This window comes from Thunnus thynnus, chromosome 8 (assembly GCF_963924715.1).
Source record: "Thunnus thynnus chromosome 8, fThuThy2.1, whole genome shotgun sequence".
Classification (NCBI taxonomy): Eukaryota; Metazoa; Chordata; class Actinopteri; order Scombriformes; family Scombridae; genus Thunnus; species Thunnus thynnus.
The window spans coordinates 6,421,400-6,482,347 of record NC_089524.1 but is presented as its reverse complement, the minus strand read 5'-3'; the positions used below and the strand labels follow the sequence as shown (position 1 = coordinate 6,482,347).

Below are 60,948 nucleotides of genomic sequence, written 5' to 3'. Positions count from 1 at the left end.
TTCATCTTTGGAATGAGAGAATTACCCCCGAGTTAAAAGTCTCTCTCTCTCCGTGGTTGTTTGCAGGCATAAAGAGAGCAAACACCACTGCAGAAAGACAGAGATACTGCCAGGTGACACAAGGAGGTTAGTTTGAAAAGAAAATGATTCAAACTAAAATCTTCTGAAACAAAAATCAAGAAATATTATCGTAGAAAATTTGAAGTGTTGTGATGTTTCCGATGGTCTACACCTTCACTTACAACCAGTACAATGTTGAAACTTCCTGCAGGAGGCTGTTGAAGAGGCTCCGCTTTTAAGAAAAATGCGAGTATTACAGCGGCCTCCACAACAGCCTGAAAAGTTACTGAAAAGATACTAAATACTGAAAAGTTCATGAAGCAAAAGAAACTGTTAAGAAATCCAACATCCAATTTAACACTGAATTCTCACCAAGAAAAAAAAAAAAAAAAGGAAATAAATCCGTAAACAAAACCACATGGACAATAAATGCAATTTCATGCAAGCAGGTGAACTCATGACGCTTTCGTCATTGGTTCGTTTTCATTGACATTTTCTGTACTAACGGCTGTTTAAAACTACAGACGCGCTGATCTCCGAGGCGTCTTCTTCTTCATTGACGTCTTCCAGTGCTGAGATTTTAAGAGGTTTGTGGTCGTAGTCGGCAAACCTCAGCACTGTGCGCACATCGGTTTTTTTTACCCCTTTTTTTTTGGCATTTCTCAAAACTGTAGAAAATACGTCCTTTTCAGAAATACTGCTTTTTCCCAGGTTTCACTGGGTTGGATCCAGGTAAAAATGTTCCTCGACATTCCTCAATCTGGTTTTTCTTCATTAATCATTATATTGTTTGACAGGAGTCACACGGGACATTGTGTTTCATGCCAGCAGTGAGAAATAATACTGAGCTTTCATACACAGTCACTGTACGTACATCGAAAGTGCTCAAAAAAACTTTTTTCAGCACTGAAGCTGAACCAACTGAGAAGGTACTGTCTAATAAGTCCAGGAATTAGTCATGGCCACTTTGGGGTCCATAATATTTCAGTCGACCCTTTATCTCCAGTTAATAACAACAATAAGAGGGTGAAAAGATCAATTTTTATCACTGATGTGAGCATGAACTCTCCTTCCTTAAACTACAGATCATATTCATCAAAACTTTTCATTTTAAGGTATTTACTGTACACGAGCCTGTCACCTGTTTTAAAGAGACACTCTTGCTACCTAGTGCTGCATCTTCATAAAGTTGTGGCACTCACAAGAGACAGATTCAAATAATCGAAGCAGCAGAGTCCAAGATATCCTGAAGTTTAGCTAGAAAACCCTGGATCCTACATCTTTTAATTAGAGTTTTCCTGCCTTGTCTTTCAAACTTCACGCCCTGCCAGGTTTATAACTTTCTGATATAAATCTGTTGCCTCCAAGCCCAAGCTGAGATAACCCTGATGACATCACGGTGACGTCATCAGTGATTATCTTCTCAAACTTGACAAAGAGCCAAACCGTGTTCATAGTTTACTCATGATGAGTAAACTGATTTCCACATGTAAAATCAGCAGAGTGTCCTTTTAAAGGTGCAGTGTGTAGAATTTAGTGGCATCTAGTGTTTAATTTGTGTGTAATGACCTGAAAATAATAATTGTGTTGCCTTAAAATGAGCCCTTTATATCTACATAGAGAGCGGGTCCTCTTACATGGAGGCCACCATGTTGCACCGCCATGTTTCTACAGTAGCCCAGAGTGGACAAACCAAACACTGGCTCTAGAGAGGGCCTTTTGCATTTTTTGCGAATTTCACAGCCACCGTAGCTTCTCCTACACGCTTAGAAGAGGAAGGGGAGGTCAATTGGTTGCAATCTGCAACCTCACCACTAGATGGCACTAAATCCTACACACTAGTGCTTTAAGGTATTTACATTAGGGTGCCCAGTCTTAAATTAAGTCATTTCAAATGGCACAGCAGCTGTGATGTCTGTATTTAAAAGAGGAATATAGTGTATCGTTATAGACTAAAATATATTTTGAGACAAGGGTGAAACTTGAGGACAAATGTAAAAACTTCTCTCCCTCAGATAGACTGGAATGATCATGTTAGAGGACACACAGAGCTCTCTGACTGCAGTATTAAACTGGTCCCTCTGTGCTCCACAGCTTACACTGTAGCACCAGACAACTTTTAACACTAATACAATATATACAAACGCTTCTTCTGAATGTTTCAGTCCAACAATACACTAGATACACACTGGACTCCATCATCATGCCCTGTGTAATTTTCACTCCAGCTTCACCTGAACAAGGTCAGAGTTGGTACTTAAAGAGATTCAATATTTGGCGTCTGACATTCAGGTTATGTTTCAGGGTGAAAGGGGGTCAGACTAGAGGCTGTTCTGGGTCGCTGGAGTTGAGTTGGGTTTCCATCATGGTTTCTTCTGGGTAGGGGTTGGGGTATGGGTTGAAGAAAGGGTTGGTGAGGCTGGTCATCGGGACGAGGGTGGGTGTTGTTGGTTTGGCAGCGTTAGGTCCGGAGGCGGCGGCGGCGGCATTGCTGGACGTGGCATCCCCGGCGGCACCACTCAGGTGGCCGGGTTCTCGGCCTGCAGGCTGGACATGCGGATCTGCGAGCTGCTCTTGCTGAGGATGGACAGCTGCGTTCCCCCGTTCACCCCACTGCTCGCCAGCGAAGGATGCCGGTGCTTCAGGTCCACAGCAAAGTACCTGTTCACCGTCCAGCTGCGCCATTTCCTCTTGATCTCCGATTGCACCTTGAGGGATATACTTCACAAGGTCATTATTAATGGACCTCGCTGGAAAGAGACAAGCTCACTGTCCCTCAGTCTCACTCTACCTCTGTCTGCTACTTAATGGACTGGTTCAGGTTCACAGTTTTTCCAAGTCTGTCTTGAAAAACAACAGTCAGGAGCCCAAATGAACATTGAAACAGGTTTTGCTTGCTGTAATCGTTCCTCCTGTTCATACTGACCATTAGAAGATCCCTCCAAAAATGCATTTCAATGTAAGTGATAGGGAACAAAATGAACAGTTCTCCGTCTGTGCAAAAATACGAGACTTTAGCCATCCAGGTTAGTCGAGTCAAGTGGATAATATTTCATAGTTACAGTCTGTTTAGTACAAAATTCCCTCTTTGTGTCTCCCCTTGATTTGACCCCTTGAACTTTTAAATACATTTTTGCACAGAAGGAGGACTGTGGATTTTGTCCCCCATCTCTTACATTGTAAGTGCATTATGAAGGGATCTTCTAATGGTCAGTATGAACAGGTAGAATTATTACAGCAACAAAAACCTGTTTCAGTGTTCATATGTACACTTGACTATTATTTTAAGACACGCTTAAAAAATTGCAAACCTGTCCTTTAAGGCTCATTGTTTTCAGTTTTTACCGGTTTTCACTGAAAAATACCAGTTTTTACAAGGATCAAATTTGACACAGTCAAAACATGTTGTGTTTCCTGCTGTAAGAAGATGCCGAGCTCAGAAAATGTTTTCAGTAATAGAGAATGAAAAGATTAATGGTGAGAAAATGCAAATTAGCTTCTTATTATGTGCCAGACTCCCTCTGAGTAAGTAAAGAACAAACTGAAAAAAAAACAAGACAGAGTCACAAGTGCTCTTTACCCAGTCAACTTCAGGGAGAGAAGACTGGAGCACACTGATTTATTTACAACTTTTAATAGTGCAAACAGACTAAAATTGCTGAAAAATGAATGGAGAACACCTTTTATTGTTCTTCCCCCAGTATTTAAGTGATGTATTTCAGATTTTCAAGAGTCATGTCAAGAATTTGTTTTGTAAAAAACACTGAAAATAATGAGCCTCACTTGTGCCGTACAATCCATTACACAATTCAAGTTCCAGATCTATTTATTTGCATCTCAAACCTAATCTATTCCTACAGATAAACGCTGATTCTGTTGTCATTAAAATGTGCATTCAGTAAACAAATGTGTTTGTGTCAGTGATGCTTTTAAAGGAGGTTTACCTCTCCGTTCAAGAAGCAGTAGAGGACGGCCACCACGAAGCCCTGAAAGGTGACAGAAGGTCCGAGCATGAGACAAAAACAACTTGAAACCATTTCTCATACATGAATATAATTTCACTTTTTTAAATCTACATCCAACGGTACAAGTGAAGATTTGTTTTAATGATTTATTTCAGATCCATTAAACATGTGAGGTATAATCTGTCTTGTCTTGGTTCTTATTTTAATCTTGATGAAAAGTCTCATTATATGATTAATGTCAGAGCTTTTTTGGGACTCAGGTCCTTAAGGGCAAGTCCTGGTCAGGTATCAAGTCTTCATAGGTAAATTACACATCTCTGTGCCAGTCCTTCAGGTCTGGATGCTGAATATCCAAAGCTGCATTTTTTATTTTTAGCATTTCAGGATTTTATCAAAACTTAAGACTTGAAAGCAAAAACCTTCAAGTCAAGTCTTATAGCAATCAGCTCTGACTCAAGTCCAAGTTTACAGATTTCCTAATATTATACGTATCTCTCCTTTAGTCACCTGGAAGGATCCAAGGCCGAGCTCGAACACCAGACGTTCTCTCTTGCTGACGTTCTCGGGGGAGAAGGCAAACACGGTGTAGTGGATCCCAAACAGAGGAATCAGCAGCAGAGTGGAGCGAGCCAACCTCCTGATAATAACAATCATAATCATAATAATATATATATATCTGTATTTGTATAACACATTTCATACATGAGATGCAGCTCAAATTACTTCACATAAAATTGCATAAAAACATTTAATAAAAGTAAGAAGAGTAAGAAGAAAAAGAAAATAAACCATAATATTTCAGCGAGATTCATTGAATATTCAAGCCATTAAAAATGTAAGTGGTCTACTTAAAGGCAAAATTAAAAAGGCAGCTGTTACGATCTTTATTGGCAGGCTGTTCAATAGTTTGGGGCCATAATAACGACAATATTGACAATTCAGTCATTGTGCACGTGCAAGTAGTTTGCATGAGCTGGCAGGAAACATGGAAGCATGTATGCATCTTTGCATCTATGCATGATTCATCTGTCTGATAACTGACAGATTTATGTTCATTTTTGACAGAAGGATACATGAAGTAATTCCATTCCTGTCCCTGAATTGTAAAATTAGCCCATAAAATCCTTTTTAAGTGAGAATTGGAGAAAAAAATCACATTAAGTGGTGAGAAAGAGAGGATTTTTGGATCATATAGTTCATTTTTATATATATTTGAATTTTAAATGATTGCTAGCTTCACAACAAATTGCCTGCTGTACTTGCATATCATACTAAACATATCATTACATTTCATGTACTTTAGAGGCAGTCTATTCATTAAATGTGTACAGTGGTTAATGTTTAATTTAAAGCAAAGATTGAAATAAAACAGTGTAGCAACAAGGTTCAACCACAGGTCATTGTTTATGTGTTTTCATTATGTTTTGTTATTTATTTTAATTCATTTAGGAAAGAAAACTGATTTATAAAACAATTTGTTTTAAGAACGTTTCGAACAGCAGATGCCATTTTTCCCATTAGTAAATGAAGACTAACAGAGTTAAATGTTAATACTCATTTATGAAAAACATTATGAGACGACAGATGTAATGATCAGTTATTCACACACATCAGTGAGCTGGTTTCATTATTGGTTGAGTGAAAGAACTGTTGTTGTTGCTTTAGAAAATAATACAATCAGCACAATATTTCTGTTTCTGTATTTATTACTATTTTTACTATTTATTTGTGTTTATTCATCTAATACGTTTGTCAGACTTAATTTCTGCCCAGTCTGTTCAAACAGCCTGAACGAGGCAGAACGAGGCACAGTAACTGCTGTTTACACTCCTCCTTACATGAAGCAGCGTAAGATGCTATGACGTCATACTTATTGAGATTTATTGTGAGTATATTTACATAGTTATCAACAGTAGAAATCGTGCCAAAGTTATGACGTAAACTATAAAAGAAGGATCATCTGACCAGATCAGAATTCATCTTAATTGATTCCTATAACTGTAGCTAAAGAAACATTTGACGTTAATTCCAGGCAGCAAAGATACAACTGACTGTTACTTACAGGTAAATGCTGGATTCATTTCCTCCGATATCTGGGGATTGTAACTTCTGGACGAGGATGACGATTATACCAATGAAGAGCACAAAGTTGATCTGTAGAAAAATACAATGGGAAGACATGAGAAATAAACATCTTGGTAAAAGAAGCACTGTTCATTCATTCTCAAGCAGACTGATAACGCACCATAATTGAAGCCAGCACAGGTCCCTTGATCACCCACCAGATGGCAGCGTTGTCATTCATGTCCCAACAGCTGAGAAGGGGGGAAAAAAAACGACAATCAGGGCATGAAGAGAAGATCTTCCACAAGGGAATCAATCCTAGTGTTCATAACCTACCCGATATCATCAAAGTGCAGCCTCAGCACCGCCCAGATGGTCACACACACTGTGGGGGTTCCTGTTGTCATCATAAAAGAAGAGAGAAGAAGATCAGAATCAAATCCAGCAGCTCATTAAGTGTTTGTATGACACGTTTGATGTCAGATGTCTCACCCCAGCCGATGATGATGTACCAGTAGAAGTATCTCTTCTCAGGGAAGAACGTTTCCACCAGCAACGTGAAGAGGTACAGACCCTCGATGAACAGCCAGAAGTAGTTCGAGAGGACGCAGTAATGGAAGAACACCATCACTGCTCGACACTCCAGCTTCAAGGAGGAATTAGACGGATGAGACGGATGAGACGGAGCTTAGAGCGTGAAAATACACTAAAAATGCTGCTTGGTAACAGAACGAGAATCGACAGCTTCTGTGTGCAGGCGTGTTTGTGTTACTCACAGTGTGTATGAAGCAGTGCTCGCTGTCCTCCTTGGTGTACAACACGCTGTCTTTGATGAAGACAGAAATAGCTCTCAAGATGAATGACACAAATAGGTTCATGTGGATGAAGTTCCTGGTACAGTGGAGCTTCCTGTGTCGAAAGCCAGAAATGATCACATTCAATATCATGTACTATAACACTTCTGATTACTGTGCAGTTAGTTAACACATAGAAGGAGAGGTTGCAGTAATATAGTAGTAGCACAAATGGCAATAATTGTCAGTAAGTAAGTAAGTAAGTCAGTAAAACTTTATTTATATAGCACTTTTATTAACAGTTTACCAAGTGCTTTGCAATGACATTGGGACACAAAGAAAATAGGACACAAAAACCATGAAAGACACATTCAAGAACACATACAGACATCTCACACATACGAACACAGCGAGCATACAGTCATCACCCAGAGCACACACTTGAATTTATGAAATGTTATGAGAAAGCCATTCTAAAAAAAAGTAGGTTTTTAGGTGTTTTTTGAAACAGTCAAAAGATTCAGCTGATCTGATGGAGGTGGGGAGATTGTTCCAAAGTCCAAAGGGTGCCAGGGCAACAAAAGCACATTCGCCTTTGGTTTTTAGTTTGGCACGTGGTACGGCCAACAGGTTTTGGTTGGAAGACCTAAGTGTAGTGGTTGTAGTAGCAGCAGCTGTAACAGCAGTCGCAGTAGCACTAGCAGTAACAGAAGTAGAGGAGGTAATAAATATTCTGGTAGTTATAATTAGTAGTAGTGGAAGTGGTGGAAGTGGTGGCAATTTGAGAGGCATAATTCTTTTAAAATCAATGACAATCAATCTAAAACCTCTAAAAACAAACTTTATTTATAATTTATCTTGACATTGAATTTGTCATCATTAAAGTCTGATCACGAACCTGCGCAGGACCCAGATAAGGAAGTCTATAATGAAAAAGGGACATTCATCTTTTCTCTTCAGTGTTACATCACCCCAAGGAACTCTAGACCGCCACTCCTGATTAGACAGGAAGTTATGAATCTCCACACTTTAGACCTGTGAGCCCCTTTTTTCCTCTGAAATATTACCTTTTCACCCTTGTAATTTTATTCTGTTTGGCTGATATTTCATGGATTTGCTTGAATGTTTAACTGATTGGTTTGCATTGCATTACATTAGATTCCTATGTTTAGCAAAACCTGCATATCATTGAAATACCAAGATTCTGGATGCATTAATGGTGTAAGTATATCCATCACCCAAACATCCTTGACTGCTATCACTAAATTTGTCACATCCTGTGTTTAGATGTGCCGTCCACACATCAGATGTTCTGCGAGCCACCAATATCACTGTTTAAGTAGTTTCTTCAGTCTATTGTGGTTGCTACTACACAGTGTTTACCAGACAGACTCACCTGAATCTGCACAGGATGACCATGGCTGTGGTGAGGGACACCAAAGACGTGCTGTAGCCCACAGTGTACAGAGCCTTCACTGACACATAGTACTTGCCCTGAATTAGGAACACAAAACACACCAATGAAGACAATGTTTTTCAAACTTCTCACTGAAGCCCTGAAAGCTGCAGACACAGTGACGCACTGACCGAATGAGTGCTGTTTCCTTCTTCATACAGACAGGCGTCAACGTAGTGAGGAAACATATCCGACCAGCCGGTCTCAGTGCAGTTTCGAGTCACCTTCCCCAGCTCTGAGGACACAGGACACTTTATTTGATTACAGCAAACACAGACAAAGTCAAACTTATTTCTAGACTACAATCAGGAAGAGAAGCAGACCTTAAGGGAATAATTATTTCAGTGAGAGCTGGAGTCAAATCGCACAAATTAAGGTTAATAAAGGATATGCAGGAATGCTACAGTAGATCTTAAATATCAAACATAGTATATATTTGTATTCCACCTACAATAATCAGTCAGGTATACACATCATGTGTGCCAAAATAGCCTTATGGAGAAGTGAGGACTGGAAAAAATGTTCTCACTTTACAAAAAATCTTGTTTCCATTTTGTTTTATTTTAATTGTCATAGTGCTTTACATACCTAGATCAACCATGTAAAGCACTTTGTAACTAAAAGTGCTGCAAAATTAAAGTTTATTATTAGTATTAGTATAAAAAACACTTTTCTTTCCTAAAAAGTTATCACTTGCAAAGGTCTACGGCTCAAAACAGTGCTCGTGAAGAAAGTAATGGAAGTCTAAGAGTGCACAAATATTCATGCATTCATTAATTTTAACGTGCTTAATGGTGTCATTTCTGCACAGTTTCCTAAATCTGTATTTGGCTGAAATTACATCACAATTTCTGAACATTTAAATTATACACTATAATCTTCACACTGCAAGAAGACATGTAAACAAGACTGCCTCCAAAATGTCAATGAACTGAACTGGAATCATTAAATAATTCTGTATAATCAGTCTATTGCAGCTCCTCATTATCAACTGACCGAAGTCTTCTTCACTCGTGAACTGAAAGAGTTCGGGACAGTTGACCTCGACCACCTCACCGAACTTGGCAGCCTGCCAACACGTCAGGTTGTCCCACATCCACGGACACCCTGAGGACACAACAGGTAGACAATCACAACATGCTGCTCAGTATAAAAAGCCATATGTTCATTTTTTGGGGGGAAAAACAGATCCATCTGTGACTCATTTATCATTACTTCAAAACCACAGATCCATGAAATAATCATATGGAAGCTGAAATGTGATTCTCAGTGTGAGTTAGAAACTTCTCTTCTTAATCATCAAAATCTAATTTCAGAAATAAACTAACTGAATTATCTGGCAATTACATCTAGCTGCTCAGCCTGTACACTGGTGTTTGTTGCTGTGGCTGTTTATTCTTAATTGAAATGTATAAAAGCATCAATTTCCGCCAACAATTAGAGACATAAAAAGGGTGAAAGAGTGGAGACCACAGAGTCTTACCAAAAGTGACATAACTGAGAAGCTGAGAGATTTTTTATGCATTTAAGTTTGATGGTTTGCTACTTTAATACAATTCATAACCCTAATCCTAACCCTAACCCTAACCCTTTTGCCACAAAATCATAAAGTTAAACATTAGTCTGGATGGGACGCAATCATGGAGGTTATCTGGAGAGAATGGCTGCATACAGAACTGAATTATGGAAATATTTACAACAATCAGGTTGGTTTCCATCTTTGCTGCAAACAGCAATTCTGAAGCTGAAAGAGAGAACGGTTTGTTTCTAAATAAATTTTGTGAATTAGTCATGCAGCTACCCAGTAAGCTAATGAAGCTAATTAATATTCTAAAGATGCAGAAGTTGTCGTACATGCCTTTGTCTCCCCATGACTGAACGACTGCAATGATCTTTTAATGGCTGTAAACCAGGAATCACTCAACAACTCCAACAAAGTGTGACTGCCAGACTTTTAACTTAAGCCAGGAAAAGAGAACTTTTAGCACCACTACACTGGTTACCAATTTGTTTCAGGATTGATTTTGACAGATTTTCTTTTTATCATTTTAAGGTCCTGAGACAACAAACTGCTGGCTGTTCCCATGTCTAGATTTAAAGGAGACATATCATGCACATTGCCAGGTCTATATTTATATTCTGGGGCTCTGCCAGAATATTTTTGCATGATTTACAGTTGAAAAAATTCTCTATATTTATCTTATACTGGTCCTTTATGCAGCCCCCCAGTTCAGCCTCTGAACTGGGGGGCTGCATAAAGTCTGAAACAGGCCGTTTTAGCTCCTGTCTCTTTAAGGCCCGCCCTCCTGATGAGCCCACTCTGTCATGATTGGCCACCACGGGCTCCAGAGGATATGTAAACAAACGGTAATAGTAGATTTCACTTCTTTTTCTCGTTCTTTACTCGACATGGAAACTTCTCAAATACATACACACGTGTTACAGTCCGAATCCAATCCAAAATATTTGAGTGAATTTTTTTCCCAGTATGTTCCTGCTCTGATGAGTGGAACAATAATTCTAGTGCTTGAGTTCCACCCGGAACATTTTGGCAGTGCACCACTCAGCTGCAGCATGCTGGAAGCATGGATGTATGGATGTATGCTTGCCGACTTAGCGAACTTACCCTGGTTACCCTGGTTACCCTGGTACCTATGCTCTTGTAGTGTCACTGCCATCATTATTATTGAAATATGTGCTGTTATCTCCGTATTTCAACAATATCGTCTCACCTCCTTTCCCCTCCCCTCTCTGTGACAGTCAGCTAGAAGGCTACACATGTGCTCATAGAACTGGAGTTACATCCAGGTAACTAGTATGCACATTATATAACAGGCACAAGGAGTTTATCCACCCTTGTTTTGGGGGCCGGCCATTATCAGAGACCCGGCTTTTAATTGACTACCATCTTTAATTTGAGGAAATGCAGTATGCCCCCTTTAAGATTATAGGGAATTATGTCTTTAGTATCAGGGCACCTAAACTCTGGAATGACCTGCCTGAGAAGTTTTAAAGCACTTTGAAACATTGGTTTTGAATAATGCTACACAAATAAACTCTATTATTATTATTATTGTTATTATCATTATAAGTGTGCATCTAATGTTGTTTAAGTGTTCTGCATGTTGGCATTTTTCAGACATGGAACACATTTGTTTACTACCTTGTCACATTGGGACACACACTTAAATGCTCAAGACCACGAGTGTTGTTATTGGGACGGACCCAGTGTTTCTACTCCTGTCATTGGAGAGCCACTCCAAACCAAAAGAGACTCCTAAACAAGTGTTAAGAAGGAGAATTGGCGCTCAGCCTCTCTCAATCTGCTCCTCCCTTCATTCATCATCTAATTAGCCAGAGAGGTGCCCGTCAGTCACTGTCTCACTGATCAACTTTCATTTTAAGGATCATCATCATGAGATGCTGCCAATTAAAGCCTCTGACTGGAAATAGAGGCACACAGAGAAAAACATCAGAATTAATTTGCTTTGCTGAATCTCTCTGTTGGCCCTGCTTTCGTTGTTTTCAAACCCACACGCACACGCATGCACGCACATCAGTGAATTGTGTGTCTTTCTAATGATCTCTCTCTGCAGACAAGCAGGTCAGAGTCAACTACAATTTGTAGAATTATCTCCTGCTCGTTAGTATGAAGCCCCTGAAGATGTTCTTGTTATTAATCTTTGTGTTTATTCTTTTTAAAATTTTTAATTAGATCATGTTGAAAACTGTTACGACATAAACAAGATAGTGGTTAGTATGAGGAGGGGTGGGGTGCGGTGGGGGGGTTTAAGGCTAAACAAATACTTGCTTACAAAACCTACCCTCGTTCCCAGGATCATCCAAGGCCATCATTTCCATGCATTTCTCCTCCTCTCTCTTGATCACACAGTTAATCGGGACCTGCTGGCCGGAAACCTGTGAAACAACACGAACACACACACACACACAGACAGAAACACACATCACAGAGGAGAAAAAGAGAGAGTCAAGTGGCTGAAGATTACATCAGAGCAGAGAGGAAAGACCCAAAGGTAAAATGGAAGAGGCTGCTTCATTAGCTTCACCATGCAGTTCACACCACAGTGTGGGAGAGGTCTTAGCTCTGGGATCTGTTTAAACACTCAACCAATTAAACAAACCATTTCAGAGCTGCTGGCACTCTCCCCATGCTAACTGACCCAGAGGAGGGGCATTATTCTAGTGAAAACAAGACAGGAAAGGCTTTCAGACGTGCACTTTTCACACTGGACCGTGCCAGGCTTTACTGCCATCTGTTAAAGACCACAGACAGGCACACAGAGAGGACTGTTTATACTTGAACTCTCCCGTAGCTTCGACACAATCGAGGCCAGAGATCACAACGACAGGCAGAATCCCAGAGCTACGACTCCAGATGTGGAGGTCACGTCCAGAGACGCCTTCTTCACAGCCCCTCTGACAGCTGCACGCCGGTATAGGAGGAAAGGGGGGGTGGTGGTGGTGGGTAAGAAGATGATTTTGTGTCTCAGTGTTGGCGTCAGCATGGGAGACACCACATCACAGCTTTATGAGGTGTAGCAGGGGAGCAGTTAAGCTTTTATCCGCTGACGTCAACAGCACTCGCTCGGGATTCACTCAATGAGGAGTCACCAGATTTAATTGAGACACAATAGTTTTGGGGCATTGTGTGGAACAAGCGTCGACACATTCTCTGTATCCACGAATCTGCCGGATGATTTATGTGCTGCTCTCTGTAGCCGCAGCACCATTACAGCAGCGGAACAGTTGAGCTTAACACACCGACTGAGGAAAAGCACTCATATTTGGATTGATGACTGCTGTGGCTCTTATTCAGTCTTACAATTGGATAGATGTTGGACACATTATTGGGTTTGGAAGAAAAATATATCATCATCACGTTTGACTTCCTGTGGCTGACCTCCCCATTCGTCTTCAGACAGTTTTCAAGCATATTATTGTCATTCAACAAACGGGTTTCAGCTCATGATTTCTTGCAGACTTGCACAATTTGAAAACCTGAGCTGAAGCATCATTTTTGTGTCCAGAATATCATTGAAGACTTGTTTCCACAGGTGATGTTTGTCACTATGGTTTTATCTAATCACATATTCTTTGGTGAGAGTTACACAAAAGTAATTTAAAAATCTTTTTTCCTACACTACAACTTTATTGAACAGGTTTTGAACCAGTGCACGCAATGTGTACACCAAGCGGCAACCTCCGGGGCTGAAAAATGAAGCCAATGAGGAAGTGCCAAAAACTGCAGTTCCTTGAATGGCCACTTGAGGCTCCAAAAGCGAATCAATCCCCATAGACCCCGATGTTAAAATGCTTTACATCAGAAATAAACATGTTTACAACCTGGTACAAACAATGGTTTTGGTCTCTAAAGCTAATTTCCCCTTTGATGACAACTGTACGGGGGGTAAAGTTATGCATAACGAAGGACATGGCTGCTTTTAGTGACAGGTCCGCCAGCCACTAGGTGGCTTGTTTCAGCCATTCGGCCCGTCTCTTTGCTCATTTTTGATTGGCTGGGAGTTAGGTCGAGTCACGTACTGCCAAGATGGCGACGGCCGGAGCAGGTCATGGTAACTACCTCCATATTTTTATACAGTCTATGGAGTACACCAGTGACTGATTATCACTTCATGAACATTGGTGAACATGGTGGCTAAAGGCTATATCCTAAAGAGCTACATGTATATTACATACAATATCTGCATGTGGCAACTGAAGCATGTTTAAGATTAAAGTTTAGGAAACCATGTAATAGAATTATTGTAATTGTGACTTATAAATAGTCTCAGCGTCCAAAGATCTTGAGATGTCCTGTGATATGAACACTCACAAGTTGTAAACATGGGAATCTTTCCCATCTCTACTGTCCATCCCATATGACATGAAGGCAGCATCAGGCTGAGTAATAAGAGTGATAAATTTGTCAATCAATCTCAGTCTGTACACTCCTACACAGTCCATTCCAGGCGAAATTTACTCATGTGGTGTGGCCAACAACAGCAGAGACAGGAAATAGTGTGGGTAGGGGTGTAAACAGCATCTCCTCTGCTGTTTGTATTATTTTACTGTCCAGTTAAAAACTATAATATAATAAAGCAACATTTCCTATATGACAAATCAATCCCATCTCCTCTCTCAAGCTGGCTGGATATTGGAGCGCCTCGTGATTTTATGTGTCATATTAAACTCTGCGTCGCCTCATTTCACATAAACGCGAAGCAAAATCTGATCTGACTGCAACATGAGAAGGAATCTCATCTGATAAAATAAGTGGAAACACCTGAGAATGTGTTGAGCTTTTCAGGTTAAGGCAACATTTGGGTGGATATTGGTTAGATATTAAAAAACGTCCGAGCTGTTTCTGTGTTTCTGAGTTTCTGTGTTTGAGATTTAGCACTAAGCAAAAGTTTAGCACACTGACTTATTATCATTTAGGTATTAAGAATATCAACCTTGACTCGAGCCTGAAATGCTTTTATGTTTTATACACCCATCCACCCTCCTGACCTCCACATCATAGCTCTTCACTGCTCCATATTTAAGTCTCTACTTCCTTCATTGGCTCTGAACGCTGCCAGAGAACATCGATCAGTAAGGCAGATTAAGTGTATATGAACTTCATTTGTTGGGATGTGTGTTTGGAGCAGCAGGAAGGCCAAATACACTGTGTAAGTGTTGGAAAGTTTAAAGAGTCTGTGTGCTTGTGTGATTATTACTCAATAATAAAAAAATATATCATATCCTTTTGATCACTTCACTATATCTAATTAGGTCAAATGGTGTAGCAAAAACAGCTTCATGCACGTGCATAACTGATGGAGTGTGTGTGCGGCTGTGTAATGATTTCTAAATGATCACATGACCCATAGAGTGAGCCATGTGTCATATAATAATTAAAACTAATCTGGCTGTTTACTACATCGCATCCTTTGTGTTCACTGATTCTTCAACGTCAAAATATCATCAAAAACATCAATTTAGGATGCTGATGTGAGTGATTAGATTCAGGAGTTTAAAGGAAATCAAATGAGGTTGAACAGCAATGTACTTTTTTTTTTAGTAAAACTTGTTAAATTCATGGAGCAACACACCAAAAAAACAAAAACAAAAAAAAAAAAACATGCTATACATACAGAAAAAGAAAATGACAAAAAAGGGATGTTCTGTGTTTCTGGTTTTGTATCATGTGATCTCCTCGTTTATTCTGTCATTTGCTGCCTGTATGTACAGCCTGCTTTTTGTTCACATGGATGTTTGCCTGAAATGTTGAAAGAGGAGGGAGGAGAGGAGAGGAGAGGATAGGAGAGGAGTGGAGTGGAGAGGAGAGGAGAGGAGAGGAGAGGAGAGGAGAAGAGGCAACATGGTTCCTCACAGATTTAACAGACAGGGATAATGTTGAATAAATAGTGAATAAATAATGAGAATGTATCTCTATCCATCGTTCCTGCCACACACTGATCGATGAATTATTAATGCAGACACTCCATATGGTTATTTTAACTATGTGAATGACTTTACAAGTGCATGAAAATCAGGCCTCAATCCCTGTTTGGTGAATTTATTCAGGTGAAGCTGCACCTGTTGCTGAGCATGTTGATCATTCGGCCCTCACATAAGCTCTCTGATTCACACAGAAAATGAAGATTCTGTAGGGTAAAAACTTTCACTTTCAAAGGAAGGATAATTTCAAGTAAAAGATGCTTTGGTAAAGGTTGATGAGGAGCTTACCAGGGGCAGGAGGAAGAAGAGGGCGAGGATCAGTGGGCTGATAACCGCAGTAGACATTTTGTGTTTCTCAGTCAGGAGATTCAGCGAAAACAGACGAACACAGCAGCAGATCAGCTCACCTTGGGATCTGAAAAAGACAAAGAGCAGGACATATACATTACAGAGTATCTGTCACATCAGCTCTGTGTGTGTGTGTGTGTGTATTTCTAATCCAAACCAGACAGCACTTAGAGAACTTCATCGTAGAACTTTTGTTATTTTAACAATAGAAAAATGTTTAGAAAATCTCCATTAATGTCCATTTGCATCAAAGTACATATATGATGTGTCCAGTTGCTTTGTATTTATTTAGGTGGGTGCAGTTCAAGTCTTTATGTTTCTCAGTAAATTCTTAGAAGCTCTTAAGCCGTGTTTCCGCGCCGAGCCGTGCTGCTGCTTGGTAATGGAGCCAACCACTCCGGTAGCAAATGAGAAACTAATTTCACTTGTATTGTCTTAAAATTGATCATTTGTGCTCAACAAATCTTCCCCACAACAAATCTTCACAAAATGTAAAACTGTATCTACAACATCTGAAATGCAGTCAAGTGGGGTGATGTTGCCAGCTGTTGCTCCCGCGCAGCTGCCTAGCCAGGTGGCTAACGCTGCAATTGAGCCCACAGCTGCAGCCGAACAACAGCGCAGCAGTCCGGGTCTGTGACATATCGAGGCTTAAAAGAGACTCCCCGACTTCACCCACTGAGGGAGGGATAGAGAGAGATATGTCTCACTGCTGCATTTCCGAGTTTTGCTCATGAAACTGCATAAACTGTATCCATGGTAACCGCAAAAACAATTCATTTAGACTCGGCTTCTAATTGAGACTGGCCTTTATTTATCAAAACGTGTAGATATACCTGGTCATTAAAAGGAGTTAATAAAGTTTTGGGTAAGTTCATATATTTCAAAAACCATCATCACTGAGTATTTCTATGATGTCATGTCACATTGACATACCTCGGCGTAAACTCTGATCTATAAACTCTTCTGATTAAACATCTGTGGTTTGGAGATTAGTTTCACTCATACGTACTTGTTTGCATGAGTGAAACATCACCTTTATTTTTCTGCTTGCTGATCAGATCCCAATCTGTCGTATCGAGCTGCAAACCAAACATTTCCTGCAGCTGCTGCTTCATTTTTTTTCCACTGTATTAATTACTCAACACAACAGGACATGCACATATTCAGTGCTACTTTGTCAGTTTTACATATTGCAGGCAAGGAATAGTGCATGCAGGAACAGCCACGGTGAAACGCTGCAGGCCGTTCTACAGCGTTTTTGGTGAACCAGCGCAACACATCATCGAGGTAAACAGGCTTCTTTTACCTCACCACGGGGTGGGGGAGAGCAGGGGTCAAGACTGCATTCTATACAGCCAAGGAGAGTAAAAAGGACAGAAAACCTGATAAGATGCTAGCTCTGCTTCACAGATTGAGAAACCACATGAGATCTAAAACTTTGATATAAGCATATGTGTGATAATCTGTGGTTGTGGAGAACGGTTACTTAAATACCACTGTGAGATGTATTATTTTTAATATATAGAGCTGTTGCTTAACAAAACCGCACTTGCATAGACACTCAAGAAACAGGAAACTATGTGCATGCACAATGCTTTGTGCACAATGCTTTGTGCATGCACACAGCCTCGGTATTATCTGCTTACATATAACCGATTAAATGCTATAAAATCTATAATGTATGCATGTTCCATATAACCGATGAAATGTTTTGAATTTAAAGTAGATTTCTGATAGATAAATGGAAAATAATGAAGACCTACCTCAGCTGCAGCTGTATTAATGGAGGTGACTTTTCTGGAGTTTTTGAGCAGATTTTTAGCTTATTAAATTGTATTCTTTTGAGATTTTGTAGTATGCTTTGTGCTGAATAAAACTAATTAGATCATTTTGATCAATTGAAAGATCTTTTGGGTCCTGATACTTCATTCATCCAAGGCTCTTCAACTACATGTTCAGTAAGGCCCCCTTGCTTTCTAATAATTCTCTAATATGTTAGAAATGCTAATCTGTAGAATTGTTAGGGCAGGAGTGACTGAATCGGGACAGAATTACTTGTGAACGGTTAAATAGAACCAAACCAATAGGAAGGTGACTTCATTGGACCATGGTCTAGGCTCCTAAGCAGTGCCCAGATTGACACTTCCATCAGTCCATCAGAACCAGTTAACACCATACCAGCGCAGCTTGAATGGTCATGGTTGCTCACAGGTTAGCTCGGCGCAAATAAGAGAAAATATCAAGTCCGCTAAGTCTCGACAGTCCTCTGAATGTCTTATTTTAATTGTAGAAAATGTTTAGAAATGTTTGATCTGAATCGGGATGAAGCACCAACAGAACATGTCTGATCAGGTGCGTGCAATAGTTCATGTGAATAGTTCATGAGAATTTTTCACAATGTGTTGGTCAAAATTCCAATGAAAAGTCCTGGACAGAAACCAACTACTGTGATCATTTGTTTCTTGGCTCAAGTTCACAACAAATTCCATTCAAATCAGTTTATAAGCTTTTGAAAAAACTTTCAAATGGGCTGATAAATAATAAAAATATGTGATCTGATTCTGTACCAAGATTTACTAAGTTTACTGAGTGTTCAGAAACAACAGGACATCTGCTGCTTTGCAATTTTACTGAAAATCTGTTTAAAAACACAAAAAAGACTCCGTTAATGCCTCTAACTTAATATTAGCTGACAGAAAACTGCAGGAAGCTGTTACAAACACATCATCTGCCTCTCAAATGATTTGCTGTGCGTGAACACAAGCATGTCAGGCTGCATGTATTCTGGTATCTGCATGTATCTATGTGTCTTCATGGATACAGTCTGACTGCAGACCCGGAGGGTTCGCATGAGTAAAGCCAAGTATCAGGACTGAGCACTCAGGCCTCGTCCCACAGGGAGAGCTTGGCAGCTTGGCATTCCTACTCCACCAAAACCCTGCCAGCTACAAGCTCCTCCTCCTGCCGTTGTCAAGAGCAACAGCTGAGAGAGCTGCTGAGTTTGGATCTGAACTGGACCACGTGGACCTGGAAGCCCCTTCTGCTCGTTCTTCTGCTCCACTGTAAATAGATTTGATAATGTTCTTTATTTTCATCATGATAAGCATTTAACTGTCTTTAAAAACTAAACTCGACCCAAAAGTCAACGTGTAATTCTATAAAAACAGAGGCAACACCGTTTTTTTTAGATGCAAACCGTAGCAGTTTTGATTTGAATCCTGCACACTGAATATTAATGCATTACAGCTCCACACACAAACACTACCTTCATTCATATTTTGCTTGAGTAAGTCACAGAAGGACACGCACAAAAACATAACACAACAAGACACAACATGAATGGGAGTCTGCGGCTTTGCCAAGGCCAACATAATGACTGCTGATGCACTTCCATAGAAATGCTTTCATGGTGAGTGCTCCAGCACAAACTGCCATTAATTCATTTTACTGAGGAGAAAAGAACAAACTTATGTTACAAACCACTGAAACACTGATGGTATCTCATGTGTGTGTGTGAACTATAAGTAAAGAAATTCCCATGAAGTTTTTTAAATCAAATTTCTTTCTCTCCATAACTAATAGAACAGTCTTTTACACTGAAACATGCAATATCTGATTTTTTTTTTATTTTGGCTGCTTGGTGGCAACAAGCAGTGAACACAACACTGATATATCATCACCCTCTAATTGAGTGAGCAAACAGCTGCTTGCGGAGCAACATTATCATTCATTTGGAGTCGTGTTTCTGTCCACCTGGTGAATGTTAGTCCAATATTCACTCTCTTTTAGCTCTGTTTTAGCTCTCTACCGACTCCTGAGGGAAATATCTGGCTCTTTAGCTGCTAAATGCTCCACTATGTTCACCAGCTAGTCTACAGCTAACTGTGTCTGTTTGCTGTTTGGTGTTGAGCAGGTAGTGTACAGTGGCTTTTTAGAGCTTTTTCTCTGAAAACAGCTGTCTGCTACGGCCCAAAATGACGCTATGAGAGCGCAATAAAGTTGCGGCCAGACAGATAAACAACGAGCTGAAACTCACTATGAAGCCCCGTAAGCCGAGAGGAGCTGCAGAGTCTCTGATAATTCTCTGTGGGTTCATCACTACGAGCCACGACCAACACATTACACACTATCATGTGATACTGATATATTTATATCATGAAAATATTGATTATTGCTACTTAAAGTACAGTTACATTCTGTCCAATAAAATTCAGCAGCATTTAGCCCAGAAAGTAAATATAGTAAAATATTGAGCAGATTGATCTCAAATTTTTATTTTCAAACACAATGCATCACTGTTTTTACTGGTCTACTGTGAAAACTCTATTTGTTAGTCCTGTGGATTTCAGCTGAAGAGTATGGGACTGGTGATTGTGTGACTGCATCTTTACGATAGAAAGAAGCTCACAGAAACCGCAGCAGCATGACAGTGGAAAGTTTCTCTGTGCTCACTGATATCGAAATTAAAGGGGCGGGCCTACGAGCATGATGACATCACAACTATTTGTGAAGCCGATCCTGGTTCAATATTCAACTCACGCAAGTGTGATGTGGAAACTTGAAGGCTCCGGTACACAAACACTGAGAATGGACAGTGAAGTAGGAGATATCTTGTGTCCAGCAGAAAATGAAAATATTTGCATATTCATAGATTCAAAGTATTTCAGAATATTTTCATCTGTCTTAAAAACATGTCTGGAGGGGACTTTTAAGTGTTGGTCATACTATTGGAAGTGTTGGAAGCTTGGTGACACAGTGACTACTCGCAGGACTAGTAGGTGAACTGCTGCAGCTAGCAAGCTAACCGCTAACTTGCTAGCTGGTGTGGCTACTGCTAGTCAGTCACAATAGCTCCAGCAGCTTCTCTCTGTTGTTCTGTTTACTTCTCCTAAAGCATTATATTCACCATTGTGAACCAATAAAAAAAAGTTACTGAAGAGGGAAAATAAAGCTCTCCTTGCTGATGAGCTTGTGAACAGTCAGTCAGCAAACTCATTAGCTTAATGTGGTCACTAACGCAACAAAAACTTCACACGGTTCATTCAAAAGACGTATATGTACGTCTCATAACTGTCTGTAAACCGTAGGGATGTGCAGAGAGCCCAGTATTTGTATTTGTATCTGTATTTGTTGTCTTTATCTCTGGGGAACACCCCCAACTCTGGGAGTGATGTCCAAATTAGGAAATGTGCGTCATGTAGCAGGTGGAAGTGACTCCCCTCGTTGAGACCTGCTGATAGACGTAACAGTGGAGCAGAGGAGAGAGACTGAGATAGCGATGTAACCGACCTGTGCGCTGCTATTTAACATGTTTTTTTTTTCTTCCTGCAAACAAATAATTTTTAAAATATTTGTATGAAACGAATATTCATAAAAAAACCACTATTTGTTGCCGAATAATGTATTTGTATTCGGGCACGCCCCTAGTAAACTGTTGCTCTTTTGTGGAACAGTATTAACTTAAAATATAAGTAAATAGTGGAACGCAGCTAATAAGCTATGATAGCTTCTGCCATTTTCTCCAGCTGTCAGTCCCTTCAAAGGTCAGTGCTGTAAGGACGGCTTTCTCTTGGTCAGTGCAACACATCCGCAGGTCAAAGTTCACCAAAATTGAACCAGATTTCATTGAAATGAATTGAACTGAATTGATGTTTCCAGACTTTTATTCTCACTTCCAAGTCTGACTCAAGATAATGTCAACAGTAGGTGACATTACTGCTGTCAACAAGTGAATGAGTCACGGCTATAATAAACAAAACAAAGTTGTGCTTATCCATAAATTTAAAAAAATAAATAAACTTTGTGTGAGTGTGTCGTTGTGTGTATGTGTGTGCAGCAGCTGCTCAGGACTCTCCTCCCCGAGCTGTAATCAGCGACTTAATGAGTCTCAGCGGCTTTCATGTTCAACACTGTCAGCCTGAGTGTGTGTAATGTTTGATGCACCGTCTAAAGAGCACACACATAATTAAAGAAACACACACACACACACACACGAGCACGTTCAGTCTCCAGACTAAACAACCATACATTTTGACAGAGACACACCCATTAATCATTGAGCTGCACTGAAATTGCATTAAAACATCGTTCTTTACTACAGGTTTATGATAGCTCTGATAATAAACGCTTTGGCTCGGTGTTATGTTGCACCCCAAGAGGAAGAAGATGGACAGAGGAGGAAATGAGAAAAAGTAAAAGGAGGAGCTGAAGTGAGAAGAGAAGAGAGGAATCGGCGGCTTTCTTAAGAATGTGAGTGGGTGTTTGTGTTATGAAAAACAACTCCTCTCAGGAGAAGAGGAATTATTTCTCTCAGGAATAAGCAGGAGAAGAGAATAGAGGGTTTCTTAATGATCGCTTTGAAAACTCTGATGAGACGCATCATTAGAGAGAAAAGGAAGAAAGTAGAGAGGTGGAGGGGGGGGGGGGGAGTGACCTCATGTGTGTCTTCATGTTTGTGTTTTTGGTGGGACACTGGGAGCAGTTTGATCCTTCAGGACATGTCCTGATCTGGCTTTGACAGCTGTTGTGGCCTGGAGAGTAAAGGCATGCACTGGCTTATCCCCTCTCAGCTCACAAACAGACCCCAGACTCTCCTTTCTCTTCTTTCTATTCAACCTCTTATCTGGTGAACACTGGCTGCTGAAAAAAAAAAAAAAATTAAGAAGAGAGGAAAAATCTTCTTTTTGGTGCTTCACGGATCATCATCCAATGTGTTAATCCTGCAGTGGGCTGTCTAATTCCCAGTAATATCCCAGTAAGTCACTCAAGTCTCCGGCTCTAAATTTAGCCCAAGAAATTATAGGAGGAATTAATAAACACAGACATGACTTAGTCTTCATTATTTTGGGGATGGAGAGGGAGGTGCACATATTACACACACAGAGAGAGAAGAAGAAGAAGAGTGTGAGAGTATGAAAACTGTCCTGGTTTCTCGCTCCCATTATGTCCCGTTTTTCCCACAATTCACTGGGGAACTGCGTAGTCATGAGACCGAGGCAAAGATACTTTGGAACAGAAATAAAGGAGAAATAAAAAACATCACCCGTCACCGTCAGAGACACACATACAGAAGCAGTTAAACAGACTGATCCTCCACAAGTATATTTATTATATATATAGTATATTTATATTCTACTGACTAAGTGATCAGTTTCACACAAAAAAGCGAAACATGTGATGAGTCCAAGTTCTCAAATGTGACCGTTCTTGGTCTTACACATCATAGTAGGTCAAGCAGTAGCACAATAGTTCATGTGCGAACAAAACAAGAAATCGGATGACGTCACCTTGTGCTCTTGGATGATGTGATGGGAATTTTTCACTGTGTTGTGATGTTTTGTGGACCAAACAATTGCTCAATTAATTGAGAAGTTGCAGCCTTAGCTCTATCTACAGGACTCTAATCTTCATGCTCTACAGAACTAAACAAAGCCCCCAACTTTTTTTTTTTCCTTTGGATGAGTAACTTTCCTTGGAAAACAGTTTACGATTCTTAAAAGATAAAGCTGGAGATTTAAATACCTGTAACAACTTGCCACTGCAAATGCAGCCTCTTGTGTTTTGCAGTCAGAACACCTGGTAAGGAGTAGATGATAGCACATGATAACACATCAGCCACAACTATTCCGGTATGTGTTGGTATCTGTTAGCTTTTATGATTTTCTGCCAATACAATAGTGGCCAAAAATGAATAAATGCAGCTTTATGTAAAAATCTGATTGTATAACTTTTATTTCTGCTTTTAGTTAGACATTTAAGAACTTCTATTCTTGCAGGCAATGCATGGTGACAAAAGCAAGAGCCAGTAGGAACCAGGTGACAGAGAGGTGTAGCAGGTAGGACACAGAAAAGAAGCAGGGCATTGTGACTTCTCACATTCCCAACATGACCCGCTGGGCAGGAAGACGGCGGCTCAACACCAGCATCAACTGCCTGAATGATTGCTTTAGAGCTGACTGCTGACTGCCTGCTCTGGATCCAAGCTGCTGCTGTGCAGGTCAAAGGTTAAGCATAACAGATTTACTCCCCTACAAAGAACTGCATTGCTATGAGATAATCAGGAATTTCAAAGAGGTGAAATAAAATGTTGTTTTGTTTTATTTTAGGCCAATTTAAGGTTTGGATGAAATGTATGATGACTTTTCTGCTGGTTTAGCTTATAGCTTACAATATATACCAACAAGATACAGAAATAAAAATAATACATTTGACTAATAAAGGGTTGTGACCAGGAAGTGCAAGTTTAGTGGGATATTTTACAGTTGAACATTAACTCTTCTATATTCTCTGATGAAGAAACTATGAACAAACTGGACATACATGCCATCATATATCTATGATGAGAATATTGGCTGATAAATCGTTCTAGCGCTGTCTGACACACCAAGATTAGCGATTGCCTGCTGACTCTCTGGTAATAAAATTAGTGTCCATCTTGATTTGACTCATTTATCATCAATATATCATCAATCATTGAGTCATTCTTAACTAGAGCCGGAGAGTAAAGGTAACAGAAGAAGCAGCTGCAAAGAGGTGAAGAGCAGCAACGCCAACGTGTCATCAAGGTAAGATACATAATAAAAGATTACATGTTTTATGATGCTGTTTCTGCCCTGCAAACCCACTGCTACCACATCATGATCCTGGCTGTTTATGTCATCACGGAGCGGATATCCCAACCATTCAGTCTCATCTAGAGGATTCTCCTAACTGCAGCAATTACTTTATGGTTACAACAGTTATTGTCTTATCTATTAATCATCATATCAATCGCAAGAAAGGCCTGTCAGTTTCCCAAAGCATTCAAGAAAAACAGAAAATCTTCACATTTGAGAAGCTGGAACCTGAAAATGTTCAGCATTTTTGCTTTAAAAATGACCTAAATAATTAATCGACTCATTTTATTTTGTTTTATTTAACCGCAAAGTCTCTTGAGATACATTATCTCTTGCACAAGAGACATCTGGCCAGAATGGCAGCGTAAAATACTGCAGGTGTCACATAGTTACATAAGAACACTTTCAGCTCTAAATTGATGCCTGTGTTGTCTGTATATCTGTATATCATCAGTCTGAGGTGTTTATATGACAATTTAAAGGAAAATAGGAGTAAATTAAACTCTTGTACTCTGCTGGCGGGTCTGTCTATTCCAATATGAACTGTTAGACAAAGTTCACAAATACCCTACAAGTTTAGTGTAAACATCATATAGCATCTATGAAATGTTAGTACATGTGGATACAGAACATGAAGTCATACAGTCAAATGTTTCATCTAAATCCAAATATGAATACATTTGAAGATCCATAAGTGAAAGTTGAAGGTAAACTGTTGGTTTGTGTTTATAATGTTCAGCCTCATCAGCACTAATAACTGGCTCTCCTTGATGTGACTAAATGATACTCGGCTCACGCGTGACACTGGGTGTGTTACGAGGTTGCCGTGCTGAGACTGGGCCCGTCGCCTAATGTCCTCTCCTCCCTCACTTTCTCTCTCTCCTCTGCTGCTCCTGCCAGCCTACACAAGGCTAATTGGGCCATTTAAATGTCAACATCACAGAGATCTGGGAAGTACAAAAGCCCTTCCCTGCCACTTATCCCTAAAAATGTTTTGTCTCAGGTTTTTAGCACTTAACATCTTGATGACTTATTGTGAATATGTTTGTCTGCCATAAATCAGGCGAATCTAAACAGGATTCTGCAATAGTCTAACGTGCTGAGCCAGATGTGTAAATTTAAACAAAAAAGAACTGCAAACACACATTGTTGTCTTTTTGGATGAGCCTGCTCTGATATTTACTGTAAACAGCTGTCACTGATGTTACGCAGGAGGATTTTATTTAAAATCACCTCTCACAGTGAGTCAGTGATTGATTGATTGCATTGATATCATTGCTGTTTTTTTGTTTTTTTTTGCAGAACAGTAGTTATAGATCCTGTTTGGCATCGACTCAGAATTCAGGGCAGATATGCTACTCATTCATCACTAAGTATGAATGAGGCTGCAGCTGAGTATTTAGAAATGTAAACAAACGGCTGAATGTCACACTTTTATTTTCACCACAATCTGCAGCAATCAACCCAAAGGGACGTAGATTACAAAAGAAATGCAGGAATACGTACACACATAAACACACATAAGTAGCCTAAGAGGTCCTAAGAGGAAGAAGACTTATGTCAAACACACAGGACGAAGGGCTTTCAAGTGCTGTTTTAACCCTCACTGAAACACACAGGCAGCAGAAAAGCGACAGCATCAATTGTGATTCAGTGACAGTAGGATGCATTACAAGGTCACTCACAGCTTTTTACCCACCGGCTTGCATTTCACAGATCTTCAGGAACACAGCAGGGATACAACAAACACAAATGCAATATAAAATAATATCAAAGTTATTGGTGGGTGATTGAATTCCTGCCAAAACTAATATGCTGCAGGCCTTCTGTAAGCTACGTGGATCCATAATGCATGTATGACTGTACAGTAGGGCATGAAACCATGAAAGGAGACTGGTATGTCCATTGAAACACATTGCAACATTGACTCTAACACCATTTATAAGCATCATATATCATGAGATGTCCTTGAAAACAGCTCTAAGGATGCTTTTATTATAACTCAGCACCTGAACAGACTTAAAAAAGGATGAGACTCTGCTACCTACCTATGTGTCAATACAGTATGTTGAGCTTTCTTACTCTAATATTCCCATAAAACGCCTTTCTGTATCCCCAAATCCTCTGCTAAATGTTGCCCGTTTGCAGTAATTATGCAAACTGCGCGCTGTGAGCATCCACTGAAGGAAAGGAGGCTCCTCTCTTATCCCAGCCGACACATGCCGCAAGATCCCGGCAGGCTTATTTCCATTCTCCTCTCATACATGCACCGCCTCGCATCCTTCTACAAATCGACATTGGTGCAAAAAATGTGATGTTTATCTCGATATATTACCACTCTAATTCATCTATTTTTGCCAAATCTTACCATTGTATCGTTTTGGTTTCCGAATGCAACTCCCGCGGTCCTCCCGTGGATGCTCCGGGCTGATGAAAGGCTGCACACTCCGCAGGGGGACAAATCAACCCTCCCGGGGCTCCGAGGACACAAGACTCCCCCGGAGGCTCCAGGCAACACAACTTAAAACCGAAAAGCAGTTTGGACAAAAATGTTGCGGACTCTCCACCGGGACGAGAGAGAAGGTAAATCTTGGTTTTTGCAGGGAAAAAAATGGGAAATTAATGAAGATCTCCTCTCCTGTGTGCGATAAGGGTTGAATTATCACTGTTGATATTTCGAGCAATTCCGCTGCCCTGCGGATGGCTGCTCCCGTCGCCCTCTACAGAAGAATGCACCGCGCATTTCAACTAACCTCTCTCTCTCTCTCTCTCTCTCTCTCTCTCTCTCTCTCTCTCTCTCTCTCTCTCTGACACAAACACACACACACACCCATGCGTGCGCGACAGAGCAACCTCAAATCCAATTTTGCATGATAGATGTGAGACATAAACGGGTTATGTTAAATAATCCAGTCAAACCGGATTCAACACAGAAAATGATATGAATGTGAGGTGGTGGAACATGCAGGAACATGTGTGTGTCTGTGTGTGTGTCTGTGTGTGTGTGTGTGTGTGTGTGTGTGTGTGTATTCCTCCGTGAGGTCATTGTAACGCTTCATCGGATTCAAACGGGACCATTCAGGACCACGGACAGCGACAGTCATCGTTTTATTCAGCCTTATGAAAAATAGCCTACATAAAATTGTGATGATCACGTGAGTTTTTGGTCTTATGAATAATATAATAATAAAAACAGGCATCTGTGAGGGATGCAGCAAATCTGAAAGGTGCATTAAAATGATCTGGAATATAGGAAAGCTGAATATCTCCTCCATCCACAATGAATAACAAATCACTAACTCGTTGTCTGAATCAAAAAACTGAGCATGATGTCTTCACAGTCACCACACTTTAACCTATTTGAGAACTTATGCCAGGTTTTGGACATGTTAAAGGGTTCAGCTTCAAAAAAATGGTTTGTACAAAGTGTAATGTGTAAAGGTAGGTATGTTAATACCTGTTTCAAATGGCCACACTCAAAAAGCATCATAAAGAAAGGTGAGACACAGTGACTTGTACAATTTGAGATACCGGTGTACACAGTACAGCGGACAGTCTCTCCTGCTGCTCTGTGAGGCTGTAAGCACAGCAGAGCTCTGAGCTTATATCTGAGCCAATTTCCATGCCAATCCATCCAATAGTTGGATGATGGAGATATTTAATTCTGAACCAAAGAGTTGGATGGACCGACAGCAGCATTGTCATCTGTACAGTCACGCTGGTAGTATGGCTGAAAAAAGAGCTTGAGAAAGCAGTTTCAGTCCTGATCATTGTATGAAAAAAGTTACAAAAATTGTCGAATGGAGCCCCACCAGCATACTGACACCTTACAGTCCCTACAGTATAAACTTTGCTATTTTGGGGCCTTTTAAGAAAAAGATGAACTATTATGAGAAAATGCAAAGGGATATGGAGCTACCTGTCAGAGTGCTCAGTCTTACCTTAATTGTGTGGTGTTTGCACTTGTTATGTTAATATTTTGTTTCTTGCACCCATTAATTGTTTTGCACACATGCATCATCTGTTCTTTGTTGCTCTGTGGTCACAGAGGAACAACATTTTGCTTTTCCTTTATGTGTACATTCATATGTGTGGAAATGATAATAATACAAACTTGAGAAATCTGGTGAGAAGATGGCGGTCCTAGATGACATTGTGATCTATCAACAGGCAATAAAGAGCTTTGGCGACTAAAGACAGCCGAGTCAGAAATTTAAACCCAAAATCTTTCAATGTGACTGCTGCTAAGATCAAGAAACTAACCAACCATGGTGCTATGGCCAATATTTTATTGTTGGTTTGTTTGTTTTTTGCCGCATTTTTATTGGGTTTTATCGAAATATAAATAGAAAATTAAAGCTGCAAGCAGCAATGATCTTTATTCATCTCTTCCAGTAGAGCTCCAGAGATTTGGAGAATCTATGTCAAAGAGCACTGAAGCTGTTCTGGAAGATGGTGGTGAACCAAAACTGGGATTTTTTTACTTAAATTGGTCACCAATCTTCACAATCAATGTATTATCAAGTCTACAAAACATGGTTTGCATATGTTTTGAATCCAAATCTCTTACTGAGCGATGATGTGTGAACAGAGGAGGAAGCCTTTATAAGAGTGTCTAAAAATACGTCCCCAGTGTTTCTCTCTTGCTCTGTCTGACGGATGTAAAACCCTAAACACACATCCGCTAGTTCCCACCAGAAATAAAAAATACAATTGTGATCGACTAGAACAGAGACAGGCAGTGTTACTGAACTAGTCCAGGTGTGATATTGATCAGTTCCTCTTGTGACATAAACTGTTTTTGTCTTTGTAAACCTGCATATTCTCAGTCTCTTCTGCGGGAAGATGGAAGGAAAGAGGCGACAGAGTTGCAGCTGGGTTACAGAAGTGGGAGGTGGGTTATTATATCAATCTGCACTGTCAGAGAAAAGGCAGAGTGAAGTCTGTATTTGATATGCAGCTCCTGCTGATTTTTCTGTCACTTTGGCTCTTGGAGAAATGCCACAGAGTGCACCCGATTTAACTTGCTTTCTTATGAAGATCCCCTCCAGAAAAAAAAAAACTCTAAGATGTATCTGATTTCTCTTTTTCATCTAACCTTCATGCTGAAAGTCAGTGTATTTCATTCTACTTGTATTCCCCATCCTGCTGTCATCCAGCCCTCCCACACAGTATGTAGTGGTGACTCAGGCACCTCAAGTCTGCCTTCATCTTCAACCGCAAGCTGCAGAGAGAAGAACGAATCCTTGTTTTGTTTTTTTACTTTCCCTCTTTCTTAGACTACTATACATCTCATGAATAGCACACACACACACACACACACACGTATGTACGAACACACACTCGGGCCGCTCTGAAGGAATCGTGATCAGGATTTAAGTGGTTTGCTTGACGCAGTGACATCATCACTAATTGATCCTCTTTTGAATTCTGAAAGGGGGAATAATATGCTGCTGTATGGGGTTGCCATAGCAACTGGCCTATTTCAATGCAAGGGGATGTGGAGTGCTGCTGTTGGAGCTGGGAGTAATTGGGGATGTTGGAGTGGGGGGGGGTGGGAATGGGGGGGGTTGTTGGGGGGTGAGGATGTGTGTGAAGAAGGGTATGTGTGTGTGTGTGGGGGGGGGGGGGGGGGGGGGGGGGGGGGGATTCTGATTTGCACAAGAAAACTATTTACAAATAATAATCATGCTGACTATGGAATTAGAAAGACTGAGCTATTGAGGTTCAGATCAATCACAAGCGTCACTCCAACTGCAAGCTGACCGTCTATTCAGATCCAGAGGTCACACACATCTACAGCAGAGTCCAGAGGAGAAAAAAACACCTTGTGTGACTAATTGATCGATGTTCAGAGCTTGCGAGCTGCAGACTGAACCCTCTAAATCAACAGTTACTGATATATCAACAAAGAAACTTAAATCAACACCGTCTCCATGTCCTGAAGCCTGTAATCCTGCCATAAGACTCGCTGGTAGATTTACAAACTATGTATCAGGAGGGAAGGCACTTAGTGGCTTATCATACTATAACACGGCTACCCAAAGGCTGAAAAATGCAAAATAATTCATTTTCCTACAGCAAAAATGAATACAAGTGCTATTCATAGATCTGAACTCATCTCTTTACCTCTTCTGTCTTCAATTCAGTTCTTTGCAGTTCTGTTCAGTTTCATCTATTTTCTTTAAATTTGGTGGATTGATCTTGTAAATTGAGTTAAGTCACACTACATGTTTTATAATCATCCTTTCTGCACGGCCACGACCTCACACTATAGCTACAGCTCATATGACCGGTCTCAAAGTGTGTTCTCATGCTGAATGTAAACATGGAACGCCCAATTTATCCGAACTCTACTTTTATTCAAACAAGATGGCGCATCCTCAAAAATGTTGACAAAAAGAACAGCGTTACAGCTCTACTTTAAACAAGATGGCTGAAAGTGTGAAAAGAGAAGGAAGTCATCATTCATCCTCTAGGGACCACCAACGTCTCAATCCAACTTATAGTTTCTGTGATATTTCAGTTTGGACCAAAGTGGACCAACTGACCTACCAACAGACCTATCCCTGGAGAAACACTAGCATGGATATCCATTTTAGCTCCAGTGTAGAAATCCATCTGATCATTCAACAGCCTGATACTGTTGATCAATCAGGGAAGAAACAAGTAGACATGAATTCAAAAGTTTCATTTGATAGTCTTTGCCATCGCCCCTGTCAATTAAATGATATATAGGAACGGAGCCCTATAAAGAGCATCCAATCAGAGACAACCAGGGAGCCAAAGACGGGGCCTTGACCCTGGCGGTGGTGGGGAGATGGAGCAGTGATGTGGCATTAGACTGCAGGGACAGTAAAGAGAGACAAAACAGGTAAGGTGGTTTAAACTTTGGGTGACAGAAAAGCCTCGACAGAGCAGGAAATGAATGGATAATAGCTAAGAGGCGGAGCTCAGCGTGATGCCGAAATAGGCTGACAGTTGACTTCCTGCTTGAACTTGTGCTAAAAGCGTCATTTGAGCAATTAATCAGGTGTCCCGCCCCCTCCCCCCCTCAAACTGAACGTCAAACGACAGCCAATCTAGCAGAAAGTCTAAAATTAAGACTTAATTAAAATAATGATAATATTATTAGGACATACTGTAAGTGCCATAACATTAAACATGTTTCTGATTTTCAGTGCTGCTTTTACGCGCCCCACATTGTTCATATCTGACCTGAAATGTCGAACATAAAAGTAGATTGGCGGAGGGAGGGGTGGCTGTCAGAGGGAGATAAATGCTGGCAGAGACGGCCACTGCGAATGTTGGGGAATGTAAATATAAAGCATCTTCCTCTCTCCACCAGCAAGGTCCTCCTCATCACGCTGGAGCAATAACAGCGATTGAAATCACCATGGCAACAGAGTTTCTACCTGAAAGCAAGGCTGTGGAGAAGCTGGAGGAAGAGGGGTGGTGGAGAGACAGAGTCAGAGAGGATGAGAAAAAAAAAAAGGGCTGGGGCCTCTCATAACACAGCATGATTTATGAAGGTCGGGGGAAGGAACATTTACAACACATGCACTTCACATACTGAAAGAAAAGGATCTGAGGCATTAAAGGCCAGGCAGGCATTCAGCGAGTACATTCATTCTCTCTCTTCGCCTCTTCTTTCTGTCTCTCTGTCCAGCTTGCTTTCATCTCTTTTTTTCCCCTCATTGTGAAATATGAAAATGTTTACTGATCTTGTTGCATGCTGCTGATGTCGCTCTGGACAAACTGGGATTGCTCACATCTTAAATTTATTTGGTGTCAGTCTGGGATGTATTATAACCACCGGATGCCAGATTTCTCACACAGCATATAAGCCAAATATGTTTTCTGTCTTTTTGTTTTGCTCCTACACAGCCTGCTGCATAGATTCTTACCCTTACTTGTTTTGCCCCACCCAACGCATTGGCATCGCACTGAGATGACTTCATGCACATAAACGTAGCTTTTTTAAGGCTCTAGGAAAGTTTGCAAATGTAAAACCTTCAATACAAAGAGTAATCATCGACCTTGTTTGCAGTTCCAGTTGTCTTGTCAACAGTTTTACAGACTTTAACAATGTCTTTAATAATGATGGTCCTAAGGGAAAATGCTTTTTGGCCACAGAGTATTTTGTTGCAGTGTTACAGTTGCAGAATGACGTCTGCTACGACCGACAAGACGGAGCTAGTTCACCGAGCACCTCTGCGAGAAAGCTGTTCTGCTGGCATGTTTACTGCAGGTTGAAAACTACTGGCTTTATGAGCTGTTATATTATCTCACTAATCACACTGACTGCAGGTTTGACAGTGTTGTTATACAGATTTTAAATGTTTTTTTTTAAATTGGAACAATGACATCTTGCGTTGGGAAATGATCACTGAAAATTACATTGGTTGTTTAATGATGAAAATAGCATTCACCTGTGTTCATTATCTGATTTTTCTCTAGATATTCTGATCAGAGCTACACCTTTAGCCGGGCAATACTGTGAAGATAGAACTAATTTAAATGTGCAGGAATCTTAAATGTTATGTTTGCATGATTATCCATAATGGATATAATGTCATATGTTGGAGGGAGATGTTTCTCCACATGGTCATAGTTTGTATATTTTATCATTTTTTGCATCGTTGAAATCACAATTTATCAAAATAAACAGCTATAACAACCAATCACTCCCTGTGTATTTATAGTCCTGTGCGTTCTGGTTTGATGACTTTTTGCTTTTTTCATTAAAAAATATCTGCACCGGTTTTTCCCTGCCTACTGTCTCTGCATTTGGGTCCACCTGCTTCACTCACCCACCCTGACAGTTTACAACCAACAGTTTAATCACTGTTCTAAATATCTGCTCATGGTATATATTTAACTCCTTGTAACCATAAATAAACACAATAATGGGTTCAAGAAGATTAGCAAAAACGTTAGCTGCAGGTACAGTAAAAGCAAACTGTCTCAACCCAACTATTTTACCTCAAAGTATCATACTTAAGTGTAAGTTAAATCCCTTTTTGTTGAAAATAGCCACATCAGGGTGGGAGCAGTCTAAATTGTAAACACATTAACTAGCCAGCAGTCATAAATCTTCTTGAAAACCTCAACTATTTGTTCTGTGTTAATATTCCTTTTGTATATTTCCGTGTTGTAATGGTTTAATCTGAGGTTTTCTGAGACAATAACAGTAGACTTGGTACAGAGAACTTCCATCTGTTTAGAGTTGTGGGTGTGTTTATCTATTATTTTCCTGAATTATAAATGATTGTAGTGCTGCTTCTTACTGCTTACCAGCAAACTGATACTGATGCTATCTCTACAATGGCTAATACACAGCCTACTCAGGACTCAGGACTTAGGCAATTAAATCCTCACCCGCAGAAAATGGCTAACAAGAGAGCAATGTCGGAGTGATTAATAGAGTGTTAACAAAATGGCCCTTCAGTCTGATTATCAGGCCATGTCTTAGTGAGGTTCTTGCTGACAAATGTGTGATTTAAAGTGTGAATTCAACAAGCCACGGCTCTCTTTAAAAAGCTGTGGGCTCTGAACTGTCCTTACATTCTGTCACCCCTCTGTGTTCTTGTTTTCTATGTTGAGTGAGTGAATCATCCTCTCCAGCTATAGTCTCATCCAGATCAATGGAGATCTCCACATGGGTTCTCACAAACCTCCCCGCTCTTCCTCCTCGCTCTGCCATTGCCATGGAGACTCTACCGAGCGGTCTCGCTACATGGTGGGACTTGTCAGAGACACGCAATGCTTCCTAGTGGTCCCGCAGGCACACATGGATACATACAGTGACAGTTCTTCAATTAAGGAGATGAAAGAAATAGATTCATCTATACCCCCTGACTGTCCAGCTCACTGCCCCCTCTCCTTTCACCCAGTTCCTCATCCACATCTTTACAGTTCAACATACAAGTTCTTGGCCTTCTGAGAGGTCCTATAGCACAGACAGCTTTAGATTTCCCCAGTGTCTGATGGATAACAGGTTTTTGACAAGTTCACATAATGTCAATGAAGTCCAGTGGGAAATAGAGGACCCAGGTGACTGCACACATACAGAAAACTGAGAAAAAGGATTAGAACAATAAGCAAATGTCACGAGGCACTGGGAAGTTTCTAGCATACAAATAGGTAGGTGGTGAAGATGGTAAACATTATACCTGCTGTTGTTACTGCGAGCATGTTAGCAAGAAGAAATTGTCTCATAATGAATATATTGGTTATTCTTGGCTAGATTTTAAAAGAGATTTTAAAATCCATGACGTCATCCCAATGTAAAGTCTATGGGCTGAGCGGGAACCCCCGGGTGGGGCCATCGGGAGAAACACTACTATGCATATTCAGTGGGCTGCATACCCCCAATAAAGTAAACCCCAGAAGCAAACATGGAAACTAGAAACTTTTTTGGCTCATGCACCAGGCGAGCAATTCTCATTCGAATGAATAGGCGCCATCTTTGAGTCTAGTAATACATCCATGTCAGAAAGCAGACAAAGGAGAAAATGCAACAAGTTAGTTACTTAAACTACGCCTACACTAAGCTGGCTAAATTCTGAAACAAAAACGACATGAGTCCACAGCAAGAGTTTCAGCTCATTTCTCCAAATACCTCTGTCCACATTAAAGCACCGAAACATCCTTTATCCTCCTACTGGGCATGTGCGGAGGGCACACGGGTAAGTCGGCCACAAAAAACATTCTGAGGTTGCAATCTCGGGGGAGAAAAACGCTGTTTTAGTCTGGACGGAGGGCCAAAACGGAGAGAGATTATTTAGTCTTAGTCTTGTCAGTGTGTATGTTTTCTTTTCTCTGTGCCAATACTGCAAATGAATTCCCTATTGTCAACAAGATTCGATGCTGTAGCAGTGCACAGTCCTGTTGGGGGTTGCCAAAGTCAGAAATTTTCAAATTCTACACACATAGTGGCTTTCCCATTAGCCAAATGGCGACACTGACACCACAATAGGTCACTTTGGTAATGGAGGCAGGCATAGAAGTCATTTTATACTTACATGTTTCATACATCGTCCAATCACGTGGGTCACGTAGGCGTTCATTCAGTCTGCATACAGCAACGCTGAGCTCTGCATCCTCACTGTTACACTGCTGCCTGCTATCAGACATTTCCAACTCCTTCAACCTCCCCAGCCTCCTCCTGCATTAGCATTTACTGGTTAAGTTATAAAGTTTTAAAGTTTCAAGTGCTCATAAAATGTTGTGTATCTCAGTGTCAGTCTGTGTCAAGCTTGCTCGGATTTATTCCAGAGCAAGACTCACATACCAAACTAAAATGTAAACTATTGCTGTAAATGGTTAAAACCATGACAGGAGTTTACCGACTGAATAAGTGTGCTGCAATTTCTCCTCCTTTCTGCCTGAGCAGTTATCTCTGGTGAGATCGCCTCGTTGGTCTACTGAGAAAGAGACCAATCCCCAAAAGTGACAGCGTACTGGTGTTGGGGCACAAATTTGTTGTGACAGCTAGTAGTTCTGTGACCCAGTCATGTAGCAGAAAGAAGAGAGCATCTTCCCAGAGTTAACTGGTGCATCTGCAGCTACTTCTTTACTGGAGAAAGAGAGTAAACAAAGAGAGAGAGAGAAAAAAAGGGGAAAAAACAGTGACAGACCTCTTTAGAGACAGGCAGGGCACAGAGTTAAACATTAGCAGTCCAAACAATATGAGGAACAACTCTCTCTTGATAAATAAAACATTCAGCATTTCCATTAATGCTGATCTCCAGAAGGCTCGATGGGCCGGGATGAGAAACAACAAGTGCGCTGCAGTAGAGTACATTTCTCAGTGTCTGCATGCATTGTGTGCATCTTATTCTGTGTGTGTGTGTGTGTGTGTGTGTGTGTGTGTGTGTGTGTGTGTGTTTGCCAGCTCTTTCTTCCCACGACGGAGTAATTTGCTAATTCTCAGAGGATGGGGGTTATAAACAGCTTTTTTTTTTTTTTGCATTATAAACCACTAGCTATTAAAAGTGTTTTTTTTCCTGTCAGCAGTGTGTTATTGCATTGCATTGCATGAGAAAAGCATCAGCTGCCACTCAATCAGGATATATGGCAGAACAGAATATCCAGACTTCTGTAGAAATAACCAGAAATAACCCGAGCAAATGAGAAGCCGAAGAGATTATTCCAACCCATCGAGCTGCGGTGGTAAATAAACCTCAGAGGAGGACTAAAACTCAGACCACAGAACCCAATTACTTTTTTAGCGATGTGGAATGTATTCTCCCTGCAACTTTTGATAAGTTACACTAATATCAAGACAGAGTGAAATCCACACGTTCCAGTAAATGGGAAATAAATAAAAATAGATGACGCCTGCTCTTTCTAGCCACAACATGACTTATATGTTATGAATTAGAAATGAAGTTTCCCTCTCAAAAACTCATCAGGACTGTGTGTGTGTGTGTGTGTATGGTATGATCAGATTTGATTGACAGTGGTGTTTCCATGGCAACATAAGCAAATGAAAAGGCTGACAATTATTTTCATAATTAACTGATCTGCTGACTATTTTCTCGATTCACCAATTAATCGTTTAGTCTATAAAACAACATAAAACAGGGAAGAATGCCCATCACATTATCCCAGAGCACCAGAGGTGACGTCAAATATCAAATATCCTGGTCCAGTCTAAAACCTAAAAATATTAAATTTACTATAATATACATGAACTGTGTGTGTGTTACTGCAGGACCGTTTTTAATGTGTAAGAAAAGTAGCGATTTCTCACTTTTGAGAACTTAGAACAATCATATATTTGGCATTTTTGCTTAAAAAGGACTCCATTTATTTTCCTTCAATCGACTAAAGGATTATTGACTAATTGATGCTGCTTTAATTATGATTCATATTTTTTACATGGTTGAATTCTGATTGGTGGACAGAAATTTACATTTTTTTCACATTTCTTTTTTTGAATTTTTGTTCTGTTTTTTCTTTTCTGTCCTTTATTATTCATAAATATTGTAATTTGTCATCCTTGCTTTGAGTTTTTAATTGAGATCTTTGTACAAGCCAGCTTCCATCTCTTCTGCACATATTGTGTATTTGAGTAGTTATGTGAATGTATTTGTCTACATATGTAATTTACATCTCTGTATCTTTAAGATAAAACATACAAATGAATAAAAAAGAAATAAAAATTAAATTAGTGGGTAAAAAAAAGCATCACATTTTTCCAAGAGACTTCAAAGCAGTGAGAAAAGACAAAACACAAATAAAGAAATCTCGAGAATAGAAGAGGTTATAGGTCGTTCATACAAGTGCTTAAAATTATCAAATTTTTTTGATGACAGGAAACCTCTTGTGACTGTATGAATTATTATTATTGGGTCTCAGAGGCAAAGGCAGAAGTAATGTCATGTTACTGTAAAATAAAAACATCATCATCCTCTCAGGGAGGATGATGGATTGGACTGTTGGGTCAAAAAAGCATGTGACTTTGACACTGGAAACAGATGTTCATTCCATTTCCTACAAATAGCCACCATTGATTTAAAACATGACTGTGATCTTTTTCTGACCATAACCAAGTATTTTTTCTACTAAAACTTAACCAAACCTCAACTAAAGCAGCTGTAAATTTGTCATATGAACCATTTTTGTAACGTTTATAAAGCACAAACTTGAGCTTCTGTACTTTGATTAGCTGCTGTGAAACAACATTACATAACAGTACTTCTGCAGTTATTTTGGTGAAAGTAATGCAAAAGTAGTGTAATAAGGAATGTGTTTCTCTACACAGACAGTAATATTGTAAAGTAACGTATTACTTTCAAATGAAAGTAACTAGTAACACGTAATATATTACATTGTGAAAGTAACTTGCCCAACACTGGCTGCGATATGTGTTACTGGTTAGGAGTTAATGGGTCGACTGAGATGCACTTAGCAGAAACCATCATCGGCGAAACCGTACAGAAGTGCAACAAAGAGCGCTACTGATGCAAGCACGTGTGCCTTTGCAACAGGACATCTGCATGCTGAAACGCACGAGTGTGTGCTCCTCAGCAGCTCCTGCCCGCCGCAATGAAATTACCGCCTTTATCAGAACGTAATCACTGTTATTGTGCTGTCTCTCCATTTGCACTGTCACACAGCCGGAGGAAATGGCTGCAAATGGGTTTGGTGCTGCTGCAGATGGCAGATGTTTTGAATAATTAAAAAAAAGCTCTGAGGAATATTCTCTTCTTTAAATAATAATTTGTTTCTGATATGGTTTTTGTGCACAAACAAATGTGATTAACCTTGTTATGGATTACTAAAATTACTTCTACTTCTACTTCTATATTTTTCATTTCAAAAGTTTAACTGCTGGACACAAGACGTCTCCTACTTCACTGAAACCATCACACCTGTGCAGGTAGCATATTGGACCATGATTATGAGTTGACAAATCTTGTTCGTATGTTCACACTTTAAACTCAGATATAAGTTTGAGCACAGGGAAACTTTCCTCCTTCTGCAGGTGAACGTATAAAACTCACCTACATCATTCAGCTTAGTGAAGCTCAAACATCCAAGTAACAACAAGCAAAACACATTTTTGAGTGGAGGGGGACTTTAACATGTGGTGCTGTATTTTTGCTGAGGATTGAAGGTGATATTTGCAGGTTCTTGCACGTTTGCAGGTTTAGAACTGAATGTATTTAAATCCTTTGAATTCATTTGAACAAAAAAGACAATGTCAGTTCACAAATCTCTTACTAGTTGCCTCCATCTTTTCATTCAGAATTCAATTCTATGTTCCTTGTCATTTAATTTACAAGATCTATAAAGTAAGGGTTTCCAGCTGTGTTTAGGGTTCTATATAATGTGTCTTTCAGCATTTGCAAACGTTATTGTCTTTACTTTAGAGGCAGAACGCTGAAGGATGAGTTCATTTTCTGAGGCAAAGATTCTTTTGGGAGGGACGTGGGCTGCAGTTTATTTGAAATGTAGATTCTGAGCCGTGTCTGTTGCGCTTTCATCCTGTCCATGAAAAATGCATGCTGTGATCTCATTATCCTGCTCTCCTCTTGGAACGCTACATAAAATCAATCCGGGGCAGAGGAGGGGTGAGAACACTACAGATTCTTCTTCTCTTTCACAATGGGTGAGAAGAGGCCCTACAAGTGGGAGGAGAAGTGTAGAGGGGTGTGTGGAAGTGTGTGTGAATTCTGCACGTGTGTATTGAAAGCACTAAACTGGTGGTTTTGGCGTGAATTTAGCGCATTAAATGCTTGATTTCCTACCTCTCAGGCAGCTAAAGGTTTCCATTTATTTCAGTAAACCTAAGATAGAAAATCCTTAAAAATTAACAATCCGCTGCCTTTGTTGTTGGTATATTTTATTGTCAAAACTGCATTATTGATGTGTTTTCCCTCTTTCCTCCTCTAACATCTCAGCTGAACAGTTTTGTTTTATTTGCAGAGATTTCTGCTGCATCCCGATTCAATGGAAGTTGAGGAGAATTTAATCACGTTTCAAAACGGTATCTGCCTTCAGATGTAACTTTTGGAAGATGAGTACATTTAATATTTGAATTGTAATAATCTGTCTGGTAGTGCAAAAGGTTGAGCGTTATACTCCAGTGGAGGGCATTTGTAGAACATACTGACTCTTCTGCCCTACAGTAACTATTAGGGATGTGCAGAGAGCCCAGTATTTGTATTTGTATCTGTATTTGTTGAGGCAGAAAAAATATTTGTATCTGTATTTGTATTCGAATGAAAGTGGAAAGAGGCTTAAAAAATCCTGTTTTTGTTTTTATTACACTTTTAATTTTAGAAAACTAAAGTGTTACAATAAGTGTTCATGAATAAACTACCTTTCGAAGTAGGTCCCCAAACCGGGTTTTGAACTGGAGTCTCCCAGATAATAGACCACTGCACTGATTACTGAGGTAAAACTTCACTCATCACCTCTTTGCAGTCAGACCTCTACCTATTTATACACCCATAACACAGAGACAGCACACCATGTAACGTGTAGGGAGGAACTTCAAAGGCAATTATTGCTTTGCATTTTTCATTTATTGCCTATTTTTTACAACCTAACTTTGTGGAAAGGAGAAGGGGAACAACAGGTTATGGAGAGTCCCTTTGGAGCACTTTGCATGTGTCAGCAGCTCAGCTTTATCTCTGGGGAACACCCCCAACAAATAATTTTTAAAATTTTTGTATGAAACAAATATTCATATAGAACCCAATATTTGTGCTTTGCCAAATAATGTATTTGTATTCAGGCACACCCCTAGTAACTATACGTTCAGGGACACAAAGTTCCAATAAAGGTTGAAAACAGTGGATTGCCATTAATTGTACAATAAACTCAATTATGGTGATTGAAAACCAGAGAAAAAGGATGCTATAAACAACAGTCAGACCAAAGGAGACTGGATTGTAGACTAAGCTAGCTATCAAATAATTTATATTCTTCATGCCTTTATGAAACAAAAACCCAGTAAGATTAACATTAGGTCCCCATAGGAGACACAGTACAGTAATTACTCTCGTCATAGCAGTCCCATAAAACATCCACTCTGTTGGCCCTTTCAAGTTTCTCTTTGATATAAAGTGTGAAGACCATGCTAGAAAAGTCATTGAAGGTTTTAGCTACACCTGATTTCAGCAAGTTTATGACTGCTGGCCCAGTATTTGGACCTCACTGTCTGGGACACTGCTTATACTGTTCTTTAGGTGACTTAACAGATCAGTCTTATTTCCCAAGCGCAGTCCACCATGAAGGGAGAGTGATGGGGGGTAGGCCTGATTTTCATGTTTGAAGAAGTTTTCCAGGTTCCCATCACGGGTCTGACACTCAATGCTTCCCCTTTGTCGACATTAATATAATCACCCAGAGAGTTATTGTAAATTAAAGATTACAGAGGGAGTGTGACTTCATTCTCTGCTCAGGACACCATCACCCCATTATATCTTTACATAGCAAATACTTGTTTGCTGCTATATTGATGTTCAAATTGTCATATATTGGACAATCAAGCTTTTAAAACTTTACACAACATGCATGCAACAGACACGATATTATAAAGTCTAGCCTAGGTATTCCTATACTGTGATTTCCTTCTCACAGCATTAATGAATTCACCATTAACCATTAACCTGAACAGTTTATGATGTTGTATATGGTATCATTGTAATCCTTGGCCATCAAAACATAGGGGTAGACATCACTTTTTCTGTGTTATCATGTTTGGTTCAGGAGATATGATGCAATATACATAATTAGGTTATGGTGGAAAGTAAATTGGTCGCCATGGCCACCACAAGGTATTTTTGCGATGGCTCCATTTCTGAAAATGTTCAGGGTCCCAAACTGTACAAGTGTGCCAAGTTTCATGCTTTTATGAAAAAGTGAACATAATTTTCACATATCACCTGGACTATCGTAAATATACACATAGAGTCCACAAGAGTAAAAATAAAAAGAGTAAAATACTTCCATAGCTACTAACTGGGTGAGTACCAGCAGATAAGAGCATTCGAGGAGTGTAGATAAAAGATGTCTGTCAATATTTGCTTAGTCACAGATCTGACAAAGTGGTGGATGTAATGTCAGTTAAGCAGAAACTGCAGTAGAACTATGCCAATAAGCGTTGCTATTAGCAACGGTATGTTAAACTGACACCAAGAAAACTGTCACTCTCACCTATTGCAAGTCAAGTCATGATGTTTAACTTTGGTGTCCGATGTAAAAGTCACACGTCCTGTTGACCCGCCATTCACCCAGATATCCTTCACGCAGATGTTTTGTGATGATACCGGATGTGACGCTGAGACAACAGTTAGTACTGTCATCAGTGAGTGAGATGTTGTTTATATGGAAAAAGTAAAAAAAAAAAAGGTCATTTGTGTTCCTGGAGACAACTCAACATCAGCAGCTGCTATTTGTTGTTCTACAGTTGTAATCTCCGCTGTCTAAAAACATAATTGTTTGCTTCTCTCTGTCCTGATGTTATTACTGACACGTCTGAACAAGCCTCGACCCCTCTTGCACTTGCTCGTGGACTTGCATCTTCTGTTGAGCCTGATAACATCTAGGTTTTATGGGAAATGGCGTTCATTCAATAAAGGCTGCTAAAAACATAAATATTGAGTCAACAACGGTATTAGATTAAAAAAAAAAAAAAACATCCTTATCTAAACATATGAAAGAGCCACACAGCATATGGTTCTGTTCCAAGGCTGGGTTTTTACTTATTAGTGTAATTACAAATGTTAATTAGGTTTTTAATGAGGTTTTTTATACTTTTGGAACAGAGCCTGGACGTTCCAGCTTCACTTTGGCCCCTTATTTACTTTTTGCAGCTTTTTAGAATGTCACAGAATACTTGATTGGACCACCGAATAAATTTTTGAAAATGGTCTCTGCAGCATCAGCACCGCACAACAGTCAGGATAATCTACTTCAAGCAAGTTTCTAGCCTCTCCATGTCAAATATTGTACTGAAATGAATAGAAACCAAAGGCTGTGGGAGGTAGGACATCAGTCTGAGCACATCCGGTATGTTTAAGTAGTAATGCAAATAAATATTGTCACTTAAGCTGCTGTTAGTGTCAGAGAGTGTCTGAGTTTGTAAGTGTAGGAGGAACATAAAAATATGGATATAACTGTGTATCTTCTTTATGTTCTCCTCCCAGGAGAAAAATCATCTTTCCTTCCAGTGCAACAGTTTTTTAATTTTTTTAATTTGTTCTCTACAGGATGTTCTCATTGCTAAATTGGCAGCAGGTGGGGAGCAATACATGTAGCTGCAGTTTAACCAATTACAGTAATGATGGGTGAGGGCCGTGTCTCATTTCCCACTGTAATGGGCTAAAGTGAGCACACCTCAGAAAACACACTGCATACCAATGGTACACCTGAACTGTTGTAGTTCCCAGCTGTGTGTGTTCAGGTTCATCTGCAGGGTGTTTGTACTGTTAAATGTATTGTAAGGAATCCCTATTTATTCCAATTATGGTTGCCATGGGGACCATTGGCCAAAGGCTAAAGTGAGCTATGTCCTTGGCCCTTTGAGCGATTAATGGCCTATTCAGTCCACTACCGTTCGATTGATGTCCTCCTCTTCCTTCTCATCAATATAGGCACAGCTGTCTTTACCGTCCTCACAGTTAGATTAATGTAGCCTTCAGCCCTCAGTATCAGCATCAAGGATCTGGGCTCTGCTGCAGTGTTGTGCTGCGAAAAAAGAGGAACCAATTAATCTTTTCTTATGAGATTTTTACGAGATTGGTACGTAGTCGGTCTGTATTGGCTCATACTGCTGCCAGGAAATAGCCATAGCCTCACACAATGAGTCAGTTATTGACAAAAGTTCTCACCTTCACCAGGTGGTGACTGACTGACACATGTTTTCCCCTCAGGTCTAACCATAGCTGCATGATTTTGTAATACTCATTCAGTACTACAAATGCATATACTCGACTGATACCAGCTTTAGTACACACTCAATGCTTTTCCCATACCGTATACGAACTGCTATCCCTACATTGAAGAGGCTGCTTGGGGTCAGATAGTAGACTCAGTGCTCAGCCTGGTCACCAGAATAAAATGTTGGTATTGTACGTTTCTGCAAACCACAGAAACGTTGAATATCTACATTTCAACACGTGTAATACATAGCATATTAACATTTCAACAAAACGTATCATCTCAACATAGGAAGTAAGTTGGCAGCAAGTTGGAAGTCAGCAGAGAGTATGGTTCGAGACCACCTCGAAACCAATGCACGCTTCCTGTTTCAACCGACAAAAGCGGGTGGGTGTTTTTAGCGAGACATCAAGACATTTGCAGCCGTTTTTCTGGCGAGAAAACCGGGTGTTTTTAGTGAGACATCGGCCGTTTCTATTTTATTTTTTATTTTTATTTTAATCCAAACCATGATCTTTTCCTAACCCTAACCAAGTGGTCTTTGTGCCTAAACCTAACCAGACCTTAACCACAGCATTGTCACACCATAAAATATCATTATTCAACGGATAGAAATGTTAATATGATGCGTATTACACATGTTGAAACATATATTCAATGTTTCTGTGGTTTGCAAAAATGTACAATACCAACGTTTTGTTCTGGCGATTGGCTTGCAACGCTCGTTAGCCTGTGGATGCTATTCCCAGCTGAGTTTGGCGAGACTCAGTGCAGCAGTTTGGAACAGAGACTAATTGTAGAGCATCTTAGTGTTAGAGGTAGGAGTACTTAACCACTAGTAACACAGAACGATGTTTTTACAAGCTTGTATTGTGCACAAGGACGCCCCTTACAGGAATAGACAGTCCAGGCATGTTTTTTGCTTGTTGGTGGCAGTAGCGTGTAAATAAATGCACAAATACAACAACGAAGGCAGTGAAGAAGAAGACATGCAAACATGGATGTAAACAATTAAAATGTCTAAATCTGCTCTGCAAATGTTTTTATGAAGAAGAAATGCATTTAATACTTTTGTTAGACCTCAAGGATGCACTTAATGTGTTTTGGTAAGAAACTTTAAGAAATGTTTTGCAAATTAATTTAAATATCTCTATCATCTCTATGGATTTATTATTCCTGATACTGTCATAATACAACAGAGATGTGTGTTCATAGATTTTTGCTGATTTCTTGCAAAAAAAAAATACACAAATAGAATGAACGCAATTATCACAGTAAGTAAAGTAAAATATGTTATGATGTCACAGCTTTATGTAGCCTTCAACTTAATATTTTGAAAGGATAATGAAGGATTAATTGCTTTGTTTACTCGCAATATTGGTACATCCTGTTCTTGTGACCTAAATGGTGCACAAAGGTTGATAAATTTAGAGGTCCAACCTGGTATATTTGGAGGCAAACATCCCAGTGCTGTTTTCTTAAAATTACATGCAGCACACTGGAGCATGCACTCAATCCCAGACTGCATGGTTGCGGAGTCTGCCTGTACTGTCATATATTGACTTTGTCTTTGCTGTAATCTCATTGGGATAATGGACTGTACAGAATACTTTCAGTCTATTTTCAACCCAAGGCTTATTCAATCATTTTGCCCTTTAACACGGTTAAGAGAGATTTGTTACCATTATCGTTACAGAGCACTATCGATGGGATTAAATGTACAAAAGGTGTAACAGGATAAACTGATTCAACACGACACTGAGTGATGTTTATGTGGAAACTGTTTAATGAGGGAGTGGAAACTGATGAGGCATCCGGTTTCTCCAGCGCTGTCATAAGCATGAAAAGGTTGACTTTGAGAGTCATGCTCGGATGCACGTGGAGGATGAACTCTCCCAGATCCGAGGCTGTAAATCCACAATCTTTTCTTCTGGTGTCACCGAAGCCACTTCATGTGAAAGACGACACCACCGTCGCCTCCTCCTCCCTGCACGCTCTGACTATTGAACTGGCCAGTGGAAATGTCAGGTTATACATGTTAACTCGCTGGCATTTCAATAAACAACAGGTCTGAAGAGGATCAGGGCACGTCCTATTCTGTGTCCTCAAATGGTTCCGTCTTCCTTGCACCACTGCTACAGTATGTAATAATATAATCATTATAATTGCAGCGTTTAGGAAATCCTCCAAAACATCAGTAATAGGTTGGGTGAAACCACTGATAATGATATTTGTAATGATTGTAATGTGTGGGAGCATACATTGAAACAAAGGGTGTAATTTGTAGATGAGAGAGTACGAAGCATCCACTAATAATGATTATGTAATTAGATGGTTCGGAATTACAATGAGTTTAATTTTCATTGTTATATGAGAAGAGAACCCAGCGTCTCATCTAGTCAGGTGGTTGAATCCGGTTTGTGTTTGGTGGATTCCTCTGTGGAACTGAGCTATCTCCTCTCAACCAGGCACCTCTCAGCTGGTGTAATTTTCTGTCAAATTGTTCGACTAATTAAATTGGCCACCCTGTCGGTCGGCGCTGACAGACAAAGATCAAAGCCCCGAGGCTCAGAACATGGAGCGCAGACATGAAACTCCAATGTAAACTGACTTTGCCGAGGATATAGAGGAGTGAAAGAAAGCCGAGGCGACGGGGACAAGCGGGAATTTAATTAAAAAGATGCTGGATTGACGAGGCATTTCGTTGAAACAGAATAAGGTGGGAAAGGGATCTGTGAGGTGACAGACATTTCATGACATATCTCTCAACAACAGAGGTGAAGGGAACATAAATCATCTTTAAAAAAAAACACATAAGCAATAACAAAATTGCAAGTGGCCCTCAGAGGTGGAATCAGTCATGGAAAAAGAAACTTCGAAATAGAAAGAGAAATGCGTAGAAGGGTTTAGAAGGTCTTCTTCTGTAATCTGGGTGACATTAGCCTAAAGAGGCTGATCACATGATCTGAGTGTAATCAAATCCCCCCTTTTGCAAACAGTTGAGAGAAAGCAGACAAGAGGTAATGATGATGGAAGGACACGGAAGAATCAAGCATTGAAGTGAGCATAATCATTAGTGAGGAGAAACTAGAGCCAAAGCAAAGAACCATGAAACACACAGTGGTCTATATTATGAGTGGTCGATAGACTAGAAAAGCAATATATGAATTCAGTCCATTTACCACTTACCATTACCATTGGCTGAATAGTATTTACTCCGGCCGCAAGAGGCAAACGCAGGTTAATGGCACTTTCATTTTCCCTTAACTTCCCCAAATTTCCTTGAGTTGTTTTAGAAGACATCCTCAATTGGCAACATGAGAGAATGTTGAACAGGACCACAAGTAAGAAACAATAAATGTTTCTTGGGGTACATGAAGTTTATTCCTTTTTTTTTTTACTTGATATGTTTTGGCGGTGATGTGTTCAAATGTAGTAGCACAAGAAGAGAAGAGTCACCAAACTAACTGAGTTACACAGCAATCTCTATCTGCATTCTGCTAATTGTAAAGCTCGTAACATTAGTCACCATAAGCTAGTGGTGATACCACATCAAGTCAGGCTGTAGCTGTCAAACGCATCAGTGTATAAAACTGAACAACAGTGTGTTTTATTACCTAAGAAGTGATTATTTAACCCATAAGAACCCCACGGTGACACAGGTGTCACCAACCCTTTCAATGTTCTGGAAAATTCCTTATTCAGCTTTATCCTTGACTTTAACTCATGAAGTCCCTCAGTGACATCTACTGAACGTCCTGTTGCAGTCATGTGACAATGTGTGAATCTGTGTACCCATGACATCACCGGTGTGCCTGGTCAGCAAATGTGACAGAACTAGCTAATTTTAAAAAGCTTGTTTTTTGTTACTAAAAGGTAAGTTTCAACCCATTTAACAATTCTGATGCTTTAATAAGACGTCCTGTATTACATTTAACCTGTTCTGACCACATTTCTTGAACAAATTGATATAAAACAAGTTAGGGAAATATCATTGTGACATATATGTGACATTGCGGATCTTTGACACTGGGGGGTAGAATTTTTTAAAAAAGTTCAGAAATTTGTTCCTTGTGGTCCATTTGGTCTGTTTGATATTCCCCATAATTTTCCTTTAAGGAGAACTGGGTCCGGGTTCTTATGGGTTAAGAGAGATTATGTCATTTCTTCTTTCACAAGTTAAGATCAAATTATACTTTCTGTGTCCTCATAGTCTTTGGGGTTTGTGGACTGAATGTTGGTAATAGAACAATTAACCTTCATGATAAAAGAAACAGTTGTTGGCTGTTGATTGCAGATATTTAAAAAAAAACGAAAAAACATTTCATGTTCATATTTTGTATTTTGTAAATAAAGTCAGTAATTACATTGACCATTTTCCATCAGTCTGAGACAAAGCTGTTCTCTCTTTCCATTATTTTTTTTGCAATATTTGTTGACACAGTAAAACTGAAGAGAACATAACATGACTGTCCTCCCAAGAAAAACAACAGGATCAGTTATTAATGCAAGTGCCCCAAAATGACATACAGTAGTTCAAGTGACAGCGACCATCTAGTGAGTATGATGGGAGCAGAGGAGGAGATCAGGTGACATTATTATAGAGCGACAAAGTTTAAACATAGGCAACAAAAAATCAGACTTTAAAACAGGACATCACTGTTCGTTTCCTGTTTACTAACCACGACTCAACACTGTTTTTTAAAAACCATGATGACGATCGTCCCCTGACTTTAACCGCATGGTTATCATTGTAACCATGACAATGTAGATTTCGTAATCTTAAGGAAATGGTAATTTGAACCCAAACCACAATGTGTCTTGTATTTAACCAAAACCATGATCTTTTGCTATTATCCAATTAGATCAGATCAGAAAATGCTTGTATGTACGTATATTCTCAAACTCTTGTTTCAGAAATATAACATGAATTTGGTAATGTCATATTACACAATGAATTGACCTAAATACTAAATCTAAAAACTGATGCCTTAAAGCCCAAACATTACAATTTCCATATGTGATTCATATGAAATATAAAGACAAAGACAAAAAGTAATCCATTTTAATGGTAGTTCATTGGTAAAATAACACTTCAGGCATCTTCAATCTGTCTTTACAAACTCAGTCAGTCTTACAGTCATAGACACACACACACATTCACACACATCTATTATACACTCAAATATACCCCCATTGAATAGAAGGAGCAGCGTTGGGAAGGTGTTACGCAGTCAAGTCAAATCATCTCTTTCATTTCACAGCCGAGTGAAGATGTGTAACTGATGCTCCATGATCCCATTCCCAATGATGATGTGTCTGTCCAGCCTCGGGGTGCCGCGTAGTCGAATGCTGCTGCTGCTGCTGCTGCTGTATGTGTGGGTCTTGTTCACGCTGCAGGGGCGACTGTAACTGCATCAGAAACAGGAGCTCCACTGAGATGCATCTCAATGAGAACAGAGGAGGATGTATTCTCACACCAAGAGCTAAAGATTTTACTTCTCCAGTACCGTGCAACGCGTGTTCCCCCGCTGCTCCATCCGATACAACATTTAAGAATAAAGTCGTTACCAGACACAAAATAACTAGTGGATAACTCTTACACATAAAAATGCATGTCTATTATCACAGAAATATGAACATAAGGTGGAATTTCAGTCCATGCTGATTGGTCCTGTTATATGTGATGGTGAAAAAGATGAAATCCTTAAACAAATTAAGAAATGTAGAACATAAAATTGTCTATTTCAGTTGCTAGATGGATCTGGGCTTAGCACTCATCTACAGTACATCATTCTCTGGTGTTTCACTGACAGAGCCCTCAAACCTCTGTATCCTTAAACTGCCCATATTTGTCCTTGAGGAAATAGCCTAGAATACTCATCATATTCAAAATCATAGATTTAGATAATTGATGGGATTATAATTATCAACATTGTCAGTATGAAACATGTAAACCTTTAGCTTTGAAAAAAATAATTTATTTAGTTATTCATTGTAATTTTTTCTTAATAATATAGAAACCCTTTTGTTTAAAAATTGTCTTTACCTTCAATTTTGTTTTTTTCTAGTTAGTGGGTCCATTGTATATTGTATAATGTTGCCATACTATGCAGTATCCCTCTTCTTAGAAATATTTTAAAATTAAAATGTTAATATTTTTGTATTTCTATGATTATTTTTGCAACTATTTTGTGTAGTAGACCCGTCAGCGTCTGTCTCAGTCCAAGATTCAAGGTTCAAAGTTTAAGGTTAGGAGCTAAAACTCAGTTTGCAGAAACTGAACTCTTTCCTTTGCCTTCTTTTTTTCTGTTTTCTCGGTGACCAAAGAGCTCTATGAAAGAGTGATATAATCACATTATGGAATAATAGAACCAATAACAAGAAAAACTAAACAAAATTGACAAACAGAAGCACACTGTGACAAGATAATTATGACTTTTTTTTCTATTTAAATACAAACATACCAGTTAGATTGATATAATGCCAAATCTATGTCTATGTTTACTGGAGAACATGCACATGTGCTGGGTTTCCATCCACCTGTTTTTATGCACAATTTGTTGAAGTGGAGATGCCAAAAATGTGATCAAATCTGAGGTGCAGATGTTGGCATATCGATAAAAGATGTGACAAAAGTGCAATGGAAACAGACTTTGTAACTAAATCATGACAGACATGAAGCATGTGGCTTAAAATTCCTCTAAAGACATGAAAAATAACATCTCCATCATGTTTTCTACATTATTTTTCACCATTTGAGGTTTGACTGGTGCTCTTTTAATTATGAGCTCTCATCCTGTTGCACCATCTTCTTCTTGGGACTTTATAGTAACAAATGTGGGGTCAACACACACAGCATGCATTAAAATAAACAAAATGAACCAAAAAAAGACATTAAGAACAGAATATCAACAAACAAAAGGCCAACGCAGCTATAAATAATCACTGTTTGCTTCAAAATATACAATCACAGGATGCATTAGCCAGATTTTTCGAGTAAATGCAGTAGTTCGTGAGAAAATAGTTTAAATGCCCTACATTCCTCTGCATTTCACTGACATCTGTGAAAAAGCTGTTAAGAATAATATTAAGTGATTGCTTCTAATATTACACGGAAGTTTATCTTTACCCTGCGCTACAGTAAATACGGCATTCCCAAATATGGAGGCTTAAACTTATTTAAACTAATCTGCTGTTATCTGTGCCATGGGAACTGAAATGAGCTTAAACCTCTTTTCAAGTTTTAAGCTGTGTCCTGTTCGTACTTCCCCGCAGCAATAATAGCATTTGTGCAGCGCCAAAAGAAATCAGTTATATGACATGGCACCTTTTTTTTAAAATACTTCCTGAGCTAAAAGGGATTGTGATCAGTAAAGCCAGGTAAGAGCAGAGCAAAGTGAACGGCTAGCCTCAGACTGAGCTTTTGTTCCCATGACAGCAGCAGCAAGTCTGCAGTGAAATTTCACTGATGAGCACAACGTGTGTCACACATCACATAAGATAATCTTAAGAAAATGAGAGTATAGAGTATGTTGAGCTTCCGTGTTCATGAAATTTGCATGGGAGTCAAATCCGGCTTCTGTTTGACGGGCATAGCTCGTACAAATCATTGAGGTGATTAACTGAATATAATTTGCCTCGGTGATGTGATTGCACTGCCAGCTTAGAGGCGAGGGAGGAAAAAAAATCAACAGGGTGGGAGTTGAAGGGAGGGAAAACAAGGATTCTGGGCAGCAACATCCCAGGAGTCTGGTTGGTAGACAGACACTGATGTTGAAATTCAGATCACACACATGCCTGCAAACCATGCTGCGCACCAGGGAGGGAGAGGATGAGAGACGGGGGGGGGGGGGGGGGGGGGGGGGGGGGGGGGATCAGAGGGGGGAGTAAGAAAGGGACAAAGGTAAACTGAGAGCCTGTATGATGTACATATGAGATGTACATTAATGTCATAATTAGACAACTTCCAGTGAAATGACATGACTGAGGAGTTCTCATAATGAAGCATCCATTTCGAGTCATTTCAGTTAAATTTGACTTCACATATTTTGTATAATAATTCATTAATATCGACTTTCAATCTGTCTCTCCTGCACAGCAGCTCTCATCTACAGCAGGGGGACTCACTGTAGTGATGATGTCATCTAGAGACAAAACGCTGGAGCTGCTCCACAGACGGTAAAAACTGAATAAATCCTCGACACGATAACAGCAGGTGCATGATTTAACTGAGATTTGTGGAGGGGGGGGGGGGTTTCTAAATATTCACAGCTGGAACATTCAAACCAGGCCTCATTAGGTTGTAAAATCTTAAGCCCACGCAAGTTAGTATCAATGAACCAAATGCATCAAGTGTAGGCTGATGAGATCAGTTTTTGATGCGCTGATTTTAAACCTGAGGCGGGGACACACATTACTGTTGTTAGGACTGATTGTTATGATTTGGGTCCTCCCACGAAAAATGACAGAATCAGTCGTTTAAAGAAGTGCCCCAAAGTGACATATATTTACGAGTGATAGCGCCCTCTAGTGAAGGAGTGACAATCAGGTTATGTTGTTATAGAGCGAAGAAATGTGTGTAGGGAAGAGGTCAGTGGTGGTTTTAACATTAAAGGCATCCTGGAGTTTCTAATCTCTGGTAGCGTTATAGACCAGTTTCTTTACAAGTGGGTCCCTGTTTTTATGCACATGCACGAGGACACACAAGCGTGCACCATCCTGCCAATGGTTTCACATTATTCCACCGATCTACAAGTGGTTGTAAAATACCAAGAAACGCAGCAATGCGGCAACAAAGGCAAGGAGGAAGAAGACTAAACTAGTAAACATGGATATAAACAATGCAGGATTTAAAAAATTTGAATAATCAGTTTTAATTTGTTTGTTAGATTGTTAGTTTGTTAGACTTCAAGGATACACACAATGCATTTTGGTGAGTAACACGAAATGTAAACATAACTTTTAATTGTTTATGAGGAAATTTCTCAAGGCACCTTTAACAATGGACTTATTTTACCCCAAACCATGATGTTTCCCTAAACCTAACCAAGTAGTTTATGTGCCTAAACCCAACCAAACCTTTACAGTAGTGTTCATATCACAAAACTTACTTTTCAGCTGTGATTTATGACAGTTGCGGAAGGAAACCCCTGCTGACAGGGGTGTCAGATCAGCAAACCCTTGCAGTAGTTTGTTTAATTTTGACTTGTTGGATTAGAGTACCATAACACAATCTACTGTTTTTCAGAGAGTAAATTAATGTACAATCAAATGATTCTGGTCCCAGTCTATAGTGCTCTTTCAAACAGCACTTCTTTGTGTACCAGCATCAACCAATTCTAAATTTTGCATCTTTTCTCCCTGCCCGGTCATTCTCCATCTGAACAGCAGTAGTCCTCAGTGTGTTCCCGCCAGTTCCAGTCACCTGATTCCCACACCCACCCACGCACCTGCTTCCCATTCCCTAAATAGTCTCCGAGTATATATAACAGCCAGTGTCCACCCACTGGTCGCCAGATTGTCGATTGAGCCTTCCTGGTGACTGCGTTCAGCCTTGTTTGCCTGTTTCGTGCCTCCTTGTTTTTGGATCTTTGCCTGTCTTGTATTGGCTTATGCCACTTTGGACCTGGTTACTGGTTTTGATTACCGACCTGATGGCGACCTCTTGGTTGGCTTTTTGGCTCATTTAACTCTGCTTTTAACCTAGCTTGATATTGACTTTCTCTTTTTCCTGGGAAAATGGATAATTCTATACATAAGACAAAATAAAAAAAAATTGTGAAATCTGTGATCTTGCCTTGCACACCACTTCCTCAAACTACAAACTACAATCTCACATCCCCCTATAGACATATAAAGACAGTTTCTAAAGGCATTGTGTGACTGTGAGAAGCCATTTTTTAATTTGTGAAGTGGGTGTGTTCAAGCTAAAAGGTGTTAAGTTGCTTATAAATGATCCTAAATGTCTTTCATCTGATGCTGTCGCTCTTGCTGTCATTATTCTTGAGATTATTTTGAACAAGTTGGATTTTTACAACAGGTATCAGGACCGTTGATATCACATGGCAAGATAAATTTTAATAAGAAAATGGTCAATAAGTTGGTACATAGTAAGTGAGAGAAATTTTATAATCCAGTTCATCACTTTTTAGTGCAGAGCCAGTCTGGTTTACTCTTGTAAAGTCTCTCACATCCAACGAGATTTGATGTTCTCATCTTTCCATCTACAATCTGATGCAAATTTAGCCTTTTTTCCTCAGTTTCTTTGCCGTTTGTGCACAAATTAGTATTTCTAGCTTTCTGTTTACAGTCCCACGAGAATTGTATTCTGACAGGAATTGTGAGGGTGCTTCGACGTGATTGTAGTCATAATCTAACTGCTGTCTAATTAGTTGTCTCTCCTAATTCCCCTGTCATTAAATATAATGACAAGGCTCATTATGGTCAAGGCCCAAAATATTGTCTGTATTGGATGAAAATACTCATTTTTTTGCAGTTTTAATAAATGAAAAGATTCACTTCTCTTTCCAAAATCATTGGAGTATCTCTACACATTAGATCCTCTTACACATCCTTATCATGTTTTTATAATGTGGTGTGGTGAGAGAAGGTTTGACACTGCACAGAGTGAAGGTAAGTATTAATACAAACAGGTGAGGAAAAGGGAGGAATGAAAGTGAGCTTGATGAAGTGTTGGCAGCACCTCGTGATTCTGTTTGCACACTTTGAACACACTGAATCCAAAGGAGTTCTTCTTGAAGGTTTGAGGTTCTACCCAGAACCGTCTGCTTATGAAAAACCCTTTTTTGAAGAAAGGGTTCTTCAAGGGTTCTTTGTAAGACTAAGGGTTCCAGTAAGAACCCTTTCAATCCAAAGAACCTTTTTTGGAAGAGTTCTTCAAGGACTGTTGCATGGGTATTCGAAGATCCTCACCCTCAAATATTCAAATGTTTACCCTTATTTCAAATAGTATTTTTAAATGTAGATGTATCTGGAATCCCCTTGATCAATTCATTTTACTTGTGTTTGTTATGCGCTCCGCCTCCCATGTGTTTTCCTCCCTCTGTTTTCTCTCTCTCGTTCTCAGGTGTCAGCTGACTACTAATTGGCCCTGCCCTATATTTAAGAGAAGCTGGAGGAGAGGGCGTTTTTCTCTTTGTTCTCCCCTGACCAGCAGCCAGTCCTTGTCTCAGCAGTATACTGCTTTTTTGTCTTTTTCTTTGTTTATTACTTATATTTTCTTTTTTCATCTTTTGGTCTGGTAGTCCAGTTTTCGCGGTTTTGTTTGGTAGGTTAGGTTATGGTCATTTTTTTGATAGGTAAGGGAAGGGAAGCCCTGGGTCAGACGGCCCGTTGTGTGGTTGGCCCAGACTTCCCCCCACCTTTATGTTCTGTTTGGCCAGACCTCCCGACCTTCCATAGTTTTTGGTTAATTCTTTTTTTTTTTTATTTAACTCCTAGGTTGTTGTGAATAAAACATGGCTTGCATCATTGAACCTCGGGTCTGGCATTTTCCTTATATGTTGCGGGCCACAGGGTTGAGTTAAATGTTTTTCTTATTTGTGGCCGTAACAGTGTTCTGCCATAGTCTTTCTTTACAATCATTTCATGCCATACAATAGTTAATTGCAAACCTCTATTGAACAGAAACTATATTAATAGGTTAGTCCCTCTAATGTGAGATACACTGTGTACAGGTGTTGTAGGCTGTGGAGAGACCATAGAGGCGAAGATTGAGTTGAGGGGCATTCGTCTGTTGAAGATCTTTTGTGATATTGTTTGTGGGTTTTTTTTGGGTAATTTCTGATTCATTATGTTCATCGCTTAACTGGTGCTTTTATAAAGAGTGGCTAAGAATACAGTGCATATATATATATATAATATGTAGGTACATGATGTGCTCTCCGGTGGGAAGCTCATGTCTTGAACCCTCAATCTTCAAAATAGCACTGCTGTGCTCTTTCCTGCGGAGCCGCCATGTTAGTTTTGTTTTGACCATTGTAACTTCTGGAGGGAGGAGTTCATGAGCCACAAAAATGCCCTAAATTTATTTTCTTTTTTTGGAGAATGGGCAGTTGACCCTCTTTATCTATTGCTCCTTTTTCATGGATGCTGGGAGGGCTAGGGGAGATGGAGGGCTACAGTGCAGAGGGGTGTTTGAGCCGGGAGTTGAACCTCATTCTCCCAGGGGACATGCTGGGGTTTGGTATGTGGGGCCTGGGAGTTGGCTGCCCTGCTGGGGTTAGTATGTGGGAGCTGAGAGCTGGTTTCCCTACAGATTGCACCACATGGTCTGCCCTTCTCTACAAAACAGGTGTGACATATAAATAGTGATTACTGTTCACACATTGTGTGATCACCTGTGTATGAATTGAGACTAGAAGAAGTGACAGAAGATCAGAAACTTAAGAGAATCAAGACTTCTATCTAGTTAAATCTAATATCTTATTCCAGAAAGGTTGACTCTCGCTAAGGACTTTTATGGTGAATGGTGGATTTAATGCAGCAATTTTACGGCTGCCTTCCATTTTCAGAGAGGACTCGTCCTTTCTGTACACTATACGGGAGGTAAACACTTCAACTCAAAAATTTGAGCTTTTGCTTATTAACTGTGTTGTCTATGAATAGGTGTTATCCACAGTGTTCAATTCAATTCAATTTTATTTATATAGCGCCAAATCATAACAAAAGTTATCTCAGGGCACTTTCACATTTTGTTGCATGGCAGCCAAATCTGCCTACTCCAGCAATCACGCTCCATAACACAAGGGAGAGAAACCCTTTGCAAGGCACACAGGATAGCTTTATACCTGAATGGTATACAGGTGACTACAGGCTGACTATGGACAGCAGCATGGATATATCATATGCCACGAGTGCATTAATGTCACTTTTTTGGAGTCCAGTACCCAAAAGAACTGGCAAAATTTTCATTGAAAGATTTGTTTTGGGCATCAAGGACCACAGTGCTGTACCAATTTCAGTGAAGAGACAGTACAACTGTGTGGGTAGTAGTAGGTTACGACTGTAGTTGAGGCTATTTGACTGCGAGTCAGTTGGAGCATCTAGCAGCTGTCGGCGGCTTTTTAAGATACGTCCACATTGGTTTCAGCCTCAAGCCATGGTAGTTGCCATTTGGTACCAATACAAATAAGTGTGTCTTGATATGCCTAAACCAAGATATATTAAGGAAACACAGAATTCTAACTTCTTTTACTTTTTTTACAGTTTGTCTACTGTCATTGTGCTTTTCATGTTCTCACTCTTTTGCATTGTACCATAGTTGTCTATTTTTCTGTCGTCTCCTTTCAAAAATCCCTCTTATCATCTTTCAGTCTCAGATGCAACAAAGCTACATGATGTTGATTACGTCTAATCAGGTGTCCCCCCCCCCCCAGCCAGTGTTCACACAGAGCAGGAGAAAAGGCAAAGCTGTGGAGGCTGAAAAAGAGAGAGAGTTGGGGGGGTTTTATACCAAACTGTGTAGGCAGACTTTTCCAGTTGTACCCCCTATCCATACTGTTATACTCTCGTCCCTCACCCACTCTTGCTTGCTCTTGTTTGAGTGTTTTTGTTTGTTCTTTCTGGGTCACAGGCGGCTAACAAACGGGTCTCCCCTCTGAGCCCCTCTGAATGCCCTCCATTGATCTGCAAATGCGAGAAGCAGGCAGAAACACTTTTAGTTCCTTTTTGTCCAGAAGAACAATGAGGTTTGAGCTGCAATTTGTTTACTGTCATGCAATATTTGACTCTTCTTCTGTGCCATTTGTGTTTGGCCCCGCATGAGAAGCAGGGGCCTGGAATAAAGCCGCCGTTGCTATAAACGGAGCCGGGAGACGGAAGATAGAGGGAGGGAATTAATTTAGCAATGAGAGGCAGAAGAGATGATTTGTGGGTGCGGTAGAAAAACAACTCCCTGTTAGTTGAACCAGTACTTACGACTTTGTGTTTCAGTGGAGCTGATTTAGCTGGAGAGCTTGACAGAGTGTGTATATACATAAAATATATTTGGCTGAGACCATACTTTGTTGAGGTGGTGCAATTTGATTTTTGTGTGTGTGGGAGGGACCGCTACAATCGCTCGCTCCGCCATCTTACAGATTAAATATGAATCAGATCAAGGATCACATATGCAGGTTGCCCAAATCTGATATGAAAAAAATCTGATTTGATTTGTTCACACTTCTGTGAAAAAATCTGATCTGAGTCACTCAGGAAGCAAAAACAAATCAGATTTGGGCCACGTCAACATGTAATGTGAACGTAGCCTGCAGGTTCGTCACCACTAGTGACGCCCAACACATTACACACCGTCATTTGATACACTGTGATTAAAAAGATCGATAATAGCCGAGCAGTGACACCTAGATACTTGATTTTTTTGATCAACATGTATTGTAAATCTATCCACCACTTTTCTCTTCAATGGTATGATTTAGTGTATATAATGATGTGTGTGTATATATAATATATATGTAATGATGAAGGTCAGGAGCAGAAGAGTGAAGCTGGTCAGGCAGAAACAAAAAGGCTCTATATGCAAAACACAAAACTGCTCAGCGGTGAGATCTGACCAGTGGGAACAATTCTATTACATCTGAGCCACAAAACACACACGAGCACTCCTCCACACGAACACGCACGCTTGAACATACTGTCCCCTGCAGCACCTACATTTCACTAATCACTATGGCAACCGTCTAGGTCCACATTTTCTTCCCAACTGCCTCACCTCATTTAGAATAACAATAATTTCACAGCATCATGTGCTCACTCTTTCTCACTCTGTCACTCACTTGCACATTTTTACTCTTGAGAGGGAATATCAGAAGATTTTAATATCATTTTATTGTCGCATGGATACAGTAGCGGCGTCCCTAAACCAGATATCCTGGTGTTTGTGTCACACTGTTCTCCTCCGTGTCTGTGATCCAGCAAAGTGTAGCTATTCATAGCGCAACCGGGCATAGGCAATCAACCAACCGGCAGGAAGAGTGACAAAACAAAGCTTAATGACGTGTGAAGCTGTTTTTAATAGTACATATAAATAAACTGCTCACTGCTGCTCGAGTCTGTTCAAAACAATTAAAGAAGGAGCTGAAAAAGGGAGCTTTTTAAAAAGAAGGACGGGCCTCTGAGCCCAAACTTCCACCATATGTCTGTTTACTGATTCATGTCAGATGCAAAGGGAAGACAAAAAGATATTTTTAAATTAGTGTGCATGATAAAGGCTGCAGATCAGTGTACTATATATTTTTATGTGATTTTATCAGCGGTGGAAGAAGTAAAAGTAGAAACACTTTATTTTACGGGTCCTTTTAGTTTCCTACTAATTTCCAGGAATGTTCTCAATAATTTCCTAAATGTAGCTGCTGTGTAATTTCATTCTTTGATATTTCTTTGAAAGGCCTGTGTAATTTGGTAGTATATGGGAAATATAGTCATTATGCAGTTTTTAAGAAAGATTCAAATATGCTAATATGCAGTTCGACACACAAAATTACACACCGAGAAGTAATTTTTTTCTGTTGAATATAAGTTATTGTAAGATGTTTTGCAAATTAGTATGAGCCCACATTTACACTTTTCTAATCATTTGTATCAAATTGCCTTAAATGTCACAAAAATTAAATGTTACGTACCTGCAAACTACTATTATTGAAGTGTAATTGAAATAAAATATTGTCTAAAATACTCTATTACAAGTAAAAGTCCTGAGTTCAAAATGTAGAGTATAAGTATCAGAAAATGCAGTTAAAATGTCAAAAGTAAAAGTACTCAAACATACAAACAAAAGGTTAATTATTGGAGTATTACAGTGTAGTACAATATTCTATTTTTATCACTAATAAATACACATAAGAGCATCTTAATGTTGTAGTTTGTCAATATGGAGCCAGTTTTAGAGACTTTATACGACTGGGTAGATTAATAGTAATACTGCATCGCATTATATAAGCATAATGTGTTTTTTTAATGTAAAATCTTAATCTGTGAAGTAGCTTGTAACTGCTGAAGATGGCGGCCTGTTGCTGCGGGAAACACTGAAATAAACAGTAAATGTGCTTTTTTGCCAATTCAGCAAACTTCAAAGCTGCCAGAAGAAAACAAAAAATGAATCTAGAAATGAACATCTTTACTGATAATCACTCAAAACATTCACATAAAAAAAGTTGTAATACACATGAACAAAGCAAAACAAACTCTATCATGTAAAATGTTTCTATCCCAACTCATTTTTGTTCTGTTGTTTTTATTTATGGGGACTTTCTTCTTTAAATTTCATGCGCCGCAGGCTTATAAAGTGCAGTGCAGTAGCAGAGGATTGCCTCAGTTTGTGGGAGTGAACTAACGATTAAATGAATGCTGTGGGGAAATAAAGGCTGTATGTCCTCCCAGTGGGTGCCAGGCTGAGAGTGATGAAGACTTGATAAGTCAGTCGCTGTACATGTATGTGGAGGCGATGAGGAGGTGTGATGCTCAATGTTTCCTCAGGTTGTTTTGTCTCTTCGCTTGGCAGAAAGACCCAGAATCAGATTTGTCTGCTGCTCTCTGCAGAAATCGTATCCCTTGTTTCTATGTTGTGTGAAGCATAGAGCTGCAAGTAATGATTATTGTCACTATTGATTAATCTGTTGATTAATTTTGCGATTAATTGATTAGTTGTTTGATCTATAAAATGTCAGAAAATGGTGAAAAATGTCAATCACCGTTTCACAAAGCCCAATGTGACGTCTTCAAATGTCTCGTTTTATCCCAACCAACAGTCCACA

General features: G+C 39.7%; 1 protein-coding gene across 1 annotated transcript; it reads right to left on the bottom strand.

Moving 5' to 3' along the window:
• Positions 1-2,442: 2,442 nt before the first annotated feature.
• adcyap1r1b (adenylate cyclase activating polypeptide 1b (pituitary) receptor type I) lies at positions 2,443-27,933 on the bottom strand. The gene is made up of 14 exons (XM_067596255.1): positions 27,138-27,933; positions 16,092-16,218; positions 12,164-12,257; positions 9,336-9,446; positions 8,471-8,574; positions 8,280-8,377; positions 6,866-6,998; positions 6,582-6,735; positions 6,426-6,486; positions 6,271-6,340; positions 6,088-6,179; positions 4,533-4,662; positions 4,005-4,046; positions 2,443-2,768 (listed from the first exon to the last, which is right to left on the bottom strand). Exons 2-14 carry the CDS (start codon positions 16,146-16,148, stop codon positions 2,580-2,582), a joined length of 1,335 nt encoding a protein of 444 aa, XP_067452356.1. The 5' UTR covers positions 16,149-16,218; positions 27,138-27,933; the 3' UTR covers positions 2,443-2,579.
• Positions 27,934-60,948: the final 33,015 nt, after the last annotated feature.

Coding starts and splice junctions, on each gene's coding strand:
- adcyap1r1b (XM_067596255.1), bottom strand. CDS start 16,148: ATGTCTACTGCGGTTATCAGCCCACTGATCCTCGCCCTCTTCTTCCTC. Junction 8,378..8,470: donor AAGGAAACAGCACTCATTCG/GTCAGTGCGTCA, acceptor TTCCTAATTCAG/GGCAAGTACTATGTGTCAGT. Junction 4,663..6,087: donor AATGAATCCAGCATTTACCT/GTAAGTAACAGT, acceptor TGTTATTATCAG/GAGGTTGGCTCGCTCCACTC.